Source organism: Ranitomeya imitator, chromosome 2, assembly GCF_032444005.1.
Source record: "Ranitomeya imitator isolate aRanImi1 chromosome 2, aRanImi1.pri, whole genome shotgun sequence".
Classification (NCBI taxonomy): domain Eukaryota; kingdom Metazoa; phylum Chordata; class Amphibia; order Anura; family Dendrobatidae; genus Ranitomeya; species Ranitomeya imitator.
In genome coordinates, this window is record NC_091283.1 from 256,192,989 (window position 1) to 256,265,077 (window position 72,089).

General features: G+C 45.8%; 1 long non-coding RNA gene and 1 pseudogene across 1 annotated transcript; both read right to left on the reverse strand.

The window, feature by feature from the left end:
* Window positions 1-20,511: 20,511 nt before the first annotated feature.
* Window positions 20,512-39,725, reverse strand: LOC138666365 (zinc finger protein 845-like; annotated as a pseudogene).
* A 374-nt stretch (window positions 39,726-40,099) lies between these two features.
* On the reverse strand, window positions 40,100-45,387 carry LOC138662974 (uncharacterized). Its single transcript, XR_011318103.1, has 3 exons — window positions 45,320-45,387; window positions 45,031-45,121; window positions 40,100-40,312 (listed from the first exon to the last, which is right to left on the reverse strand). It is a non-coding gene; the product is annotated as an uncharacterized lncRNA (long non-coding RNA).
* Between the last annotated feature and the right edge of the window lie 26,702 nt (window positions 45,388-72,089).

The following is a 72,089-nucleotide window of genomic DNA, read 5'->3' on the forward strand; positions in this document are numbered from 1 at the left end:
CCAGGACAGTCCGAAGACTCAACCTGCCCTGAAGAGAAACGAGGATGGAATCCAGAATTACAGAAAAAAGGCGAAACTAAAGTAGCCGAGCTGGCCCGATTATTAAGGGCGAACTCAGCCAAAGGCAAAAAGGACACCCAATCATCCTGATCAGCAGAAACAAAGCATATCAGATATGTCTCCAAAGTCTGATTAGTTTGTTCGGTTTGGCCATTTGTCTGAGGATGGAAAGCCGAGGAAAAAGACAAATCAATGCCCATCCTAGCACAAAAAGATCGCCAAAACCTTGAAACAAACTGGGAACCTCTGTCCGAGACGATGTTCTCCGGAATGCCATGCAAACGAACCACATGCTGGAAAAACAACGGCACCAAATCAGAGAAGGAAGGCAATTTAGACAAGGGTACCAAATGGACCATCTTAGAGAAGCGATCACAAACCACCCAAATGACCGACATCCTTTGAGAGACAGGGAGATCTGAAATAAAATCCATAGAAATATGCGTCCAGGGCCTCTTCGGGACCGGCAAGGGCAAAAGCAACCCACTGGCACGAGAACAGCAGGGCTTAGCCCGAGCACAAGTCCCACAGGACTGCACAAAAGAACGCACATCCCACGACAAAGAAGGCCACCGAAAGGATCTAGCCACCAAATCTCTGTTACCAAAGATTCCAGGATGACCAGCCAACACAGAACAATGAACCTCAGAGATAACTTTACTAGTCCATCTATCAGGGACAAACAGTTTCTCCGCTGGACAACGGTCAGGTCTATCAGCCTGAAACTTCTGCAGCACCCACCGCAAATCAGGGGAGATGGCAGACAAAATTACCCCCTCTTTGAGAATACCCGCCGGCTCAGGAACACCCGGAGAGTCAGGCACAAAACTCCTTGACAGGGCATCAGCCTTCACATTCTTAGAGCCCGGAAGGTACGAAACCACAAAATCAAAACGGGAGAAAAACAGCGACCATCGAGCCTGTCTAGGATTCAACCGTTTGGCAGACTCGAGATAAGTCAAATTCTTGTGATCCGTCAAGACCACCACGTGATGCTTGGCTCCTTCAAGCCAATGTCGCCACTCCTCGAATGCCCACTTCATGGCCAACAACTCTCGATTGCCAACATCATAATTGCGCTCAGCAGGCGAGAACTTTATAGAAAAGAAGGCACATGGTTTCATCATCGATCCATCAGAACTTCTTTGCGACAAAACAGCCCCTGCTCCAATCTCAGAAACATCAACCTCGACCTGAAACGGGAGCGAAACATCTGGCTGGCACAACACCGGGGCAGAAGAAAAACGACGCTTCAACTTCTGAAAAGCCTCTACAGCCGCAGAAGACCAATTGACCACATCAGCACCTTTCTTGGTCAAATCAGTGAATGGTTTAGCAACACTCGAAAAATTAGCGATGAAGCGACGATAAAAATTAGCAAAGCCCAGGAACTTCTGCAGGCTCTTCACAGATGTCGGCTGAGTCCAATCATAAATGGCCTGAACTTTAACAGGATCCATCTCGATAGTAGAAGGGGAAAAAATGAAACCCAAAAATGAAACCTTCTGTACTCCAAGGAGACACTTTGACCCCTTCACAAACAAGGAATTCGCACGAAGGACCTGGAACACCATTCTGACCTGCTTCACATGAGACTCCCAATCATCCGAAAAGACCAAAATATCATCCAAATATACAATCAGGAATCTATCCAGGTACTCTCGGAAGATGTCATGCATAAAGGACTGAAATACTGATGGAGCATTAGAAAGCCCGAATGGCATAACCAGGTACTCAAAATGGCCCTCGGGCGTATTAAATGCTGTTTTCCATTCATCGCCCTGTTTAATACGCACCAGATTATACGCCCCTCGAAGATCTATCTTGGTGAACCAACTAGCCCCCTTGATTCGAGCAAACAAATCAGACAGAAGCGGCAACGGGTACTGAAATTTGACTGTAATCTTATTAAGAAGGAGGTAATCAATACAAGGTCTCAAAGAACCATCCTTCTTGGCCACAAAAAAGAACTCTGCTCTTAACGGTGATGACGACGGGCGAATATGACCTTTCTCCAAGGATTCCTTTATATAACTCCGCATAGCGGCGTGCTCTGGCACAGATAAATTGAACAGTCGACCCTTAGGAAACTTACTACCAGGAATCAAATTAATTGCACAATCGCAATCCCTATGAGGAGGTAGGGCACTGGATTTGGGCTCATCAAATACATCCCGGTAATCCGACAAAAACTCAGGGACTTTAGAAGGAGTTGAAGACGAAATTGACAGAAATGGAACATCACCATGTACCCCCTGACAACCCCAGCTGGATACAGACATAGATTTCCAATCCAATACTGTATTATGGACCTGCAGCCATGGCAACCCCAAAACGACCACATCATGCAGATTATGCAACACCAAAAAGCGAATATCCTCCTGATGTGCAGGAGCCATGCACATGGTCAATTGAGTCCAATACTGAGGCTTATTCTTGGCCAAAGGCGTAGCATCAATTCCTCTCAATGGAATAGGATACTGCAAGGGCTCCAAGAAAAAACCACAGCGCCTAGCAAACTCCAAGTCCATCAAATTCAGGGCAGCGCCTGAATCCACAAATGCCATAACAGAATAAGATGACAAAGGGCAAATCAGATTAACGGACAAAAGAAATTTAGACTGTACCGTACCAATAGTGGCAGACCTAGCGAACCGCTTAGTGCGCTTAGGACAATCGGAGATAGCATGAGTAGAATCACCACAGTAGAAACACAGCCCATTCCGACGTCTGTATTCTTGCCGTTCAGCTCTGGTCAAAGTTCTATCACATTGCATAGGCTCAGGCCTATGCTCAGAGAATACCGCCAAATGGTGCACAGCTTTGCGCTCACGTAAGCGCCGATCGATCTGAATGGCCAAAGACATAGACTCATTCAGACCAGCAGGCGTGGGAAACCCCACCATGACATCCTTAAGGGCTTCAGAGAGACCCTTTCTGAAAATAGCTGCCAGGGCACACTCATTCCACTGAGTGAGCACAGACCACTTTCTAAACTTCTGACAATATATCTCTGCTTCATCCTGACCCTGACACAAAGCCAGCAAGATTTTCTCTGCCTGATCCACTGAATTTGGTTCATCATAAAGCAATCCAAGCGCCAGAAAAAACGCATCTACATCACGCAATGCAGGATCTCCTGGCGCAAGGGAAAATGCCCAGTCTTGAGGGTCGCCATGTAACAAAGAAATAATGATCTTTACTTGTTGAACAGGGTCACCAGAGGAGCGGGGTTTCAAAGCAAGAAACAGTTTACAATTATTTTTGAAATTCAGGAACTTAGATCTATCCCCAGAAAACAAATCAGGAATTGGAATCCTAGGCTCTGACATCGGATTCTGAACCACAAAATCCTGAATGTTTTGTACCCTTGCAGTGAGATGATCCACACAAGAGGACAGACCTTGAATGTCCATATCTACACCTGTGTCCTGAACCACCCAGAGGTAAAGGGGAAAAGAAAGACAAAACACACTGCAAAGAAAAAAAAATGGTCTCAGAACTTCTCTTATCCCTCTATTGAGATGCATTAACACTTCGGGCCAGCTGTATTGTTATGGACCTGATGGTTAAGACTGTTATGGACCTAGTGCTCAGGAGCACCCGAAAAGACCTGATAGTTAAACAACACAGGACAAGCTCTGGGAAGTGGGAACTCTGCTGACCGCAATCCCTAATCCTATCACACACACTAGAAATAGCCGTGGATTGCTCCTAACGCTCCCTATGCAACTCGACACAGCCTAAGGGCTACCTAGCCCTAAAGATAGAAAATAAAGCCTACCTTGCCTCAGAGAAATTCCCCAAAGGAAAAGGCAGCCCCCCACATATATTGACTGTGAGCAAAGATGAAAGTCACAAACACAGAAATGAAATAGGTTTCAGCAAAGGGAGGCCAGACTTACTAAACAGACTGAGGATAGGAAAGGTAACTTTGCGGTCAGCACAAAATACTACAAAAGACCACGCAGAGTGTGCAAAAAGACCTCCGCACCGACTCACGGTGCGGAGGTGCCACTCTGCATCCCAGAGCTTCCAGCAAGCAAGGCAAAATGATAATAGCAGGCTGGACAAGAAAGCGATAAACAAATAATAAACTAGCAGGGATTTAGCTTCTGCTGGAGTAGACAGGTCACCAGAAAGATCCAGGAGTGAACTGAACCAGTACAAAACATTGACAGCTGGCATGGAGCAACGATCTGAGTGGAGTTAAATAGAGCAGCCAGCCAAAGAATTAAGTACGTCACCTGTGGAAGGAACCTCAGAAGCAGCAGCTCCACTCACAGCCACCAGAGGGAGTCCATGGACAGAACTCGCCGAAGCACCATTCATGACCACAGGAGGGAGTTTGATAACAGAATTCACAACAGAAACCCCCCACAAGTGACCCCATATTGGAAACTAGACCCCCCAGGGAACTCATCTAGATGTGTTGTGAGAACTTTGAACCCCCAAGTGTTTCACTACAGTTTATAACGCAGAGCCGTGAAAATAAAAAAATCTTTTTTTTTCCCCCCCACAAAAATTATTTTTTAGCCCCCAGTTTTGTATTTTCCCAAAGGTAACAGGAGAAATTGGACCCCAAAAGTTATTGTCCTATTTGTCCTGAGTATGCTGATACCCCATATGTTGGGGTAAAACCCTGTTTGGGCACACGGTAGAGCTCGGAAGGGAAGGAGCACTGTTTTACTTTTTCAACGCAGAATTGGCTGGAATTGAGATCGGACACCATGTCGTGTTTGGAGAGCCCCTGATGTGCCTAAACAGTGGAAACCCCCCAATTATAACTGAAACCCTAATCCAAACACACCCCTAACCCTTATTCCAACAGTAACCCTAACCACACCTCTAACCCTGAAACACCTCTAACCCTAATCCCAACCCTATTCCCAACTGTAAATGTAATCTAAACCCTAACCCTAACTTTAGCCCCAACCCTAACTGTAGCCCCAACCCTAACTCTAGCCCTAACCGGAAAATGGAAATAAATACATTTTTTTAAATTTTTCCCTAACTAAGGGGGTGATGAAGGGGGGTTTGATTTACTTTTATAGCGAGTTTTTTAGCAGATTTTTATGATTGGCAGCCGTCACACACTGAAAGACGCTTTTTATTGCAAAAAATATTTTTTGCGTTACCACATTTTGAGAGCTATAATTTTTCCATATTTTGGTCCACAGAGTCATGTGAGGTCTTGTTTTTTGCGGGACGAGTTGACGTTTTTATTGGTAACATTTTCGGGCACGTGACATTTTTTGATCGCTATTTATTCCAATTTTTGTGAGGAAGAATGACCAAAAACCAGCTATTCATGAATTTCTTTTGGGGGAGGCGTTTATACCGTTCCGCGTTTGGTAAAATTGATAAAGCAGTTTTATTCTTCGGGTCAGTACGATTACAGCGACACCTCATTTATATCATTTTTTTATGTTTTGGCGCTTTTATACAATAAAAACTTTTACAGAAAAAATAATTATTTTTGCATCGTTTTATTCTCAGGACTATAACTTTTTTATTTTTTTGCTCATGATGCTGTATAGCGGCTCGTTTTTTGCGGGACAAGATGACGCTTTCAGTGGTACCATGGTTATTTATATCTGTCTTTTTGATCGCGTGTTATTCCACTTTTTGTTCGGCGGTATGATAATAAAGCATTGTTTTTTGCCTTTTTTTTTTCTTACGGTGTTTACTGAAGGGGTTAACTAGTGGGCCAGTTTTATAGGTTGGGTCGTTACGGACGTGGCGATACTAAATATGAGTACTTTTATTGTTGTTTTTTTTTATTTAGATGAAAAAATGTATTTATGGGAATAATATTTTTTTTTCATTATTTAGGAATATTTTTTTAATTTTTTTTTTTTACACATTTGGAAATTTTTTTTTAACTTTTTTATTTTGTCCCAGGTGGGGACATCACAGATCGGTGATCTGACAGTTTGCACAGCACTCTGTCAGATCACCGATCTCACTTGCAGCACTGCAGGCAGTGCCTGCTCTGAGCAGGCTCTGTGAAGCCACCTCCCTCCCTGCAGGACCCGGATCCGCGGCCATCTTGGATCCGGGGCTGGAGCAGGCAGGGAGGGAGGTAAGACCCTCGCAGCAACGCGATCACATCGCGTTGCTGCGGGGGGCTCAGGGAAGCCCGCAGGGAGCCCCCTCCCTGCGGGAAGCTTCCCTATACCGCCGGCACATCGCGATCATCTTTGATCACGGTGTGCCAGGGGTTAATGTGCCGGGGGCGGTCCGTGACCGCTCCTGGCACATAGTGCCGGATGTCAGCTGCGATAGGCAGCTGACACCCGGCCGTGATCGGCGGCGCTCCCCCCGTGAGCGCTGCCGATCGCATATGACGTACTATCCCATCGGTGGTCATAGGGGCCCACCCCACCTCGACGGGATAGTACGTCTAATGTCAGAAAGGGGTTAAGGTAACAACTGTACTTTTTACTACAGAAGCACTCTTAGACACATTGTCACGTGACTGACTCCCGTTTGACAGACCTCATGCTACAACTTAGCCTCACAACGTAGTCTACTGGGGTGTAATATTATAAGTCTAAACATACCCTTTATACTGTATATATTGTTTTGTATATGTGTTGTCTTGTAATTTTTGTATATTATGTATCTAAAGATTTTGTATATACTGTTTTGTATTCACAGTGCGACTTTAGAGTAAGACCCGGGAGGGTCGAAACGTCAATCACATTGAGTCGCTTGTACAATTGTTTAATAAGTGCCTACTATTTGATCTGTCACATTTGATTGACTTCTGTTTTTCACTTGAATAAATTAGCAAGTTTCAAAAAATCCTTTTGTTTCTAAGATATTCCACACAGGGAGTGCGGTGGATTTCAATAATATTGATATTAGAACTTACGGTCTGTCTCACCAGCACCCCGATCTAAATTTAGAGTACAGGCCAAATTAGATATATTTATCCTCGGGAAGGAAAGACATGTGCTTCCCCGATTCTAAGATCACTCCTAAGAACCTTCTTGTTGTGGAAGTTTGGAGTTTTGATTTTTCTAGTTTCGAGATCCATCCTAGGGACTGCAGGATGTCCAGTGACTTCTTTACATGAATTCTGAGTACCTGGGAAGACTGAGCTATGATTGTCTAAGTACGGTACAATACAGACACCCTGCCCCCGGATGTAGGCCACGGTCTCTGACATAATTTTTGAGAATACACTTGGTGTTGAGATGCCAAAAGGGAGCACATTGTACTGGTAGTGCTTCACCTGCTGGTTTTGAAGAATGGCAAACCTTAAATATCTCCTGTGTCATGGATGAATGGGGACATGAAAGGAAGCATCTTTCAAGTCGATGGTTGCCATCAGAAAATTGGGTCCTATCAGCGGAATTGCTGATTTCACTGACTCCATCTTGAACCTTCTGTAGTATACATGCCGATTTAGACCCTTCAGGTTTATGATGATCTGTGCATCCTCTGAAGGTTTCTTTATGATGAAGAGGCAGGAGTAATGATCTTACGCTCTTTTGCTGGCACAGGGAAGATTACATTTGAACTGAGCAATTTCTGGAGACCCGATATCAAGAGGTCTTGAGCTCCCTTGGACGATAGGGAGGTGGCTATCAGACCCCAGGGGAGGACTCAAACTCTATAAGGAGGCCCTCTTTGATGATATTGAGGACCCACTGGCAATTGGAAATCGTCAGCCACTGATGAAAAAAATCTTGAGCCTCCCCCAACGGCATCGGAGTAATTGTTTATCCTGATTCTGCTGCTGGGCAACAAGCGTGTTTCTGCCTTTCCCTTTAGCGTAGCTCCATCTTCCCATCTTTCCCTTGTCTCTGGCTTGAGAGGTCTGAGGCATAGAGGGACGAAAACACTTTTTCTTAGCAGGTTTCTGCTCCAGAAGGGTTTTCTTTTTCTAATGGTTTTCGCCTTTTCTAATATATCATCAAGAGGAGGCCCGAAGACGTACTCTCCTTTAAAGGGTATGGAACATAGCTTAATTTTTGATGTAACTTCTCCGCTCCACATTTTAAGCCACAAGGCTCTCCTGGCAGTTTGACTGGACCATGTGTTAGGGGTCGAGTTCCCGCCTCTGCACAGGGGGAATCTTGGGCCAGCTCCGCTGCGGTCTCACATTCTTCTCCTGCCGCAGTGGAGCCTGCTCAGCAGAGACGTCGGTCCCAGCATCTCGCTCAGTCTGACTCTGTACAAAGAGTTACTGCTGCTTTTCCTGCTTCTGCCATTGGAGTCAATGCTGGGCAGCGGCGAGCAGATGCTTCTGGGACTAAGTCCTGCTTTTCTCGTTCTGAGCATGCCCAGAGTAAGATCTCTCAGTGGAGATCGAGGGTCACATGATCAGATACTGCAGCTAAGGCCATTGGTCCTTCAGGAAGGTCCTGTAGGTGCTCACGCTCTGCTGCAGCCTCTCATTGTTCCTTCTAGGAAGGTCCTGTACGTGCTGCAACTATTTAAGGCTCGCATGGCCGCACGGCCATGCACTAGTATTGTTCTATGTTATGTGCTTTGCACCAGTGTGGTCACGTAAGAGTGTGTTCAGGGACCCGGCTGAAATTAGCCTTAGAATGCTGGCACCTCCGGCGAGGAGATTGTGTTTGAATGTATTCAGGGACCTGGCTGAAATAAGCCCCTAGAATGCTGGCACCTCCGGCGAGGAGTTTTGTATGCATGCGTGACCACTGACTGCTCTCTGTTTGGGCAGTTGGCCTGTGCCTCTGTTTAGTCTAACAGAGCACAGTGCTTTGCTTTCACAGCTACTCGGTGAATTAACTGAGTTAGTCCATACCGCCATATAGTGCCGCCGTTTGCTAGCAGCAGGTTCTCCTGCACGGTGGACCTCGGGCTGCGAACGCACCAATAACAATAAAAACATCTATATTTACTCGGTGCGTTCCGCTAGCCCAAACACCATGGATCTGGCAGCTACACAAACTGATTCCGCTAAGGCATCATCAAGATATCCAGCTGAATTTTTCAGCAACTGAAGGGAATCTAATAATTCCGCTCTTCAGGTCCCTCTTGTTATGTGACTCTCCAATAGGTCCATCCATCTACAGAGGGATCTAGCCACACATGTAGAGGCTATATTAGAAAAGGAGGAGGTGTCCCAGGATTTTTTCAGGAGACTCTCCACTTTTCTATCCATAGGGTCCTTTAGCTGAGAGGAGTCCTCGAAGGGGGGAGCAGTTTTCTTAGCTACTCTCGCAACTTGAACATCTACTTTAGTAACGTCCCAGGATACAGAATCACCCTCTAAAGCAGTGGTCCCCAACTCCAGGCCTCGAGGGCCGCCAACAGTGCAGGTTTTCAGGATTTCCTTAGTATTGCACAGGGGTTGGAATCATCACCGTTGCAGATGATCACATTACCACCGATGCAATACTAAAGAAATCCTGAAAACTTGCACTGTTGGCGGCCCTCGAGGCCTGGAGTTGGGGACCACTGCTCTAAAGGGAATCTATGTTTTAAATCCGAAGGGATGTTCAGACATTTTTCCAGAAACTTCCATTCTTGGGAGATCATGTTTACGATGTTCTCATGAACTGGGAACCCTATTTGCCTCTCTGCTTAAAAGCCCCCAAACATCTGATCTCGTACTGTTTGGGGAACCTGTTCCTCCTCAAGGCTTATAGTGTTATGGACCACAGTTATTAATTCCTCCATGTACTCCATAGGGAAGTATTTCCTAGCTTCTGTGCTGTGAGATGAAGATTCTTCCCATCTCCCTGACGCTTGTAAGAGCCCTCAGAATCTGAATCCGAGTCCTCAACCTGCAGCTTCCTTTTCTTAGGGAGACATGGTCCCGGAGAAGGAGTAGGAGTGGGTGCAAAGGTAGCTAAGGAGGACTGGACCTTCTGCTTCAGTAGGGTACGGATTTCTTCTAGAAGCGAGGGATGTTCGGCCCTAACCAGGAGTCCGTACACTCCTGACATAACTTCTTTTCCCATCGGGATGGAAGTTAATTAGAGCAGAGGGCACACTTACGAATTTTTCTTGCCGGGTTTTTGTGGGTAGATCTGTCTTCCTATGGAAGAGAGGGGAGAGTAATACAAAAAAAAACAGGAACCGGATTAGGACCCCTCATTTCCAGTACTTACTGGGGCAGCTCTGAGTTCTGCAGAAGCAGTGCCAGAGGCGGAAGCACCCTCCATAGTGTAGGGGATCAGCCTTACCTGAGGGTGTCTACTGGCAGGTTTACATAAGAATAAACCCTGCCCACTGCGCCACAATCATTCCCCCTCTTCCTCCCTGGGTCCAGAGCAGGCTTCCGCTGACTTTCACGTGCTCTGTAGGCCGTCCGGAGGTCCAAAGGCCAAAGAGGGCCGAAACCTGGAAGTACATGCGTTCCAGCGGTGGAACGCAAGACCCAGAAGTGACACGCGCCCTTTGATGACATCACTTCCGGGTCACAGAACAGCGCGCGCGTGTGAGAGGAAGACCAGAGAGCTCAGGGAGGTCTCTGGCATGGGAGTCTCCATCCCGTTTTACCCTCATAGGGGCGCAGGAGGGCCAGGGGAGGGTCCCAGAATCCACACGAGGGGAGACAGGAGCAGAACAGAGGAGGGAAGCAGAGCCCCGACTACCACTGCCCAGTTATACAAATACCAGGTAACTGCAGTCACCAGCCACGCAACATACCAGAATCTCTCCGTGCCCCATAGGGGACAGGACAGACACTGGCAAGTGGATGGAGGGAGGGTCTTTTAAACCTCTCTGTGCTTCCTGTCCCCCATTAGAGCGTGGAGACAACATTCTATGCTGTCGTGGAAGGTGACTAGAGAAAAATGCATTACACTCGTCTGACTCTCCTGCATCAAAATCAGACCGATTTTAAAATCGCTAGTGTGACACCAGCCTGAGTGTTTATACGTCACCTCACCCTACATATTAAGATGTGGGGTATATGTGTTTTCTATTAGTCACCTTCTGACTAACCTTCAGGGGGTGAATTCTGGGTTTAGTTTTACATTTGGAATTGATAAAGTTTAGTTTTATCGTTTTGTCAGCAAACATGAGGAATGACAAGAGACAACCCAATTCAGAAGATCCAATTTTGGAATAAAGAAGTGCACACTGGCACTTACCACTCAGAAATAGATTGTTGATAAGTCACAGCTGGTGAAAGTGACAGGCTCTGTGTCAGTTCCTGTAAAAAATTTGGGGCTAATAAACGAGATACCAATTAACTGCGCTATGCTGAGATAATAGAGAGAGAAAGAAAAAAAAAAAAAACTCACTCTGATTGTGTTAATATGGAGCATATATCAGGAAACTCATAAGAATGAAATCCTTTTGGTGGTCACTGCCAATAAAAAATAGTATAGATCTTATACGGAAATGGATAGGATTACCAGTAGTACTGCTGGCTAAAAACTGTTCAGTACTTACTAGTGTTGAGCGATACCTTCCGATATTTGAAAGTATCGGTATCGGATTGTATCGGCCGATATCCGAAAAATATCGGATATCGCCGATACCGATACCAATACAAGTCAATGGGACACAAATATCGGAATGTATCCTGGAATGGTTCCCAGGGTCTGAAGGAGAGGAAACTCTCCTTCAGGCCCTGGGATCCATATTCATGTAAAAAATAAAGAATAAAAATAAAAAAATATGGATATACTCACCCCTTCGGCGGACCCTGGATCTTAGCGGTGTAACCGGCAGCCTGCGTCCCTAAGATTGCAGGGTGAAGGACCTTCGATGACGTCGCGGCTTGTGATTGGTCGTGTGACCGCTCATGTGACCGCTCACGCGACCAATCACAAGCCGCGACGTCATCGCAGGTCCTTCACTCGCTCATTCTTAGGAAGGGAGGCTGCCGGTTGCAGCGGTTACAACCAGGGCGCGTCCGAGGGTGAGTATATCAATATTTTTTTTTTTTTATTCTTTATTTTACACATGATTATTCATCCCGATACCGATTCCCGATATCGCAAAAATATCGGAACTCAGTATCGGTATTCCGATACTGCAAATATCGGCCGATACCCGATACTTGCGGTATCGGAATGCTCAACACTAGTACTTACTACTTGGTGCGAATGTCCATGAGAGACTTCTTGAACCTGGTACTGGATTCTAGCGTCAAGGGGTTTTGCTAGTAGTGAAATACTCGCATAGAGTTAAATGCTAGAGATAGAATTGCAGATGCCTTGTACCATGAGGACATAGGAACAGGGTGCTCCTGTGAAACCCATATAATCCAACTCAATCCGCTACGGATATGAACCACCAAACCACAGATTCTACCTAATCTGCATCCCAAGAAGCTACTGGACCACCTGGGAGTAATTTCGATTAGATTTGGACCTTGATGCGGCCACTGAGGCCCACACCTCCCTCTGGGCCTGAAGCCAGGGGCTAAATTTCCTTCTACTGGCCCCTCGATATATCTTCTGGGAGGTCTGCATCAACCTGAGACTACTGCATAATCTCCAGGACCTGCAAGCGCTTTCCCTGTGATATTTGACTTGAACTGCGGTTTTGTGAACCAGCTGGCCCCTGCAGCAAACGGGGATCGGGCCTCATGGTAACGGCACCTCAGCTGTGAGTAACTCAGCAGCCCAACAACAACAACTACGCTGCAGAGTCTCCGGGACTTCCGGCCCCATCCTTCCCCGTGGGAGCAAGTCCTGCTCATTATCACATCACCGGCTTAACTCCGGCAGGACCGAGATCCCTCCCCCCTCGCCTCACTTGCTGAAGCTGCGTGTGACCCTGCTGGGAGGAGGATCTCCGTACGACACAGACACCCACTCTGCAGAACGGAACGGTGAGGACGCTCCATCGCTGCAGCTGCAGCCGCCGCCGGGAGACCCACCGACACATCGGACGCATAACTTCGCCCCCACCGCTGGACTCCGACACTCACCGCAGCTCGGGAGAAGAAGCCCAGGAGGAACAGACGCCGCAGCTCAATCCCCCCCACTACACAGTGAAGCCGCAGCCGCGGCAGCCCGACATCACAGCCACGGAGGAGGAAGACAAGTTGCCAGACGATCTCTACTGACACGGACCTGCACCCCCATCCTGCCGCTGGGCCGCTCCTGACTGCTGAATCGGAGCCTCCCTGCACCACTCCTGACCGCCGCTGATACACCACAACACAGACGGAAGTCCGGAGGAGGACCGCGCTCCACACAGCTCTTAGCGGTGAGTACTCCCTCACCCCCTCCACTGATCGGAGCCTCCGCCCAGTCCCAGGTCCACAGCCAGGGGCTTTCCCCCTGAACGCCGCCGCGCACAGCCGACGATATTGCCGCTGAACCCCCCCTGCAGAGACGCCGGATACCGCTCCTGACCACCGCGGTGTTAACAAGCACAGGAGCTCAGGGTAGGCCCATCTCCAAGAGTCTCCCCTAGCCCCTGACGAGCAAGTGAGGTGGAGAAGGGGGTTTCCCCCCCAGCCCAAACAGCGGGAGCCAATACTGTGGAATAACACAGGCCACTACATAAAATATAAACTATAAAGGCAGGGAGCCGTAGCAGTGGTTCTACAGGTGCATCTCATATAGACACTGCAAGAGGGGAGGAAAAAGGAGTAAACAGGAAGATTCAATCCCTAGCATATAGCAGAATTTGGTCTGGGAAATACTCCCAACGCCATAGCACCACCTGGTGGTAAATCTTAAACAGGAGGTCCACTATATTAAAAATAAAAAAAAAATCATCTTATTTTCAAAATGAGTGCCACCAGAAATAAAGGGTCTTCTCCTGCCTCAAAAATCCCTAACCCACCAAAAAGCAATAAAACTTATCCACAACGTCAAGCTAACAGAGATAGAGCTGACATTTCAAATAGAGACAGATCTCGCTCGCCCCGCAGGCTCAACTCTCCTATAAAACAAACCTCTCACTATCAAAACATATCTGACAACTCAGGGAAGAGTAGTCAGCCCCACACGGAGATGGACACATCCCTAAGCCTCAAAAGAAGCACTCCAGGAGCTTGGGGCAATGTCTGCACCTCCTCACATGTACAATCTGACTCGGACGTAGAGTCAGAGGACACTTCCCCGAATCTCTCCCCTGCCAAAACCAAGGCTAAGAAAAACCCATCAAAATATAATTATGAAAATGACTTTCCAGCCTTAGCGGGTTCCAAACCAGGCCTTGAATCGCTACAGGGCGATGTACTATCTTGCTTGGTCAATCTATCTGACAGTATTGAAAATATGAGAAGGGATATGGACAAAAATTTCAAAGACCAAAGACAAGAGTTTGATCGCAAACTAGACTCAATGTTTGAAAAATTCTCCGAAAAAATTAACAACCACGAAGAGAGATTACAAAAACTAGAACGCAAATCTGCTGATTCGTCCTTTGACATTCAGGAACTCTCTGAAGAAGTTCATAAACTAAAGCTCAAACTCTCAGATGTGGAAGACAGGAGTCGCCGTAACAATCTAAAGATACGGGGTATCCCGGAAAGTGTCCCACCAGAACAGCTCTCTAACCATATCAAAGAGATCTTTAAATCAGCCATCCCGAATCTCTGACCTAGAGATAGACAGGGCCCACAGACTCCCACGGCCCCCAAAAATAGCAGCTGACATACCCAGAGATACAATCCTGAAAGTACACTTTTTCCAGACGAAGGAAAAAAATCTTAAAATACCTAAAAGAACGAAAGATGTTCCCTGATCCATACGGCGACCTGAAAGTCTTCCCAGATCTGTCAAAACTCACCCTGGACGCCAGACGCTCCTTCTCCGGCGTCACCTCTGCCCTCAGGTATAGAGGCATTCTTTACAATTGGGGGTTCCCTCTTAAACTCCTGATCCGCTACCAAGGCAAGACTATCCCTGTTTTCACCCCAGAGGAAGGTTCCAATTTCCTAAAGTCCATCTCAAAACCAGGACAAAGCAATGGAAAGCGATAAGCTTCTCTTTTCCGCCTACAAGGTTCTCTTCGTGCTCACACTGGGTTTCACTATTACCCGTCCACGAGTTACACCCCGATCGCTTAGTAGCGAGTCTCTTTTGAGTGACTGGCCTATGTTCGTTTTTTGTTCATTGTATTTCATTCTATTCACACTGTTTCTTTCCACAGGCTGATTCCGGCTGTTCCTCGTTACCCGTTTTCAAGCATTCGATCTCTGTATAATTGTTATCGTCTGTTACTGGTTACTCAGGTATCTGCCATCCACTCTTGCACCTTTTCCAAACTGAAATCAACATGAGCTTTAAACTCACCTCTTACAATGTTAAAGGCCTAAAAAGCCCACGCAAGAGATTTTCCCTCTGGAGGGAACTAGAAAAATCCCACTCCGACATAGTATGTATTCAAGAGTCTAAGTTTATGCTAAATAATCACCCACAATTTAAACATACCAAGTTCCCCCATATTTTCACTGCATGCGGCCCACAGAAAAAAGCTGGGGTAATCACCATGATCAGCTCCTCCACTCCCTTTGAAGTTATTAATGAACATAAAGACATCAATGGTAGATACCTCATCTTAATATGTAAAATTAACGAGCAACTCTGCACCTTAGTAAACATCTACGCCTCCAACCAGAAACAAATCCGATTCCTAAATAAGCTCTTGAAAATTATCTCCAAGGTTAGAGAAGGAGAACTATTTCTCGTCGGAGACTTTAACATCACACCGGATAGCACGGTAGACTCTTCCTCACATACTCGAAGTCCCACGAAAAATCTCAATCAATGGATCTTTAAAAACGAACTATTCGACATATTCTGGTGCCACAACACGTCAAGAGAATACACTTTCTTTTCCGACGTCCACCAGTCCGCGTCCCGGATTGATTTCATCCTCACAGATGTGTTCACTCTACCTAGACTTTTAGAGGTTTCCATAGGGAAAAAATCTTTTTCGGGCCATGCTCCGGTTTTCAGCCTAATCCAATTAGGTCCCCCTCTTAGGAAAGCTAACATGTGGAAGTGCAACTCCAACATCATCCACAATCCCACCCATAAACAAAACATAGAGAAAGCCATCTCCCAATTCTTCCTAGAGATCAATTCTTCCTCAACCAACCCTTTCAACAATTGGTGTTCCCACAAAGCCGTACTTAGAGGTACTCTCATTGAAATTTCATCAAAAATTAAAAAAGAGACTAGAAGGAAGATTATAGAAACCCAAACCCTAATCCACAATAAAGAATCTGAAATTTTAGCTCAACAAACCCAATCACCCTCTCTCCAATCCGAACTCATGGAATTAAGACTAAAACTCGAATCCCTAATCTCCACTCCCTATGATGCCGCCGTTAAAGCCTCAAAATACAAATACTACTCCGCACTAAACAAACCAACATCCTATATGTCCAAAAGAATAAACAGTAAAAGAATCCAAAACAGAATCAACAGAATTATAGCCATCTCTAAAAATGCTACTTTAACCCATCCCCAAGACATTGCAAACGAATTTGCTCAATTCTACCAAAAATTATATAACCTTAAACCAACCAACAACCCCCCTCAACCCAACCCCACCGCTATTAACGATTACCTCAAACTAATAAACCTCCATTCCTTATCAACAGATGACCTGGCCTGTATGAACGCCCCCTTCTCCTCAAATGAAATCGAAGAAGCCATCAATAAACTAGCCCTCCACAAATCCCCAGGCCCAGACGGATTTAACAACTCATACTACAAATCATTCAGCAAAATTCTATCTCCCCACCTTGCGGAAGTATTCAACTTCGCTGCAGACCAAGGTTTCTTTCCAAAAGAAATGCTTGAGGCCTCGATTGTCCTAATACCGAAACCCAAAGGCAACCCAGAACTAATGACCAACTACCGCCCCATCTCTCTTATCAACACCGACATAAAGCTATTCTCCAAAATATTAGCCAATAAACTGAGCACCTTTCTCCTGAACCTACTGGTCAACGACCAAATGGGATTTACTCAAGGGAGACAACCCTCAGACGCTACGAGGAGATCTATAAATGCCATCAGATACGCCAATTCTACCAAAACTCCCACAACACTAATTTCTCTTGATGCCGAGAAGGCCTTCGATCGACTTGATTGGGGCTTTCTCCGGCACACTCTTTAAATTTGGGTTCAACCAACAACTAGTGACCACCATTATGGCCCTTTATTCCAACCCAAGCGCAAAAATACTATCCAATAATCACACCTCTAACTCTTTTTCCATCACAAACGGCACTAGACAGGGGTGCCCCCTGTTTCCCTTACTATTTAACCTAGCCCTAGAACCCCTAGCCGAATGAATACGAAATAATGAACAAATTAAAGGTATACATACCCGACATAAAGAACACAAAATCAGCCTTTTTGCTGATGACATCATACTGACGCTAACTGACCCTTATAACTCCACATCTGAGGTCTTCAAAGAACTAGATAAATTCTCAGACCTATCCAACTACAAAATCAACCAGTCAAAATCCAATATTCTTCCCCTCAACCTTGAACCCAACCAAATAGAGGCAATAAAGAAAATGTCATCTCTAAATTGGTGTGACAAATACATTCCCTATTTAGGAATCTCTCTTTGTAGTAACCTCCAGTACATGATAAAGGCAAACTTGAGTAAAATAACTGACTCAATAAGCAAGGTTTGTGCAAATTTCAAAGAGAAAGAGCTTTCATGGTGGGGGAAGAATTACACTCTAAAAACATTTATCCTCCCAAAAATTCTTTATGTCCTCCGATGTCTTCCTTTACCCGTACCCGCCATCCTTTTGACAAATATTCAATCCACATTGAACACATTCTTATGGGGAGGAAAAAGAGCCAGAACCTCTACCCTTTCATTATATAAGAAAAAAAGTAACGGGGGCATGGGCCTTCCCAACATCACTGCACATTACCAAACCTTGCTGATCAAACAGAGCGCCCATTTGATTCTTCAACAGGACCCTCCAGCTTGGTTCGACCTAGAAATGTCTTTAAATAACGGTAATCAATTAAGCAACATTATTTCACAAGCAATCTCAAACCACCTTCCCAACCGTAACGCCCACCCCTTATTCCTTGCCATCGCCCAAGCTTGGCACAAATTCTCCAAACCAAAGAGAAGGACACACAAATTTTCTATCCTAAAAAATCTACCCCTCACTCTCATCTTTCGCCTCGCCAACAAAACTCTCCCCCCCATCTGGCAAGAATCAAAAATCTTAAAACTAGGGGATATCCACAATGGCTCTAACTTCCTAGATTTCATATCGCTGAGGAAAAAATTCAACATTCCTACCTCCTTATTCACAGAATTCATCCTCCTAAAAGACAATGTATATACATTCCTCAACTCAAAAATGAACTTCACACATGCCTCCATAAAAGTCCTAAACAATCCCCACCACAAAATTTTCTGGAGCCATGGCTTCCTTTACGACTCCTTCAACAATGACGAAATCATGCTAAAATCCTCCTAAATGTTCACCTGGGAAAAAACTCTGAACTCTACCTTCTCCCCAGAAAATTGGGAAGATGCTCTCTCAACAACCTATAATTCCACAATCTCATTTCCACTCCAAGAGACACACTTTAAAATAATTAGCAGATGGTACCTCATCCCGGCAAAATTGGCTCACTTCGGACCCTCAACGTCCCCACTCTGCTGGAGAGATTGCGGTTTCAAGGGAGACCTAATTCACATGCTTTGGCAATGCCATAGAGTCAAAAATTTTTGGTCTCTGATTTCCACTACTTTTAACAGACTCTCCAACAAAGTCTTTACCCTTACCCCCCAAATGGCCCTCCTATCTATTAACTTGGATGAATTGGACTCAACACTCCAACCTCTACTCATTCATCTATGCCTTGTAGCAAAAAACATCATTACTCGCCACTGGAAGAATAAAACACTACCCAATCCGGATATTATTTTACAATTATTCCAGCAACATAGATTCCACGAACTGAAATTTGCTCTGATCAACAACCAGTTTGGAAAATTCTGCAAGAAGTGGAACAAATGGGACAAGGCCTTTCCGCCTCCCATCACTTGATCTATTCGCCTCTAACATATAGGCTTAATATTACTTAATTCTTAATTCCTAATTCTTAATTCCACACACTATCCATTAATTAAAAGATTAGTGTCAAATGCTTTGGATTAAATGCTGTCCTCATATGATTGGCCTTAAATGGCTTGCAATCAATTCCAAGTCCTATGAATAATATAATTTGAATAATTTGATTAATTTGCAAAAATTGTCTACAATAAGTTGTATTACAATGAACGTTCCTTTTGTTATATTGTAATTGTAATTGCTACAAGTTCTTGTTAAATGATCCTCCCCCCTCCCTCCCTCTTCCCCACCCCTCCCCCTCTCCCCTCCTCACCCTCCCCCCCCCTCACCCTCCTCCCACCCTCTCACAGTCCCTCTCGTCCCTATAATAATAACAATAAATCTTTGGAAAAAGAGATAGAATTGCAATTATAATGTGCTTACTTGTAGAGCCTAATTCCTTGCGGGTGGCGGCTGGGTGCTGCTGCTAAGCGTGGTGGTGCTTGCTGGCAGTGACAGTGTGGTCTGAGGACACGCCGACTCCTTGCGTGCTCCGGTCGCAAGCAGCGCTAAGGGTAGCGGCGTGGAAAAAAACTTCTGTGACATCATGTAGAAGCAGGACGGGTGCGCGATAGACTCAATCCTACGCATTTAACTATGCGAGTATATCTCTAATCACCGCTATCTTATATCATTTATTTAGTGCTTGCTATCAGTGTTTTCACTAGTTGGGCTGTCATCACCTACAATTATTACATGCTGCCTCTGCCCGTATCTTATATCGCAGTAAGGTCTTATGGGCCCATACTAATCTTACACATATAAGCACAGGTTATTCAAGCACTCAGCTGCACGAGCGATTTCCTCTAATTACCGCTCTCATTTACCTAGTGCTTTCTATCAGTATCTCACTGGTGGTTGGACTGCCTTCACCTTCAAGTGTCAATTGCTGCCTCTGCCTATACCGCAGTAAGCTTCAAATACTCAGAGGCTCGTATTTAGGTATAGGGAACACATCCATTAATCATATAACATATTGTTATTCCCTGAAGTACTAAATATGCACAATTAAAGCACACTACTAGCAGAACCCCTTGACGCTAGAACCCAGTACCAGGTTCAAGAAGTCTCTCATGGACATTCGCACCAAGTAGTAGGTACTGAACATTTTTTAGCCAGCAGTACTACTGGTAATTCTATCCGTTTCTGTATATGATCTATACTATTTTTAATTGGTAGTGACCACAAAAAGGATTTAATTCTTAGGAGTTTCCTGATATATGCTCCATATTAACACAATCGCAGAGTGAGTATTTTTTTTTCTTTCTCTCTCTATTATCTCAGCATAGCGCGGTGAATTGGTACCTCGTTTATAAGATCCAATTTTGGTTAAAACAATTTCAACATTCTGAACATAAAAAAGGCATCTTCCCTATGTGACATCTCTGATGCTTATTAACAGTTGATTTCCAAATAAAAAAAATTCCACATTAAGAAAATGAAAAAGGCTTCTCTCCTGTGTGAGTTCTCTGGTGACTAACAAGATGAGCTTTCTGGATAAAACATTTCCCACATTCTGAACAGGAAAAAGGCTTTTCCCCTGTGTGAGCTTTCTGGTGGATATCAAGAACTGATTTCTGATTAAAACATTTCCCACATTCTGAACAGGAAAAAGGCTTCTCCCCTGTGTGAGCTCTCTGGTGGATATCAAGAACCGATTTCCGATTAAAGCATTTCCCACCTTGAAGCGGACCTTCCCCTTCAGATGGCAACGGGATCAGATTTCATATCTCGGGGTGAACCTCACCTCGGATCCTCTTCAATTATTTTCTTTGAACCATCAGGTCATTTTGAACAAGGTGGGATCCCTTCTGGAGTCTTACGGCCCATTGAGGCTGTCGTGGCTCGGTAGGATTCAGGTTGTTAAGATGGATATCCTGCCGAGATTTCTTTATATCTTTCAGGCGATTCCCATTTGGCCACATAAATCGTTTTTTATTAAAATACAGTCCTTGATTTCCCGTTTTATCTGGAAGGGGAAAACACCGAGGGTGAGTTACAAGGTTTTATCTAGGCCACGTCAGTTTGGTGGGGTGGGTCTTCCCAACCTCCGAAGCTATTGCAGGGCGGCCATATTAGTTCGCCTCTTGGACTGGAAATATAAAATTAAATTTAAAAAATGGGTAGAGTTGGAACAAGAATGGTCCGATTTGCCTCTTCATTATCTTCAGTGGATCCCAAAGCAATATGCTCTTCAACGGGGGAGATTTTCTTTCCTAACCTCAGAGGCTATGAGGGCATGGCACTGCAGTGGTGTGAAGGGGTCTGCTCCTTCTGGGGCCAGCCTTCTTACACCTATTTTTTGCAACCCGGCATTTCCTCCGGGCATTCACAGGAAAGCCTTCATGGGTTGGAAATACGAGGATGACATACGGGTTGGTGATATCTTACAGCGTGGCGAGATTCCCACCCTCTGTTCCCTCCAAACCCAATCTCCCTCCACTAAACTTCTTTGGTGGGAGTACTTGCAGGTCCGGTCCTTCCTGGCCTCTTTGAATTTGCCAAGGGGTTCGCACTGTAGACTCTCTCCCTTGGAACTGTTTGCCGGTGGAGAATCTCTTCCCTCTACTCAATTCTTTCAACACCTGACTCTGACACAAGGCTCTATTTCCAGTCTGCTTGGGAGAAGGATTTGGGGCGGACTTTGTCGGATGAGGAATGGGAGCGTTGCTTCCTGATGAACCATAAACTTCCGAGTTCCAGTGAGGCCTCGGAGAAGGGGTATAAACTGCAATATAGGTGGTACCTCACTCCTGACAGGTTACACAAATTTTCTCCCTCAATTTCAAACTGCTGCTGGAGGTGTGGAAATGGCATTGGCTCCCTTTTGCATATCTGGTGGGACTGCCCCTTGATTAGAACATTCTGGGACCAAGTGTTCCGAAATTATGGTTTGATCACAGGCAAGCACATCACCGGTACTCCGGAGATAGCATTGCTCTCCATGATTCCCGGTTCGGTGGGATCCCAAAAAAAGGATATCCTTAAGTTTTGCCTAGCGGCTGCTAGGACGGTGATCCCCCGCCGATGGCGAGACCCAGTTCCCCCCGATGTTGTGGAGTGGTTTTCAGAATTTGAAACCATCTTTAGGTTGGAGGAAATTGATGCAGACATTTCACAGACAAGGGTCTCCTTTTTAGGTATCTGGACTGAATGGATTTTATTTAAAGATTCTGCTCGTTTCCCTGACCTGTTTACCTGATACGCCTGTCTATTCTACAGTTGATTACTAAGCTATTTTTCTTTTCTTTTCATATTCTTATTTTATATTTATTTTCTTGAGCCCCACCTACTTGGGCTCCACCCTCTATTTCCTCCTCTTTCTATCTACCCCCTGGGTGAGCTGTTCTCCTTCCACCAGTTCGGTGTGATAGGTCTGTACCATGATTTACCAGTTACTTTTATAATTATAATACTACTATTTGCGTACATGTCTCGCTCTTGGGGACATGGGCGATCTGATTTTAGGTATGCTTTCTTTTATTTACGGTTTTGAAAGTCCTCGCCCATTGCGGGGGCAAGGAGTTTTTGCTTATAAGTTAAAGTTACCGTAGTCATTCTGGAGGGTTTACTCCCTCTAATTTTTTTTTTCTCTTTTATGTAAGACTAGCTGAAGAGCCCGGCGTTGCCTGGGCATAGTAAATATCTGTGGTTAGTTATAGCACCTCACTTGTCTTATTTTCCCATCACGCCTCTCATTTTCCCAATCACATCTTTCATTTTCCCCCTCACTCCTCTCATTTTCTCCCTCACTCCTCTCATTCCCCCCTAACACTTGTCATTTCAACCTCACATCTGTCATTTTCTGATCACTCCACTATTTTTCCTCACTCCTCTCATTTTGCACTCACACCTTTTCATTTTCACCTCACACCTCTCATTTTCCCCTCAGTATATACATGTTTGTCATCTCCCTTATATATAGTATACAGGTCCTTCTCAAAAAATTAGCATATAGTGTTAAATTTCATTATTTACCATAATGTAATGATTACAATTAAACTTTCATATATTATAGATTCATTATCCACCAACTGAAATTTGTCAGGTCTTTTATTGTTTTAATACTGATGATTTTGGCATACAACTCCTGATAACCCAAAAAACCTGTCTCAATAAATTAGCATATCAAGAAAAGGTTCTCTAAACGACCTATTACCCTAATCTTCTGAATCAACTAATTAACTCTAAACACATGCAAAAGATACCTGAGGCTTTTATAAACTCCCTGCCTGGTTCATTACTCAAAACCCCCATCATGGGTAAGACTAGCGACCTGACAGATGTCAAGAAGGCCATCATTGACACCCTCAAGCAAGAGGGTAAGACCCAGAAAGAAATTTCTCAACAAATAGGCTGTTCCCAGAGTGCTGTATCAAGGCACCTCAATGGTAAGTCTGTTGGAAGGAAACAATGTGGCAGAAAACGCTGTACAATGAGAAGAGGAGACCGGACCCTGAGGAAGATTGTGGAGAAGGACCGATTCCAGACCTTGGGGAACCTGAGGAAGCAGTGGACTGAGTCTGGTGTGGAAACATCCAGAGCCACCGTGCACAGGCGTGTGCAGGAAATGGGCTACAGGTGCCGCATTCCCCAGGTAAAGCCACTTTTGAGCTACAGAGAAGCAGCACTGGACTGTTGCTAAGTGGTCCCAAGTACTTTTTTCTGATGAAAGCAAATTTTGCATGTCATTCGGAAATCAAGGTGCCAGAGTCTGGAGGAAGACTGGGGAGAAGGAAATGCCAAAATGCCTGAAGTCCAGTGTCAAGTACCCACAGTCAGTGATGGTGTGGGGTGCCATGTCAGCTGCTGGTGTTGGTCCACTGTGTTTCATCAAGGGCAGGGTCAATGCAGCTAGCTATCAGGAGATTTTGGAGCACTTCATGCTTCCATCGGCTGAAATGCTTTATGGAGATGAAGATTTCATTTTTCAGCACGACCTGGCACCTGCTCACAGTGCCAAAACCACTGGTAAATGGTTTACTGACCATGGTATTACTGTGCTCAATTGGCCTGCCAACTCTCCTGACCTGAACCCCATAGAGAATCTGTGGGATATTGTGAAGAGAAAGTTGAGAGACGCAAGACCCAACACTCTGGATGAGCTTAAGGCCGCTATTGAAGCATCCTGGGCCTCCATAACATCTCAGCAGTGTCACAGGCTGATTGCCTCCATGCCACGCCGCATTGAAGCAGTCATTTCTGCCAAAGGATTCCCGACCAAGTATTGAGTGCATAACTGAACATTATTATTTGTTGGTTTTTTTGTTTGTTATTAAAAAACACTTTTATTTGATTGGATGGGTGAAATATGCTAATTTATTGAGACAGGTTTTTTGGGTTATCAGGAGTTGTATGCCAAAATCATCAGTATTAAAACAATAAAAGACCTGACAAATTTCAGTTGGTGGATAATGAATCTATAATATATGAAAGTTTAATTGTAATCATTACATTATGGTAAATAATGAAATTTAACACTATATGCTAATTTTTTGAGAAGGACCTGTACATCTGTATGTCATCTCCTGTATATAGTATATACCTGTATGTCATCTCCCCTGTATATAGTATGTACCTGCTGTGTGTCATCTCCCCTATATATAGTATATACCTGAATGTCATCTCCTTCAATATATAGTATATACCTGTATGTCATCTCCTCCTGTATATAGTATATACCTGTGTGTCATCTCCCCTGTATATAGTATATTGTTATGAAAGGCAATTCAGTATCACAATGGACATGGAGGTCAGAGCACATACAGTGATCTGACAATAACCCAAAATAATAGAACGAGCTCTGAGACGTGGGAACTCTGCAGACCGCAATCCCTGATCCTCTCCAAACACAACTAGAGGCAGCCGTGGATTGCGCCTAATGCTACCTATGCAACTCGGCACAGCCTGAGAAACTAACTAGCCTGAAGATAGAAAAAATAAGCCTACCTTGCCTCAGAGAAATACCCCAAAGGAAAAGGCAGCCCCCCACATATAATGACTGTGAGTAAGATGAAAAGACAAACGTAGGGATGAAATAGATTCAGCAAAGTGAGGCCCGATATTCTAGACAGAACGAGGATAGGAAAGATAACTTTGCGGTCTACACAAAACCCTAAAGAAAACCACGCAAAGGGGCAAAAAAGACCCTCCGTACCGAACTAACGGCACGGAGGTACACCCTTTGCGTCCCAGAGCTTCCAGCAAAACAAATAGACAAGCTGGACAGAAAAAATAGCAACAAATAGCAAAGAAGCACTTAGCTATGCAGAGCAGCAGGCCACAGGAATGATCCAGAGAAACACAAGTCCAACACTGGAACATTGACAGGAAGCATGAAACAAAGCATTAGGTGGGGTTAAGTAGAGAAGCACCTAACGACCTCACCAGATCACCTGAGGGAGGAAACTCAGAAGCAGCAGTACCAGTTTCCTCCACAAACGGAAGCTCCCAGAGAGAATCAGCCGAAGTACCACTTGTGACCACAGGAGGGAGCTCTGCCACAGAATTCACAACAGTATATATCTGTGTGTCATCTCCTCCTGTAAATAGTATATACCTGCATGTCATCTTCTATATATAGCACATACCTGTATGTCATCTCCTCCTGTATATAGTATATACCTGTAGGTCATCTGCTCCTGTATATAGTATATACCTGTGTGTCATCTCCTCCTGTATATAGTATATGCCTGTATGTCCTCTCCTCCTGTATATATATGTACCGGTATGTCATCTCCTCCTCTATATAGTATATACCTGTGTGTCATCTCTCATGTATATAGTATATATCTGTGTGTCATCTCCCCTGTATATAGTATATACCAGTGTGTCATCTCCTCCTGTATTAGACCTTGTTCACACGTTATTTGCTCAGTATTTTTACCTCAGTATTTGTAAACTAAATTGGCAGCCTGATAAATCCCCAGCCAACAGGAAGCCCTCCCCCTGGCAGTATATATTAGCTCACACATACACATAATAGACAGGTCATGTGACTGACAGCTGCCGTATTTCCTATATGGTACATTTGTTGTAGTTTGTCTGCTTATTAATCAGATTTTCATTTTTGAAGGATACCAGACTTGTGTGTGTTTTAGGGCGAGTTTCGTTTGTCAAGTTGTGTGTGTCGAGTTGCGTGTGGCGACATGCATGTAGCGACTTTTGTGAGATGAGTTGTGTGGCAACATGCGTGTAGCAACTTTTTGTGTGTCGAGTTGCATGTGACAGGTTAGAGTAGCAAGTTGTGTGCAGCAAGTTTTGTGCATGGCGAGTTTTGCGCGTGGCGAGTTTTATGTGTGGTACCTTTTGAGTATGTGCAAGTTTTGTGTGAGGCAACTTTTGCATGTGTTGCAACTTTTGTGCATGTGGCAATTTTTCCGCCTGTGCAAGTTTTGCGTGTGGCGAGTTTTCCATGAGGTCAGTTTTGCACTTGTGGTGAGTTTTGCAAGAGCCTAGTTTTTGCATGTGGCGAGTTCTGCGCGTGGCGAGTTTTGAGCGGCGACTTTTGTGTTTCGACTTTTATGTGGCGAGGTTGGTGTATTTGTGGTGAAATGTGTGCTGAGGGTAATATGTGTTCAAGCACGTGGTAGTGTGTGGCACATTTTGTGTGTGTTCATATCCCTGTGTGTGGTGAGTATCCCATGTCGGGGCCCCACCTTAGCAACTGTACGGTGTATACTCTTTGGCGCCATCGCTCTCATTCTTTAAGTCCCCCTTGTTCACATCTGGCAGCTGTAAATTTGCCTCCTACACTTTTCCTTTCATTTTTTCCCATTATGTAGATAGGGGCAAAATTGTTTGGTGAATTGGAAAGCGCGGGGTTAAAATTTCACCTCACAACATAGCCTATGACGCTCTCAGGGTCCAGACGTGTGACTGTGCAAAATTTTGTTGCTGTAGCTGCGACGGTACAGATGCCAATCCCGGACATACACACACACATACACACACACATTCAGCTTTATATAGTAGATTTATGCAAGGTTTGTGAATGAGTGTTTTTGTGTTACTCTTCTCGAATTGTATATTATAAGGAAAAGTGCTTTGCTCGTTGTCGTAGTTTTTAACTACTGTTTTTCTTGTAAAATTCTCTTCTCTTTAATAAAAATATATTTACACATAAAACATTTCCCACATTCTGAACAGGAAAAAGGCTTCTCACCTGTGTGAGATCTCTAATGGATATCAAGAACTGATTTCTGATTAAAACATTTCCCACATTCTCAACAGGATAAAGGCTTCTCCCCAATGTGAACTTTCTGGTGAATATATAGAGCCGATTTCCGATTAAAACATTTCCCACATTCTGAACAGGAAAAAGGCTTCTCCCCTGTGTGAGCTTTCTGGTGGTTATCAAGAACAGATTTCCGATTAAAACATTTTCCACATTCTGAACAGGAAAAAGGCTTCTCTCCTGTGTGAGTTCTATGGTGAGTAACCAAATCTGATTTTTTGCTAAAACATTTCCCACATTCTGAACAGGAAAAAGGCTTCTCCCCTGTGTGAGTTCTATGGTGAGTAACCAAATCTGATTTTTTGTTAAAACATTTCCCACATTCTGAACAGGAAAAAGGCTTCTCTCCTGTGTGAGTTCTATGGTGAGTAACCAAATCTGATTTTTTGTAAAAACATTTCCCACATTCTGAACAGGAAAAAGGCTTCTCCCCTGTGTGAGCTCTCTGGTGAATAACAAGATGAGCTTTCTGGATAAAACATTTCCCACATTCTGAACAGGAAAAAGGCTTCTCCTCTGTATGAATTCTTAGATGCATAATAAAATTACATTTCTGGTTAAAACATTTCCCACATTCTGAACAAGAAAAAGGCTTCTCCCCTGTGTGAGCTTTCTGGTGGATAACAAGAACTGATTTCTTTTTTTTTTGTAAATTCTTTATTTAAAATAAAGACTGGGAACATTACATACAGTTTATGAAAGAGCCAATAAAAGTGTCACAGATTCAATAATGGCATAATGTAAGCCCAGACTGACAACAGCGGGGAGGGAAGGAAAGGAGAAGGTAAAGGGGGGAGGGGAAGGGAAGGATGAAGGAAAGGGAAAAGGGCCTGGGTGGAAATGGCCCGGGGAGGGAAAGTTGGGAAAAAGGGGAAGTGGGAGAACAAATAACATAACAGAACATACACACGTGAAATTAACGTCCAATAATATGCAATACAATAGTTTAGCTTTTCAAAGAAGCAGGAAACAATGCAGTTATGCAGCAACCTTAGGGCACCTCGGATCTAAACATTTTCCAGGGGAGCCAATTTGAGGTAAAGCGTTCATGGGCATGCGCTTCCCAGCTTGAGAGTTCCTCCAGTCTACATATATGGTCAATTTTGTTGAACCATTCTCCTAGTGTAGGGGGGGTATTCACTCCTCCACCTAGTGGTTATTAAAAGCTTTGCTGCACTAAGCACCAGGGGGAGGAGGCCATGTCTAGATGGTCTAAAATTATTTGTCGGGCACGAAAGAATAGCCTCAACAGCCATAAGATTAGTTTTAGTAAGTTTTAATTTTTTAAGTGTTGAGTCGACTCCCTCCCAGAACCTTCTGATGATAGGACACTCCCAGAATATGTGTGAATGGCTTCCCTGGACAGCCCGACACCTCCAGCACAAGTCGGAGTCAGACAGACCAAGATGGAGAAGCTTGACCGGCGTCATATGCCATCTGGTAAGTATCTTATATGAGTTCTCCTGAAGCAGAATGCAACGAGAGAAACCTCGGGCAAACCTCAACATCTTAGAAACCTGGTCGTCTGAGAACTTGAAGTTCAGCTCAGATTCCCAAGAGTATATGAAGGAGGGTTTAAATGGTAGAGAAGGAGTGATGAGTCGGGAGTACATGCGCGATATGACTTTATATCTGGTTGAACTTGTCTTAAACATAAGGTCCAGCCACGACCAATTGGACTTGTGTGGGAACCGATCTCTGAATTGAATAAGTGTACGTTTGAAGTGATGTTCTTGTAAAAAGTTTCTCGGAGATGCCAAGGTATTGCTAGGCCAGGTGTTGTTTTGGAGGACCTTACCATCATAAAAGGCAGCGAGAGATTCCATAGGGAGCTTCGACCACAGATTATAAGAGTCTACAAAATTAGGATCGATTAAATATGGAATGGTAGCGATAGGGGTTAAGGATGATGGGAATGATTCTGGAGGCAAATCATTCATAACAGAGCGTCTAATATGTAGGGTAGCTAAAGTTATTTCATCTAGACCTAAGAAAGACGCTGGCTTTGAATGTGACCACACGAATGGGATTCCCCTCCTGTCTAGTAAAGCAGTGTCTACCGTGTCAATTATGTCTTTCTCTAGGCTAAATGCCACTCTCAGCCATCTGCTTAAGTGTATGGCCTTGTAGTAGATGTGAGGGTCAGGTAGTCCCAAACCCCCACATGAGATAGGGTATGACAATAATTTAAAAGGTAGCCTGGCTGGTTTATTTCTCCATATGAATTTGGATATTAAGGTCTTTATATTTTTGAAAAAAAAGAGAGGGAGACGAATGGGTATCATATTCATAAAATACAATATCAGGGGCATAAGGTAGGCTTTAAATACATTGACGCGCCCTATCCACGATAATGTGGGCAAGTTGTATAATTTCATCTGCGCTTCTATTTTCTTAAGTAAGGGTGAAAAATTGAAGTCGAATAGGTTTGTGGGGTCTCTGGTGATATGGACGACCAAATATTTAATTGATGACATGGACCAGGAGAAGGGGGTTAGTTTACGCAAATTTGTTAGCTGGGAGTCTGGTAGGGTGATGTTGAGTGCTTCTGATTTAGTGTTATTAATTTTAAAGTTTGATAATTTGCCAAAATAATTTAGTATATTGATGATGGTGGGAAATGCTTCTAGCGGGTTGGAAATAAGAAAAAGCAGATCATCCGCGAATGCTAGTGTTTTTAATTCCAATCTACCTATCCGTAGTCCCTGAACTTGATTGTCTTGCCTAATTCTCTGTATTAGCGTTTCTATCACTAATATAAATAAGGAAGGGGACAAGGGACAACCCTGTCTGGTACCGTTACTGATGATAAAGGCATCTGATAGAACACCGTTCACCCGGACTCTGGCAGTGGGGAGAGAGTAGAGGGACAAGACCGCTGTGACATACTGGGGAGGGAAGCCAAACCTATGTAGGACTCTCTCCATATATCTCCAGCTTACTCTGTCAAACGCCTTCTCGGCGTCAGTAGATAGAAGGGTCAGTGGTAAATTCCTCTTTTTAACGTACATTATAGACTGAAGGACTTTAGTTGAATTGTCTCTTCCCTCTCTACCCCGCACAAAACCCGCCTGGTCTGAGCGAATCAATCTGAGGAGTATGTTACCCAGAGGCGTAGCTAGAGCTTTTGCCGCCCGGGGCTGTTCCCGAGTTTGGCGCCCCCCCCCCCCCCAGCTCAATACACACAAAGGTTACCAAAAATGGTTTTCCTGTTTTGTAGAACTTAAACTGGGCCTAATGGTGTCACCCCCACATGCCACACCTGTGACTTAATACCACCACACCATGACCAGGCCACATAATGACCGAATAATACTACATACAAGGGACAAATACCACAACACCATTTCCAGACCACATATTACCACCACATAGTGACTGAATACTACAATACTGATCAGTAATAAAAAAAAAAACCACAATACTATCACCATAAGTGCCAGTATTCACAGGAGATCTGTACTTAGTATGCAGTGTCTGTGTAGAGGTAATACAGAGATCACTGGTGACATTATACACAGGACCTCTATATAGTATACAGTGTATAGTGTCAGTGTATAGGTAACACTGACTCACCAGTGACGTCTCTAGGTGAAGTCCTTCATCTTTTATCCAGCACAGACCGCCATCATTCCTTCCAGCCAGGACTCGTTTCTGCAGGAAATAACACAGTTATCTAGAGCTCCGCTTGCAGAACACATTACTTAATTTTTCACAACTTCTACATTACACCACATGAAGAAAAAAAGGTGATATAGTGTCACTCTGCACAGTAACAGGACCGCCCCCCCATTTAAAACAGTATACTCAAAAAATAAAATAAATACATCACTGCAGTAACAATATCCCTTAATTATCCCCTATGGTAATAATATTCCCCACCCTGGCCCCGTTTATCTCATTCCTGGCTCCAGCCATATGTTGTCGTATCCTGCCCTCATGAGTATCCATTCTACCCCATATGATCTCCCCATCCTGCCCCACCAGCCTCCATCGTATCCGTCCTGCCCCATGATCCAATCCTGCCCCGTGTCTCCAATCATGCCCCGTATCTACATTCTGCCCATGCCTCAAGTCCTGCCCCCAGTGTGTCCAGCATATTACCCCCATGTTGTCCAGCAATCTGCCCCAGTGTGTCCAGCATATTACCCCCATGTTGTCCAGCAATCTGCCCCAGTGTGTCCAGCATATTACCCCCAGTGTGTCCAGCAATCTGCCCCAGTATGTCCAGCATATTACCCCCAGTGTGTCCAGCAATCTGCCCTCAGTGTGTCCAGCAATCTGCCCCAGTGTCCAGCCTTTCCCCAGTGTGTCCAGCAGTCTGCCCCAGTGTGTCCAGCATATTACCCCCATGTTGTCCAGCAATCTGCCCCAGTGTGTCCAGCATATTACCCCCATGTTGTCCAGCAATCTGCCCCAGTGTGTCCAGCATATTACCCCCAGTGTGTCCAGCAATCTGCCCCAGTATGTCCAGCATATTACCCCCAGTGTGTCCAGCAATCTGCCCTCAGTGTGTCCAGCAATCTGCCCCAGTGTCCAGCCTTTCCCCAGTGTGTCCAGCAGTCTGCCCCAGTGTGTCCAGCATATTACCCCCAGTGTCCAGCATTGCCCCAGTGTGTCCAGTATATTACCCCCAGTGTGTCCAGCAATCTGCCCCAGTGTCCAGCATTGCCCCAGTGTGTCCAGAAGTCTGCCCCAGGGTCTCCAGCATTGCCTCAATGTGTCCAGAAATCTGCCCCAGGGTCTCCAGTATTGCCCCAGTGTGTCCAGCAATCTGCCCCAGGGTCTCCAGTATTGCCCCAGTGTGTCCAGCATTCTGCCCCATAGTCTCCTGTACTGCCCCAGTGTGTCCAGCATTCTACCCCATGGTCTCCAGTATTGCCCCAGTGTGTCCAGCAATCTGCCCCATGGTCTCCTGTATTGCCCCAGTGTGTCCAGCATTCTGCCCCATGGTCTCCAGTATTGCCCCGGTGTGTCCAGCAATCTGCCCCATGGTCTCCAGTATTGCCCCAGTATGTCCAGAAGTCTGCCCCAGGGTCTCCAGCATTGCCTCAATGTGTCCTGAGATCTGCCCCATGGTCTCCAGTATTCAGAGTGTCCAGCATTCTGCCCCATAGTCTCCTGTACTGCCCCAGTGTGTCCAGCATTCTGCCCCATGGTCTCTAGTATTGCCCCAGTGTGTCCAGCATTCTGCCCCATGGTCTCCAGTATTGCCCCAGTGTGTCCAGCATTCTGCCCCTAGGTCTCCAGTATTGCCCCAGTGTGTCCAGCATTCTGCCCCATAGTCTCCTGTATTGCCCCAGTGTGTCCAGCAATCTGCCCCATGGTCTCCTGTATTGCCCCAGTGTGTCCAGAAGTCTGCCCCAGGGTCTCCAGCATTGCCTCAATGTGTCCTGAGATCTGCCCCATGGTCTCCAGTATTCAGAGTGTCCAGCATTCTGCCCCATAGTCTCCTGTACTGCCCCAGTGTGTCCAGCATTCTGCCCCATAGTCTCCTGTATTGCCCCAGTGTGTCCAGCAATCTGCCCCATGGTCTCCAGTATTGCCCCAGTGTGTCCAGCATTCTGCCCCTAGGTCTCCAGTATTGCCCCAGTGTGTCCAGCATTCTGCCCCATAGTCTCCTGTATTGCCCCAGTGTGTCCAGCAATCTGCCCCATGGTCTCCTGTATTGCCCCAGTGTGTCCAGCAATCTGCCCCATGGTCTCCTGTATTGCCCCAGTGTGTCCAGCAATCTGCCCCATAGTCTCCTGTATTGCCCCAGTGTGTCCAGCAATCTGCCCCATGGTCTCCTGTATTGCCCCAGTGTGTCCAGCATTCTGCCCCATGGTCTCCAGCATTGCCCCAGCCCCAGACAGTCAGAAATAAAGAAAAAAAAAAAAAAGTAAAATCCTCACCTCTCCCGTTCCCAGCGCAGGTCCGGTGCAGTCAGCGTCTCTCCGGCTCTGCGACGCTCAGGACAGAGAGGCAGAGCGGCGCGCACAGTAGTGACGTCATCGCGCCCTCTGCTCTGAGACGTCGCAGAGTCAGAGGAGGCTGCAGCTGCCGGCGCCGCAGGAACCAGGAGAGGTGAGTATAGAGCGGGGGGCGGGGGCGGGACCCGGGGGTGGGGGGAGCTGGCCCTGGTCGTGGCGGCGGACGGCGCCGCCCGAAGATTTAAAGGGGCTTTTTTTTTTTTTTATCTTCTTCTGCAGCGCCGGCCGCCCCCAGCATTGTGCCGCCCGGGGCGGACCGCCCCCCCCCGCACCCCCTTCCTACGCCACTGATGTTACCTAACCTAGTCGCTAAGAGTTTTGCCCAAAGCTTCGTATCTGTGTTGAGGAGTGATATAGGCCTATAGCTGGAGCAGGAGTTAGGATCTTTCCCTTCCTTTGGTAGCACTGTAATAAAGGCTTCTAAGGCTTGTTTTAGGAGTGGTTGCCCTGCCAGGAAAGAATTAAATAATGTTACTATATGGGGTAGAAGGGCTTTTATTAATTTCTTATAATAAATGATGGGGAGGCCATCGGGGCCCGGGGCTTTCCCATTAGGAATACTGGAGAGAATCTCCAGTACCTCCTCAGGGGTGACCGGAGCTACCAGCGAAGAAGAGTCCTCCAGGGACAAGGAGGGGAGTTTCAAGGATGAAAGGAAGGTGTCTATTGTTTCCAGAGCTGTACCGGGGTCCCTCATGTCCTCTGGTGAATCTAAATTGTAAAGTTTCTCATAGAAGCATTTGAATTCATTAGCAATGTCTTTGGTCTCAGAGATAACCAGGCCATCTGCATCCTTCAGCTGTGTGATTAAAGTACGTCCCCTGCGTTTTCTCAGGAGAGAAGTCATAAGTTTGCTTCCTCTATTGCCGTGAAGGTAAAACTGTTGTTGGCTTCTCATATAAGCTTTAGCTGAATGTATGTTCAAAAGATCTTTCAGTGATCTTCTGAGTGAGACGAGTTCCGTCTGATATTTATCTGCTTGAGAACGTTTGTGTAACTTTTCCACAGAGCCAATCCGATGCAGAATAGCCGTCACCTCCTTGGACCTTGCTTTTTTCAAATATGAGCCTAGAGCTATAAATTCTCCTCTCAATACCGCCTTATGAGTTTCCCAAACTAGGGACATGTGAGTGCCCGGAAGACAGTTCTCTTTGAAGAAAAGATTTATCGAGGTGGAGAACTTAGTTACATAAGAATTAGATCCCAGTAGAGTTTCATTTAGTGTCCAAGTAAAAGGAGTAGGGGGAAGGGATTTAATATATAGTTCTAAGAAGATCGGAGCATGGTCTGAAAGGGATATTACGTCTATTTTTGTAGATTTCACCAACTGGAGGTGGCAGGATTGAATTAGAAAATAGTCTAATCTGTGGTAATTGTTATGAGGTAAGGAGAAGAAAGTGAAATCTTTAGTTGTTGGGTGCAGCGTTCTCCACGGGTCAATTAAATTTAAAGATTGTAGATTGATGTGAAGTTTCCTAAGTGCTTTTTGTGAAATAGAGGATTTTCCTGAAGAAGAATCTATCAATGGATTGAAAGTGATATTGAAATCGCCTCCCAGAATTATAATCCCTTCTTTAAATAGTTTGAGGGTGTTCAAGACGTGACACAACCAACCAATTTGGTTCTGATTCGGGGCGTAGATGTTGCAAAGGGTGACCTTTGTGTTTGCTAATAAACCTTTTAACATTATATATCTCCCATCAGCATCTGACAGAGTGTCTATCAAGGTGAAGGGAACATTTCTTTTGAATGCTATACTAACTCCTCTTGAAGCAGTGGATCCAGTATTATGATACCATGTGGGAAATTGGGTTCTCGACATATCTGGGGTCCTACCTTTTTTAAAATGAGTTTCTTGGAAAAATGCAATGTTAGAATTTTTAGACTGCAGGAATCTCAACAGTTGCCCCCTTTTCCTTGGGGAGCGCATGCCCTTCACATTATAGGAAGCCAACACCAGGGTGGCTGCATTTGGAACACTATTGGACATGAGTTATAGAATGAACTAGAGTGACATCTATACACGTGTGATGAGCAAACAATTTCAATATAACAACAGCAAGAAAAACTTGGGGGAAAGAGTATAACATATAACCAATACAGATCCCGTCTATGGCGGAGGTCGGGGCACGAAACATCCTCCTCAAAGATAGACAGGACAGTCCAGTGTAGGCGCACAAGCGGCAAACGGCATATTAATTTTACCTGTTAGCAAATTCCAAAGTAGAGTCTGTAGTATAGGCCATGTGGAAGAAAAAAAAAAAAAAGGCACAAACAATTTTATCGACCTATTATACTTTTTTGAATCTATCTCCAATCTAAAACATAGAGAAGAGATTGGATTTAATCCACAAACCAAAATAAGGGGCAAAAATGTTACACTATCTTCTCAAGGAGGGAGCTTCTTCTTAGGTCCAGCCTTGTTCTGTTTTGGAGACTTGGCTGGAGACCACTCTCCCTGGTCCAGCAAAGGGCGGAGGTTGGGAGGGACATCTAGCACCATGTCCATGGGCAGCCAAGAGGGGACAGCAACCTCCTCGATGTTGAACGTGGACCAAACTTTGGTGAGGTCGTCTGGATGGCGGATTATGACTTGCTTACTTCCTCCATATATAGCCAAACCGAAGGGAAATAACCACTTGTATAGTATCTTATTTGTACGTAGAACATCTAGCAGGGGCTTCAGGACCCTTCGTTTAGCAAGTGTCGAAGGTGCCAAGTCTTGATATAGTTGAATGGAAGATCCTTCGTAGGATACATTTTTATTGTCTCTAGAAGCATTTAAAATGGCCGAGGTATCTAGATAGTTCAGAAGACCACATATCACGTCTCTTGGGGGGTCCGTGAGTTTGGGTTTAGGTCTGAGCGAGCGATGTATCCTCTCAATGATCATTTGATCGCATCGTTCCTGAGGTAATAGAGAAGAAAATATTTCCTTGGCTGACTTTTCAAGTATCTCATTAGAGACGCTCTCGGAGATTCCTTTAATTCTGACATTCTTCCTGCGGCTCCTATTTTCCTGATCCTCTATGTTCAGGGCTACCGTGTTTAATTGAGACTTGTGGAAATCTAAGTGGTCATTAATTTTATTAGAATGGCTTATGAGGGAGGACTGAGTGGCTTCTAGAGATTCCACCCTATTGCCAATTTGTTGAATATCTTGTCGCAGGCCTGAGACTTCCGCAATCAGTGGTTTCATAGCTTGAATTAGGGCTTTTTTAAGGAAGGATTTTGAGATACCTCCAGAGTCTATTTGTGTAGTGTCACTTCCTGAAGCTTCCTCACTGGAATCTAGGTCATCTGCAGGGTCGTCTATTTTCGTGTTAGGGTGGGAAATCTTGCGGGCAGATCGGGCGGACGAAGATTTATGTTTCAAATATTTCTCCATGGCACTTTGTTTGTCTTGTTGTGTAACAGATATAGAGGATTTCCGGCGCTCTTTATGAATTTTTACCATTCTATCTAGATATAGCGCTTGCTTTCAAGAATACCGCCTGTGCGCCAGCAGCACTTTTAGTTTTCCATAATCATATTTACAGTTGAAGAAGGTTAGATATTGGCGTCATTTGAGTAGGAAGGATTAATAACACCAAAAATCCTATGGTGGCCAGTTAAAGAGTTAGGAAGCAGATCTTTTATGTTGCCACTAGATGGCAGTGTAGCACAACAGAGTAGTCTCTTCTATTGCTGGTTATTAGAGGCTGTGCTTCTAGAAGAGATTTTTTAACACTACTAGTCAAAGAAATGCTGCACATGTAGGTGTTAATCTGGGGGTAGTATATTAAAGGTCAGGCAATGAGCTTCTTATAAGATACCGACTTTATGTTAATGTGGAGCCACAGATGTCAGGCATTCCGTGTGAGGTATCAGCACACACTTATGGAGCTGGAGCAGGGTTTGCTCAGGAGGGACCAAGATGGCGGCGTGTGGCGGGAAAAGAGGAGATAGAGGGGAAGAAGGTGTTTCACCTCACCGTCAGGCTGTTGGTCGTCAGCGCCTGGTACCAAACCTGGAAGAGCTGTGCACACCGCCACCACAGGACTTCAGCTCCCGCTCGAAGTGGACGTGGACCGCAGGAGCTTCCGACCCAAGGCGACCGCGGCAGCAAGCAGGGAAGACCGCGATGTGCTCCGGCGGGCGCGCCCGTGAGACCCGCGCCGGAATGCGCGCGGGGACCTCCAGACGCAGTCCGACCAAGCCAGGCCAGGGAGGACAAAGCAGCGGCGGTACCCTGAGGTACGTTCTTTGCGTAGCGGATCCCCTCACCTCTCAGCGGCAGCAAGATGGCGCCTCGCCGTCTCGGCCTCTCACTCCCCAGGCGGGTAGCAGGAGAGGCAGCATCTAGGGCACGGCTGCTCAGTCGGATGGGTCCTCGGTCTCTAGCACCGTGGGTGGGATCTCCTTTTCAAGCCGCCTAGCACCGTACCTGCTCCAATTTCGGCAGCAGCAGCAGTTGGGTGAGGTGTGCCTTCAGCAGCGCCAGTGTCCTCCGTGGGTGACGAGGTTCCCTTGTGAACCCAGCACGGAGTCACACTTCAAAGTGGTCAGAAACACTGTCCGAATGAAGGTTTAGTTGGATGTGCCTTCCTTGGTGATGGATGGGCTGTATAAGTGTTTAATTTATTTGGATTATGGTGGTCAGCAGAGGAGCCTCAAGAAAGCACGTCCTGCTCCTTCAGCTGCTGGCCACGCCCCCCCCACAAGAACTGATTTCTGATTAAAACATTTCCCACATTCTGAACAGGAAAAAGGCTTCTCCCCTGTGTGAACTTTCTGGTGGATATCAAGAAAAGATTTCCAATTAAAACATTTCCCACATTCTGAACAGGAAAAAGGCTTCTCTCCTGTGTGAGCTCTCTGGTGAATAACAAGATGAGCTTTCTGGATAAACCATTTCCCACATTCTGAACAGGAAAAAGGCTTCTCCCCTGTGTGAGCTTTCTGGTGGAGATCAAGAAACGATTTCTGATTAAAACATTTCCCACATTCTGAACAGGAAAAAGGCTTCTCCCCTGTGTGAGATCTATGATGACTAACAAGATGTGATTTCTTTACAAAACATTTCTCACATTCTGAACAGGAAAAAGGCTTGTCCCCTGTGTGAGCTTTCTGGTGGATATCAAGATGAGCTTTCTGGATAAAACATTTCCCACATTCTGAACAGGAAAAAGGCTTCTCCCCTGTGTGAGCTTTCTGGTGGAGATCAAGAACCGATTTCCGATTAAAACATTTCCCACATTCTGAACAGGAAAAAGGCTTCTCCCCTGTGTGAGCTTTCTGGTGGATATCAAGAACCGATTTCCGATTAAAACATTTTCCACATTCTGAACAGGAAAAAGGCTTCTCTCCTGTGTGAGTTCTATGGTGAATAACCAAATCTGATTTTTTGTTAAAACATTTCCCACATTCTGAACAGGAAAAAGGCTTCTCCCCTGTGTGAGATCTCTGGTGGATATCAAGAACTGATTTCTGATTAAAACATTTCCCACATTCTGAACAGGAAAAAGGCTTCTCCCCTGTGTGAGCTTTCTGGTGGATATCAAGAACTGATTTCTGATTAAAACATTTCCCACATTCTGAACAGGAAAAAGGCTTCTCCCCTGTGTGAGTTCTATGGTGAGTAACCAAATCTGATTTTTTGTTAAAACATTTCCCACATTCTGAACATGAAAATGACTTATTTGCTTTAGGAGCAGTTTGTTTTTTAATGCCTCTTTTGTGACTTTGATTTTCCTTAGTATTCAGTAATGAATCAGAAGATTGGACCTGTTTTATAGGATCAGATAACAGATCTTTGCTGTGAATGGATGATGATATATCTGGAGTAACAGCAATCACTTCAGTTGTATCTTGTAGGATCTCAAGATCATTAGATTTGAAAATTGAAGATGTCAGCTGTCCCTCTGATCTCCTGGTACAGTCATCTGCTAAAATAAACAATTTTTTTTAACAAAATATCCTTGAGTTTTATAATATTGAGCAAAATAAGTAAAAATAGCGGCGCTAGTGCAGATGGAAGTGAGACGCAGCAGGTAATATTCTGTACCACACTCAGAAAAATGAATAAAATATATAAAAAATGCGTATAACCTGCGCTGTCTATTATATATACAAAAATCAAACAATCACAGTGCGAAATTACCTGTCAGGTGAAGAATATTGATCGAATTTGGAGTGTATATATATACTCAAACAGGTGCAATAAGCAACTATAGGGGAAAAAGGAACAAGAAAAGGAAGATCAATAAATAATTCCTGTTTAAAAATATATAGTGAAGATACCGCTATACTATATATACTAATCTTATCAAAATGGTAAAAAATATATAAAAATATATTATGATAAAATGATATGCTCCTGTAGTTTGAGCGCTGTTAGTGAAACACCTGTAGCGGACTGAAAATAGAATCAGTATAGTAGCAGACAAATGCTCATATGTAGTGCAATACAAACGTAGCAGCTACACGTGTAGTCCCAGTGCAGTACCTGTATTGTAGATAGCTGTCTGAAAGATCTCCGTAGTTGCTGCAAATGGATGCTGCTGAATGCTCAGCTTGTGGACACGAGAATGGTAGTCTTCCAAGCGGCTTATGCAGGCGCTGTCCCGGCCGGTGACAGACGCTTGCGCGGCCGCGGCTTGAAAGTCCTGGTAATATGCTTCGCAGGACCTGCAGTGACGTTCGGGTCACGTGTTCTTGAGTCACGTGGTGCCCCTGGAGACACTACGGATCGCAGTGGGAGCCAAAAACCAACGCGTTTCGGAATGACGCGGATTCCTGCTTTAGGAGCAGTTTGTTTTTTAATGCCTCTTTTGTGACTTTGATTTTCCTTAGTATTCAGTAATGAATCAGAAGATTGGACCTGTTTTATAGGATCAGATGACAGATCTTTGCTGTGAATGGATGATGATATATCTGGAGTAACAGCAATCACTTCAGTTGTATCTTGTAGGATCTCAAGATCATTAGATTTGAAAATTGAAGATGTCAGCTGTCCCTCTGATCTCCTGGTACAGTCATCTGCTAAAATAAACAATTTTTTTTAACAAAATATCCTTGAGTTTTATAATATTGAACATTTCTACATAAACTGTCCATAAAAATGGAAAGTTATGTAAAAAACTAATTATTTACCAAGACAATGACTGTTCACAGTCTTATAGAAAACCTTGTTGGATGAACCAGTAGTGTGTGGCGTTCAACTGTTTGTTCATTCTGCCTCCCAAATATCAAATACAAAGAAACCAATCAATGTTATGTAGGCGAAAATAAAGTAAATATGTATGAGCAGGCACCACCTCAAAATAAATTGGGATCACCCAATGCATATCAATAGTAAACATAGCAACAAGCAAGGAAAGTATATGCACACAAAACAGGGATCACTAAAAAATAAACAATTCTCTATTAGAGAACACATACAATTTAAAAACAATTAAAATAGTCCACAACATGGACTGAAAAAAATCAAGATCCATAATAAAGAGTATAATACTCGTGGAGCCTAATAAATGACAGTCCGCGTATCAAGCAATATCCCTGGAATAAAGGGCATCAATCTATAACCCTTATCAACAAGAGGAATATGCCCCATTTACCATATGTAGATGCTGTCAGCACAATCGCTGCACCATGCCACAGTGAGAGCAAAGCAATCTATACAATGTCAGCACCAAAGTGTGCATAGACACTTCAGGTGTTGATACGCGTGGGTCCATGAACCCGTTTAGCCGAATTATTTGTACACAGGGGAGACTGTAGGACTTGTATCACATTTCTAGATCCTTGTGTTTTCTTTATTATGTTCCCATGTTTTTTTATTTCACCATGCCACTGTGATTATGTACATTTTGGTGCTGACATTGTATAGATTGCTTTGCTCTCGCTGTTGATAAGTGTTACACATTGATGCTCTTTATTCCAGGGATATTGCTTGATAGTCTGACTGTCATTTATTAGGCTAACGGGTTCTCGAGTATTATACTCTATTATGGATCTTGATTTTTTTCAGTCCATGTTGTGGACTATTTTAAGTGTTTTTAAATTGTATGTGTTCTATAATAAAGAATTGTTTATTTTTTTAGCGATCTCTGTTTTGTGTGCATATACTTTCCTTGCTTGTTGCTATGTAGGCGAAAATAATATCAATTCTCATCTGACAAAAACAAGTCCCCACTCAGGCCCATCATCTGTCAATGGAAAAACAGAGGTTTCCACACTATTAGTGACTCAAAGGTTGTTAAAACCAACAGAGTTTCTATAAACCGATTGAGCAAAATCCGCTCTCACTTCTGAGTCTTGCAGTGTGCTCAAACAACATTTAGGATCCCTGTATCTTACAATACTATAGTGAGAAGAATCCACTTAATTTGCGGTGTGTGTCTCCTGGAGCACAATCTGGGCATTATGTGCTGGGTAATAAAATGGCAAATGTGTAATTTTCACTCTCCAACATCCACTGCGTGTTCATTTCTGAAAAGTGGAGTCAAAATAGTCACTCCTATATATTATAACCCTGAGTGAATTAATTTATAAAATGGAATCACTTCATGGGGACTTCGACTTTTCTGGCTTTCTGTCATTTAGTCATATTAGGGCTCCTGCATATGGTGTGTCCAATCTCATCTGGGATCTGTTCCTGCTGTCCAGCTGGAGTAATCTGCTCCCTATTTCAGCCAATTGGAAAGTACCACACCCTACTAAAGCTCAAAGCATGAACCACAACAGGAGGAAAAAAAAGGGAGGAAAAAAACTCCTCCATTCTAGAAAAAACACCACAGAAAAACAGACAAAGGTGCTTACCTGTCTAGGCCTCAAATCATGGTGTAGCGAGCCCAAGTAAAGATGGCGCGGTGCGGTAATACAAAATGAGACAGCCAGCCTACAATCAGGGATTGGCCGCTTGGCACACCAGTGCAAATAAATAATCTGCAGCAGTGTTCGCACAGAGTATGCACAGCAACTGGATCATGGCCTATTAGTAACGCAATGTTTTGTAAGTTGTGGCCTCTGTTCACACAGGACGCATTACAGTTAGCACTGGGCAGCCCGCCACAGGGTGTTACTAATAGGTTATGATCCAAGTTGCTGTGCATACTCTGTGTGAACACTGCTGCAGATTATTTATTTGCACTGGTGTGCCACACCTGTGTAGTCACCATCTTTACTTGGGCCAAGTGCACCGTCTGTTTGTGTTTCTCTGTCACGGAAATCGCGTGTCACTGATTGATCGTGGCTGGCTGGGCACGACCAATCAGCGTCAGGCACAGTCCGGCCGCGAATTGGCCCCTACCTAATCCTCTCCAGTCAGTGACCCCTCCAGTCAGCTGCCATTACCCCTGTAAGTGTGACCAACTTTTTACTATTGATGCTGCCTATGCAGCATCAATAGTAAAAACATATAATGTTAAAATATTATATTAATTATAATATTATATTCTCACCTTCCGGCGTCCGCGGCAGCCTTTCCCGCTCCTCGCGACGCTCTGGTCCCAAGAATGCATTGCGACAATGACCCCAGATCGCGAGACCGCTACATCATAACGGGTTATTGCCGCAAAGGCATTACTGGGAACAGAGGGTCTCCCGCATCGCTGATTGGTCGCGGCCGGCTGGGCATGACCAATCAGCGACATTGGGGCGGTATATTCTGCGTGGGCTGGGCTATGTACTACATGGCTATGCTATATACTACGTGTCTGTGCTATATACTACGTGGGCTGTGCTATATACTACGTCTGCTGTGTTTTATGCTACGTGGGCTGTCAGACTCTTTCGCCCGGGCCCTCAAAAACCTGGAGTTGGCACTGGCTTCACTAATTGGTCGCCCCCCGCCGGCAGCGAACAATCAGCAACAGACGCAGTCCGGCCACAGATTCCAGTGGGATTTCAACCACGCTTCGCTAATTGGTCGCGCCCGGCCAGCCGAATCCTGTGTATTCATTGCATTATTCTGAAATCTTCAAAAATAAACTACATACATATTCTAGAATACCTGATGCGTTAGAATCGGGCCACCATCTAGTCAGTAATAAATGAGCAGCTAGTGGTGAAACCTCTCTGGGGTAATTAGAGCACGGGGCTCGGTGACTTCACAATCTAAACTATCGGAAGCTCCAATATTTTCTGTCAGATGAGTTTCAAGAAGAAATATTACACATTTAAAGAGAACTGTGTATAATAGTGCAGAGCGGAGATGTCTTAAAGGGAACCTGTCAGCAGGATTGTGCTCAGTGACTACAGACACTGTCAGGTCGGTGCCGTTATACTGATTACACTGATACCTGGTGATGAAATCCGTCTTGTGGTTGTTGTTTAATCTGTATTTGTAGTTTTCAGTTAATGAGATTCTCGTGCTCTGGGGCGGGGCTGTGGGCAGGGCTTTATGTGGCGCTCTGATTACATATTCATCTGTATTGGTCTATGACTGGTCGCTGATCCCTCACTGACCTGCCCCCATTTTTACATAATGCATATAATAGTGTTGATATTATTGTTGATAATGCCTATAATATTGTGGCTATTGGGAGGATTAGAAAAAAAAATTACATCCAGCAAAATGTCACCGGCGATGGCAGCACCTGCTCAGTCTATAAGTAAGAGATAGATGCTACTGGACAGGCGCCACTGGTGTCATTTTGATGGATGTAATTTTTTTTCCTAAGCCTCATAATAAAACTACAAATACAGATTAAACAACAACCAGAAGACGGATTTCATCCCCAGGTATCAATGTAATCAGTATAACGGCACCGACCTGACAGTGTCTGTAGTCACTGAGCACAATCCTGCTGACAGGTTCCCTTTAAATTTGGATCTTAGGCATTTGGAAGAGGCGATGGAGAGGTTTTTTTTAAGACTATCAGGGAGTTTCAGGGTATGTGCACAAACGGATTTTGCTGCGGATTTTTCCGCAGAGGATTTGGAAATTCCGCAGTGCAAAATCACTGCGGTTTTCACGCGGATTCCTGTGCGGGTTTTCAACTGCACTTTCCTATTGGTGCAGGTTGAAAACCGCTGCGGAATCCGCAGAAAGAAGTGACATGCTACTTTTTTTTTTCCGCGCGGAATTTTCCGCAGCATGTGCACTGCGGTTATCGTTTTCCATAGGTTAACATTGTACTGTACACCGCATGGAAAACTGCTGCGGATCCGCAGCGTCAAATCCGCTGCGGATCCGCAGCAAAAACCGCATCGTGTGCACAAAACCACAGACTCATAAGTGAGGCAGGCCGATCCCACCACAATCAAACTATCATACAGAATGAACAGGAGAAAAAAAGACATTTTTTATTCTATATTACAGCCCCAACAACAACGTATCTATGACGGGAGAACTCCAACAGTAAACCAGAGTAGCATTCATTTATGGTGGACCATTGGAGCTACTATGAATCCTGACCAGAAGATTAGAGGAAATAATATCGCTCCCCATTTCAGCAGAGATTGTGCAGTAATCTGAATTTCTTAGGATCAGAAACAATGTAATTTATGAGGTGGAGAGAATCCATGAAACCAGGGCTGGAGCCAACACATCTCCTGCAGGCAGGGCTGTAAGTTGTATAGAAAAGGGCTTTTAATGCCCAAAGCCATTTGAACATTTTTGGGTGGAGGAGAATGTTGTGGTCTAGAGGCAAAATGGTGATCATGGTAATACGGCCGGACTACACCACCGATAAAGCAGCCACAGCCGGTGATGAGAAGAATCTGTGACTTCTCTGCATTTAGTGGTTACTACTCACCTGGGTAGCCATATGTGGGAATCTCCTCTTTACACCACTCATCCCCCCTCACATATGTGTCTGTAGTATTAATATGGGTCAGATCTTCACCCTGAAACAAACATTGTAAAAGTCACCGACAGATGGAGAAGTCACATCTATGATCAGCTCTAATCCTGCCATCTCCACCATTCTCATTACACAAGTATAAAACATATAATACTGGTGGATAAAACAAGACTGAGCACAAGACCTTCACCAGCGTCTACACATCATAGGGGAGATCTCCTGACACCTTCTCTCCATCTACCTGATGATCCTGAGGAGCATTGGGATCTTCTTGGTTACAGTCCTGTGGAAGAAGAGGACGGGGACATCTCTCTGGTGTTGTCCTCTTACTGGATAGATCTGGAGGAAACACATACAGGGAGTGAATTCATTCTTTACATACAGATAATTATAGGCCGTGTGTATTTAGTCCTGTCTATTACCTGGAGATGTGAGGTGCTGGGGAACCTCCATTATGACGTTCTTGTACAGATCTCTGTGTCCTTCTAAATACTCCCACTCCTCCATGGAGAAATAGACAGCGACATCCTGACACCTTATAGGAACCTGACACATACAATGATACCGTCATCCCCCGATCCCTTCATAGTGTTACTGTATAATGTCCCAGCATTCCCAGCAGTGTCACCTCTCCAGTCAGCAGCTCAATCATCTAGGATCTTCTGGTCATTGATGTCCTCATGGATCAAGGGGTGAGGTGGAGGCCCCGTGATTGGGCTCAGGGGTCTTCCCCATCCCTCAGACACAGGGTCCTGACAGCGATCACTAGAGGTCTTCTTCACCACTGTGTAATCCTGGTAATGGAGAGACACATTAATAAATCTCACTACAGACATTTCCAGAGTCCTCACCTCTCCAGTTCTGTCCATCTGTTATTCCCATAGATAAGAATGATGTAATGTGACGTCATCAGAATCTCTCACCTCTCCAGTAAGCCGGAAGAGGATCTCTAGGGTGAGGTGTAATATCCTCTCCGCCATCTTGTCTCTGTCCATATCCATCTTTGATGGGTAAATCAGGAAAATTCTCTTTTGTAGAAGATCTTCACTGAGAGGATCCGATATTGTAGAGACCTGAATGAGAAGATGAGCCGATGTAACATTATAAGAATCCTGTAATAATACAATTACTGGAGATAATAAGGGAAACATATGAGGAGATTTATTATTTTACAGTATTTAGTTTCCTTCTTTACATCTACTAATAAATCCTATATATTTAGGCCACAGACATCAAGCAGATTCTTCGTCGGAGTCTGCAGCTGAATACGTTCCTCATAGACTAATCTTCCATAACGCTAATTCTCGTCTCATTTACCGACCCTGGAATCAGCATTAGCAATACTGCAGGAGATATTCATTACACGCGACTAGGGTTGAGCAACTTTTAGTTTTTTAGGGTCGAGTCGGGTTTCGCGAAACCCGACTATCTCAAAAGTCGAGTCGAGTGAAATCGGCCGATTATCGCAAAAAGTCGGGGATCGACCGAAACACGAAACCCAATGCAAGTCAATGGGAAAGCATAGTCGGCAGTGAGTGGAGGCCAGGAAAACACCTACAGAGCCCATTTTAATGGCAAAAACATCCATTCTCGTTACTGAAGCTTGTCAATCTTAATTTACCTTATAATAATAGTTAGGCATTGGAAATTGGGGGTCATTTAGCTAAAGTTTTTGGGGGTAGGGCTGGTTCAAGTATTTATTGGGCCCAGGAAATCTGGACCACGTCACGGCAGTGGAGAAGGGAGAGGTAAGTATTTCAACTTTGCAAGTGCTGTGATCCTGAGCAAGCAGGGGAAGGGGGCACTCATTCGCATTGGCACTGGCGCAGGGCCCCTCAAAGTACGGCGGTGTGTTTGCACGGCAGGGGCGCCTCCCACCGGCAGCGACACTTTTGCGTACTATGAGGGACCCTGTGCCAGTGATGTCGCCAATGAGTATGCCACCCCACCTGATGAAGGAACCTGCACTTTCATCTGCACCTTCCTCTTTGTCCCCGTGTAAGGTGGTATAGTATGCAGGAAGGGGAACCTGACTTTCAGCAGGGTCACATTCTGGCTGTGTAGCGTGCAAGGGGAATGTAGCGGTCTGGGTCAGTGTACCAGCAGACTCATCTAGCACTGGCTGGGCAATGGGCAGGATGAGGAGGAAACACAGATATAGGCCCAAATAATAAAGTGGGCTAAATGCAGTTCAAAATTGGTAACAGGACTAACCAGATGGCATTGCTTTGTTCAGTGGAGGACAACTGTAATGAGAGGCTGACACAGTGAGTAGGCCCAAACCAGTAAGTAGGCTAAATGCAGTTCAAAATTGGTAACAGTAGTAAACAGGCGGCACTGCTTTGTTCAGTGGAGAACAGCAAGGAGCGGCAGACACAGTTAGTAGGGCCAACAAAACTAGTAGGCCAAATGCAGTGTTATATTAAAAACAATTTAACGAGAGCCTGAAGATACAAGCTCAGGAAAGGCAACCAGGAGAACACCTTGGAGCGACAGACACTGTTAGTAGGCCCAAACCACACAAGTAGCCCCACTGCAGTTTTAAAATTCCGGAAGGCTGAAAACCTGACAATTGCAGCTCAGTTTTTTTAAGATGACAGCTGTATTGAGTGGCGCAGACAGACACTGCTAGTAGGCCTTACACCACAAAGTTGGCTCGATGCAGGTTTAAAAAAGGTTACATGGGTACGCGGTCAGCATTGGTGTGGTCAGCGGAGGACTATTGGAAGGAGGGACCGCAGACAGACTTAGTAGGCCTAAAATAAAAAAAAAATAGGCTCAATGCAGTTTCAATTATCTTGCAGGGGTACACAGGCAGCAGTTGTGTGGTCAGCGGAGGACTATTGTAAGGAAGGACCGCAGACAGACTTAGTAGGCCTAAAATAAAAAAAGTAGGCTCTATGCACTTTTAAATAGGTTCCAGGGGTACACAGGCAGCATTGGTGTGGTCAGCAGAGGACTATTGGAAGGAGGGACCGCAGACAGACTTAGTAGGCTTAAAATAAAAAAAAGTAGGCTCTATGCACTTTTAAATAGGTTCAAGGAGTACACAGGCAGCATTGGTGTGGTCAGCGGAGGACAATTGGAAGGATTGTCTGACACAGTTAGTACTCCAAAATAATACCTAGATGTTAATGTCTCGCAAAAAAAAAAAAAGGGTGGCATACTTGGGTACAGGGGTGGGCTCCTCTGCTGACTTTCAGACATTGTTATTTGGCGCAAAGTATTTACTGGTGTAAATGTAGGACAGGGCCACTGAATATTTTAACCCCTTCATGACCCAGCCTATTTTGACCTTAATGACCTGGTTGTTTTTTGCAATTCTGACCAGTGCCCCTTTATGAGGTAATAACTCAGGAACGCTTCAACGGATCCTAGCGGTTCTGAGCGTTTTTTTCGTGACATATTGGGCTTCATGTTAGTGGTAAATTTAGGTCAATAAATTCTGCGTTTATTTGTGACAAAAATGGAAATTTGGCAAAAAGTTTGAAAATTTCGCAATTTTCACATTTTGAATTTTTATTCTGTTAAACCAGAGAGTGATGTGACACAAAATAGTTAATAAATAACATTTCCCACATGTATACTTTACATCAGCACAATTTTGGAAACAAATTTTTTTTTTTGCTAGGAAGTTATAAGGGTTAAAATTTGACCAGCGATTTCTCATTTTTACAACGAAATTTACAAAACCATTTTTTTTAGGGACCACCTCACATTTGAAGTCAGTTTGAGGGGTCTATATGGCTGAAAATACCCAAAAGTGACACCATTCTAAAAAATGCACCCCTCAAGGTGCTCAAAACCACATTCAAGAAGTTTATTAACCCTTCAGGTGCTTCCCAGCAGCAGAAGCAACATGGAAGGAAAAAATGAACATTTAACTTTTTAGTCACAAAAATTATCTTTTAGCAACAATTTTTGTATTTTCCCAATGGTAAAAGGAGAAACTGAACCACGAAAGTTGTTGTCCAATTTGTCCTGAGTACGCTGATACCTCATATGTGGGGGTAAACCACTGTTTGGGCGCACGGCAGGGCTTGGAAGGGAAGGAGCACCATTTGACTTTTTGAATGAAAAATTGGCTCCACTCTTTAGCGGACACCATGTCACGTTTGGAGAGCCCCCGTGTGCCTAAAAATTGGAGCTCCCCCACAAGTGACCAAATTTTGGAAACTAGATGCCCCAAGGAACTTATCTAGATGCATAGTGAGCACTTTGAACCCCCAGGTGCTTCACAAATTGATCCGTAAAAATGAAAAAGTACTTTTTTTTTCACAAAAAAATTCTTTTAGCCTCAATTTTTTCATTTTCACATGGATAAAATGGATCCTAAAATTTGTTGGGCAATTTCTCCTGAGTACACCGATACCTCACATGTGGGGGTAAACCACTGTTTGGGCACATGGTAAGGCTCGGAAGGGAAAGAGCGCCATTTGACTTTTTGAATGAAAAATTATCTCCATCGTTAGCGGACACCATGTCGCGTTTGGAGAGCCCCTGTGTGCATAAACATTGGAGCTCCCCCACAAGTGACCCCATTTTGGAAACTAGACCCCCCAAGGAACTTATCTAGATATGTGGTGAGCACTTTGAACCCCCAAGTGCTTCACAGACGATAACAACGCAGAGCCGTGAAAATAAAAAATCATTTTTCTTTCCTCAAAAATGATGCTTTAGCAAGCATTTTTTTATTTCCACAAGGGTAACAGGAGAAATTGGACCCCAGTAATTGTTGCGCAGTTTGTCCTGAGTATGCTGGTACCCCATATGTGGGGGTAAACCACTGTTTGGGCGCACGTCGGGGCTCGGAAGTGAGGGAGCACCATTTGACTTTTTGAATACAAGATTGGCTGGAATCAATGGTGGCGCCATGTTGCGTTTGGAGACCCCTGATGTGCCGTAACAGTGGAAACCCCTCAATTCTACCTCCAACACTAACCCCAACACACCCCTAACCCTAATCCCAACTGTAGCCATAACCCTAACCCCAACACACCCCTAACTACAGCCCTAACCCCAACACACCCCTAACCCTAATCCCAACTGTAGCCATAACCCTAACCACAACCCTAATTCCAACCCTAACCCTAAGGCTATGTGCCCACGTTGCGGATTCGTGTGAGATTTTTCAGCACCATTTTTGAAAAATCCGCGGGTAAAAGGCACTGCGTTTTACCTGCGGATTTACCGCGGATTTCCAGTGTTTTTTGTGCGGATTTCACCTGCGGATTCCTATTGAGAAACAAGTGTAAAATGCTGCGGAATCTGCACAAAGAATTGACATGCTGCGGAAAATACAACGCAGCGTTTCCGCGCAATATTTTCCGCACCATGGGCACAGCGGATTTGGTTTTCCATAGGTTTACATGGTACTGTAAACCTGATGGAACACTGCTGCGAATCCGCAGTGGCCAATCCGCTGCGGATCCGCAGCCAAATCCGCACCGTGTGCACATGGCCTAATTCTAAAGGTATATGCACACGCTGCTGAAAATGCTGCGGATCCGCAGCAGTTTCCCATGAGTTTACAGTTCAATGTAAACCTATGGGAAACAAAAACTCGCTGTACACATGCTGCAGAAAAACTACATGGAAACGCAGCGGTTTACATTCCGCAGCATGTCACTTCTTTCTGCGGATTCCGCAGCGGTTTTACAACTGCTTCAATAGAAAATCGCAGTTGTAAAACTGCAGTGAAATGCGCAGAAAAACCGCGGCAAAATCTGCCATAAATCCGCAGTGCTGAACCGCTGTGGATTTATGGCAGATTTACCGCGTTTTTTTTTGCGCATTTCACTACAGTTTTACAACTGCGATTTTCTATTGGAGCAGTTGTAAAACCGCTGCGAAATCCGCAGCGGAAAAATCCGCAGAGGACCAGAATACGTGTGCACATACCGAAAACCTAACCCTAACCCTATTCTAACCTTAGTGGAAAAAAAAAATTCTTTATTTTTTTTATTGTCCCTACCTATGGGGGTGACAAAGGGGGGGGGGTCATTTACTATTTTTTTTATTTTGATCACTGTGATATAACCTATCTCAGTGATCAAAATGCACTTTGGAACGAATATGCCGGCCGGCAGATTCGGTGGGCGCACTGCGCATGCGCCCGCCATTTTGGAAGATGGCGGCGCCCATGGAGAAGACGGACGGAGGGATCCCGGGAGGATCGGTAAGTATGATGGGGTGAGGGGTTGCACGGGGGAGGATCGGAGAATGGGGGGGTGGATCGGAGCGCGGGGGGTGGATCGGAGTGCAGGGGGGTTGGATCGGAGTGCAGGGGGGTTGGATTGGAGCACAGGACGGAGCGGTGCATAGGACTGATCGGAGGACTGGGAGGGGCGATCGGTGGGGTGGGGGCACATTAGTGTTTCCAGCCATGGCCGATGATATTGCAGTATCGTCCATGGCTGGATTGTAATATTTCACCAGTTTTAATAGGTGAAATATTACAAATCGCTCTGATTGGCTGTTGAAAGTGAAACTGCCAATCAGAGCGATCATAGCCACGGGGGAGTGAACTACCACTCCCCCTGTCCCTGCAGATCGGGTGAAATGGGAGTTAACCCTTTCACCCGATCTGCAGGGACGCGATCTTTCCATGATGACACATAGGCGTCATGGGTCGGATTGGCACCGACTTTCATGACGCCTACGTGGCGTCAAAGGTTGGGAAGGGGTTAAGTAGCATCATACATGTCAACAAATTGGCATTGTCAGTGCCAGGCTTTGAAGGATTTCACCGCATAGACTAAACAGCGGTGGAGCAGTGACAGATAATTTTGGAAGTGGTAGAGAACAGTTTGAGCTGGGGGGTGGGGGGCACTCTCTCGTGCCCGGCGGTACTGGCCCAGGGCCCCTCATGTTACAACGATGTGTCTGACGTTGGGTGCGCGCCACCACCACCAGAGACACTTCATTGTACTATGAGGGACCCAGTGCCAGTGCAGTCGACCAAAAGTGGGCACACCCACCTCTTCAGCCAAACGGCACTCTCACGGGTGCTTGCGCCAAGTGGCGAGAGTGGGGGGAGGGTCAGCCCATTTAGGGAGGTGTAAACATGTCGTATGCTGGACATACAGCAGCTGCAAATTAAGAGATTGGAACAGTCAGTAAGACCAGTCAAAAAAGAAAGACCTTTTTACAGGAAAGCTAGGTGTCAGCCGGGAAAGGTGGGGCAAAATAATTAGAAATCCATGAGTGGTTCATTTTAATGAAGGTTAGATCATCAACATTTTGGGTAGCCAGACGAGTCCTTTTTTCGGTCAGTATTGAACCTGCAGCACTGAATACTCTTTCTGATAGCACACTAGCTGCTGGGCAAGCGAGCTCCTGCAATGCATATTCGGACAATTCAGGCCAGGTGTCTATTTTGGATGCCCAGTAATCAAATGGGAATGACGGGTGAGAGAGAACATCGATAGGGGAGGAAAAATAGTTAGTAACCATACTGGACAAATGTTGTCTCCCGTCACTTTGAATTGATGCTGCAGTACTTGTCCTGTCTGCGGTCATTGCGAAATCACTCCACAACCTGGTCAGAAAACCCCTCCGTCCAACGCCACTTCTGATTTGTGCACCTCTAACTCCTCTGCCCTGTTGCCCCCTGCAGCTTGTGTGAGAACCATCACCGCCGCTGTGTGCTGGGAATGCCTGAATCAAACGGTCAACAAGAGTTGCTTGTTTGGTTGCCAATATTTGTTCAAGGTTCTCATGTGGCATGATATTTTGCAGTTTCCCCTTATAGCGTGGATTCAAGAGGCAGGCCAACCAGTAATCGTCATCGGTCATCATTTTTATAATGTGGGGGTCCCTTTTTAGGATACGCAAGACATAATCCGCCATGTGGGCCAAAGTTCCAGTTGTCAATTCACTGCTTGTGCTGGGTTGAGGAGCACTTTCGGGCAAATCAACGTCACTTGTCTCCCTCAAAAACCCTGAACCTGGCCTTGCAACGCCACCAGTTTTTATTGCCCCCTGAGAAGCTTCCTCATCCAAAAAATACTCATCCCCATCATCCTCCTCCTCTTCGCCCGCCACCTCGTCCAGTAGACTTTCCCGACCAGACAATGGCTGACTGTCATCAAGGCTTCGCTCGTCCTCGGCTGCAGACGCCTGCTCCTTTATGTGCGTCAAACTTTGCATCAGCAGACGCATTAGGGGGATGCTCATGCTTATTATGGCGTTGTCTGCACTAACCAGCCGTATGCATTTCTCAAAACACTGAAGGACTTGACACAGGTCTTGTAGCTTCGACCACTGCACACCTGACAACTCCATGTCTGCCATCCAACTGCCTGCCCGTGTATGTGTATCCTCGCACAAACACATAACAGCACGCCTCTGTTCGCACAGTCTCTGAAGCATGTACAGTGTGGAGTTCCACCTTGTTGCAACGTCGATGATTAGGCGATGCTGCGGAAGGTTCAAAGATCGTTAATGGTTCTGCATACGGCTGGAGTGTACGGGCGAACGGCGGATGTGTGAGCAAAGTCTGCGCACCTTCAGGAGCAGGTCGGGTAACCCCAGATAACTTCAGGAAGCACTGCACCACCAGGTTTAAGGTGTGAGCCAGGCAAGGAATGTGTTTCAGTTGTGAAAGGGCTATGGCAGCCATAAAATTCCTTCCGTTATCACTCACTATCTTGCCTGCCTCAAGATGTACACTGCCCAGCCATGACTGAGTTTCTTGCTGCAAGAACTCGGACAGAACTTCCGCGGTGTGTCTGTTGTCACCCAAACACTTCATTGCCAATATAGCCTGCTGACGCTTGCCACTAGCTGTTCCATAATGGGACACCTCGTGTGCAACAGTGGCAGCTGCGGATGAAGTGGTCGTGCGACTGCGGTCTGTGGACGAGCTCTCGCTTCTGCTGGAGGACGAGGAGGAGGAGGGGGGGCGAACGCCTACAGCCAACTGTTTCCTAGACCGTGGACTAGGCAGAACTGTCACAATATTGCGTCCCCTGTGGACCCTGCATCCACCACATTAACCCAGTGTGCCGTGATGGACACGTAACGCCCCTGGCCATGCCTACTGGTCCATGCATCTGTTGTCAGGTGCACCCTTCTACTCACAGATTGCCTGAGTGCATGGACAATGCGGTCTTTTACATGCTGGTGGAGGGCTGGGATGGCTTTTCTCGAAAAGAAGTGTCGACTGGGTAGCTCGTAGCGTGGTACAGCATAGTCCATCAGGGCTTTGAAAGCTTCGCTTTCAACTAACCGGTAGGGCATCATCTCTAACGAGATTAGTCTAGCAATGTGGGCGTTCAAACCCTGTGTACGCGGATGAGAGGATGAGTACTTCCTTTTCCTAACGAAAGTCTCTTGTAGGGTGAGCTGGACTGGATAGCTGCATATGGTGGAACTAGCAGGGGTGCCGGTGGACATGGCAGACAGAGAGGGTTGGTGATGGTATTCTTGCTGTTGCCCTACATACAGTGTTTCCTACCAAGAACCTGGTGATTCCCTGACTGCTTGGCCTTCCACATTTGCTGCAGGTGGTGTGGTAAACGGTGGGCTTACAGTGAGGGAAGGGATGCAGCGTTGCTGACTAGCTTCTTTGTGAGAGGGTGCAACAACGTTAAGGGACGTTTGGTAGTTAGTCCAGGCTTGCAAGTGCATGGTGGTTAAATGTCACATGATCGGGGGTCGGCGATGCGTCTGGATGGTAACCATAGAGGTCCTAGAGACCTCTATGGTTACTGATCGCCCGTCGCTGTGAGCGCCACCCTGTGGTCGGCGCTCACAGCACACGTGCAATTCTGCTACATAGCAGCGATCAGCAGATCGCTGCTATGTAGCAGAGGCGATCGTGCTGTGCCTGCTTCTAGCCTCCCATGGAGGCTATTGAAGCATGGCAAAAGTAAAAAAAAAAAGTTTAAAAAAATGTGAAAAAAATAAAAAAAACGTAAAAGTTTAAATCACCCCCCTTTCGCCCCAATCAAAATAAATCAATAAAAAAAAATCAAATCTACGCACATTTGGTATCGCCGCGCTCAGAATCGCCCGATCTATCAATTAAAAAAAAGTATTAACCTGATCGCTAAACAGCGTAGCGGGAAAAAAATTCGAAACGCCAGAATTACGTTTTTTTGGTCGCCGCGACATTGCATTAAAATGCAATAACGGGCGATCAAAAGAACGTATCTGCACCGAAATGCTATCATTAAAAACGTCATCTCGGCACGCAAAACATAAGCCCTCAACTGACCCCAGATCATGAAAAATGGAGGCGCTACGAGTATCGGAAAATGGCGCAATTTTTTTTTTTTTTTTTTTTTAGCAAAGTTTGGAATTTTTTTTCACCACTTAGATAAAAAATAACCTAGTCATGTTTGGTGTCTATGAACTCGTACTGACCTGGAGAATCATAACGGCAGGTCATTTTTAGCATTTAGTGAACCTAGCAAAAAAGCCAAACAAAAAACAAGTGTGTGATTGCACTTTTTTTGCAATTTCACCGCACTTGGAATTTTTTTCCCGTTTTCTAGTACACGACATGCTAAAACCAATGATGTCGTTCAAAAGTACAACTCGTCCCGCAAAAAATAAGCCCTCACATGGCCAAATTGACAGAAAAATAAAAAAGTTATGGCTCTGGGAAGGAGGGGAGCGAAAAATGAACACGGAAAAACGAAAAATCCCCCGGTCATGAAGGGGTTAAAAAGTGCCAGACTGCACTCTTCCTACTATCGGATACCTTTTCAGGCATTGCACACTGAGCTACTTTAACCGGATAGCCACGCTGTCCTACAACAGTTTTAGGTTTTGACACACATTTTTGGCCAGATACGGGCCTGCCAGATGGAAGCTGTTGCGATGTTGATGCCTGCTGCGGCTCCTCCTCCTCCGCTTCAGGCTACTGCCGGCTGCACCCTGTTCCCCCAATGGCTGCCAATCAGGGTCAACAACTGGGTCATCTATGACCTCCTCTTATATGTCCTGTGCACCTTCCTCTGTGTCACCGTGTAAGCCGGTGCTATAGCATTCGTGACGGGGCTCCATAGTCTCATCAGGGTCAGATTCTGGATCAGTACACTTGAGGGCAATGTTGTGATCTGAGTCAAACGAACAGCATAATAATCTGGCTGTGGCTGTGCATCTGTGCACTCCATGTCTGATTCATCTTGTAATGGGCATGGCCTGTTAATTTCCCTTTCTAACCCAGGCACGGTATGTGTAAAGAGCTCCATGGAGTAACCCGTTGTGTCGCCTGACGCATCCTTCTCTGTTGTTCTGGGTGAAGAACACAAGGAAGCGACTTATCCCTGACCGGGAACATACACTGACGACGCGCTGCTTTTACATTTTGCACTTTCCGAAGAGGAGGCAAAAGAGCTAGAAGCAGAGTCAGCAAGGAAAGCCAAAACTTGTTCCTGCTGCTCCGGCTTTAAAAGCGGTTTTCCTACTCCCAGAAAAGGGAGCGTTCGAGGCCTTGAGTAGCCAGACGATGACGCTGGCTCAACAACTCGAGACTTAGGTGCTATATTGCTTTTCCCACGACCACCTGATGCTCCACCACCACTACCATCATTACTAGCTGGCAATGACCACCCACGGCCACGACCTCTTCCACCAGACTTCCTCATTCTTGGAAAAATGTAACCAAACTAACAAACGGTATTTGGTACTGTAAAACCAGTTAGAAGGTGGACGCAAACTTGTTGTGAATTTAAATCTCCCTTTATAGGTGTGTGAGAGTGCAGGGAAAATCAGGCCCACTGTATTACAGTACACAGCTTCAGTGGCAGACAGTGGCTGACATATGCCACTAACAGGACTGACGCAGATGCACACACTGGAAATAAAAATCTCCCCCTTATTTTTTTTTTTTTTTTATATGGGAGACTAGTGAATACATCTGGCCCACTGTATTACAGTATAGTTTCTGTGGCAGAAAATGAATTACAGCTACCACAGACAGGACTGGCGCAGATGCATAGATTGCCAATATTAATCTCCCCCTTTTTTTATATGGGAGACTAGTGAATAAATCTGGCCCACTGTATTACAGTATATTTTCTGTGGCAGAAAATGACTGACAGATACCACAGACTGGACTGGCACAGATGCACAGATTTGCCAATATTAAGCTCCCCCTTTTTTTTTTTATATGGAAGACTAGTGAATAAATCTGGCCCACTGTATTACAGTATAGTTTCTGTGGCAGAAAATGACTGACAGATACAACAGGCTGGACTGGCACAGATGCACTGATTGGCAATATCAATCTCCCTTTTTAGGTGTGGGACAGTGCAGAAAAATACAGGCCCACTGTTTCACACTACACAGTTTCAGGGGCAGAAAGTGGCTTGAAGATATATATATATATATATATATATATATATATATATATATATTATATATATATAGGGACTGTACTACAATTACTATCTCCCTACAGCAATCTCAGAAAAGTATGGAAGGCAGCAATAAAAAGGAGTGGACTGCTGCACAAATTAAATCAAAAGTGTGGACAAACAAACAAGATAGCTGTGCAGAAAGGAAGGAGCAACAGGATTTGTGCTTTGAAAAAAGCAGTTGGTTTGCACAGCGGCGTACACACAGCAATGCAGCTATCAGGGAGCCTTATAAGCTACAGAGCTGATGCACAGAAATCTAGCCTCCACTGTCCCTGCAAGGAAAAGGTGGTGTTGGACAGTGGAAATCGCTACAGCACAAGCGGTTTGGGGGTTTATATTCCCTGCCTAACGCTATCCCTGCTTCTGACGAAGCAGAGGCAACCTCTACTTGCTCAGATCAGCAGCAGTAAGATGGTGATCGGCGTGCACGCCCCTTTATAGCCCCTGTGACGCCGCAGAAAGCAAGCCAATCACTGCCATTCCCTTCTCTAAGATGGTGGGGACCAGGACCTATGTCATCACACTGCCCACACTCTGCGTCCTCCTTCATTAGCTGAGAAATGGCGCTGAATGCGTCATATGAAACGCGACTTTGGCGCGATGGTCGCCGACCGCGTGGCCGACCCCACACAGGGATCGGGTCAGGTTTCATGAAACCCGACTTTGCCAAAAGTCGGCGACTTATGAAAATGACCGATCAGTACATGACCAAACAGTACATACTTACCTACAGCCGTCTGTCCTCCAGCGCTGTGCTCTGCACTCCTCCTGTACTGTCTGTGTGAGCACAGCGGCCGGAAAGCAGAGCGGTGACGTCACCGCTCTGCTTTCCGGCTGACCGACGCTCACAGCCAGTGCAGGAGGAGTGCAGAGCACAGCGCTGGAGGACAGACGGCTGTAGGTAAGTATGTACTGTTTGTTTTTTTTACTTTTAGGATGGTAACCAGGGTAAACATCGGGTTACTAAGCGCGGCCCTGCGCTTAGTTACCCGATGTTTACCCTGGTTACCAGTGAAGACATCGCTGAATCGGTGTCACACACGCCGATTCAGCGATGTCTGCGGGGAGTCCAGCGACCAAATAAAGTTCTGGACTTTCTTCCCCGACCAGCGACAGCACAGCAGGGGCCTGATCGCTGCTGCCTGTCACACTGGACGATATCGCTAGCGAGGACGCTGCAACGTCACGGATCGCTAGCGATATCGTCTAGTGTGACGGTACCTTTAGGGTCTGGCATTTGTACTTGTCCAGCTTGGTTTTATTCTTGATCTTTACACACTTTTGTATTTCTGATAGTTGGCTGACTTCCCTTCGTGGCACCTTGATCTTTGTCTACAGTCTTCTTTTGCAAGGGGAGCACATACTTCTGTTGTTCTTGCTGGTTGTATAGCCAAGCATTTCCATGAATGCTGAGGCAGTAGCATAGATCAGGTTATTAGTTTGAGTTATGGTGGTGGAAGGTATTGATGCAAGAGTTGCTCTATTAGCATCCTCTAGCATACTATCTGGTTGTGTTTCTTTGCTGAGCCTTGGCAGTCGACAATTGGTATTGATGGTATTTAGTTTATCTAAGATCTTCTGTTTCAGACCAGCTGCAGTGCTCTCTAGTTGCAGGGTTGGATCAGAATCTTCAGGGGGTTGCACATGTTGTTCTTCCAGGTCTTCATGTGAGGTGGATCTGCAGTGCAGTTGATCCATCTCAAGTTGTGTTAATAGCTTTCTCTTTATGATATTGAAACGTTGTGTGACTAGTTTTCCAGATCCAGGCTCTCTTGCCTTGTCCATGTATGGTTTGGTCCAGTAGCCCAGGTATCATCAGATTGTCCTGGTTCCTCGACATCTGACGCGGACCTTGTTAATCCAGACAAATCCAAGCAGGCATGACTCTCTTTGCTCGTGACCCTCTCATGTTTATTGAGGTAGGCACCATAGTGTTATGGACCACTACTGGTATATTATGTCCAACAGGGCAGAGCCAGGATTTGAACCGCAGTCTCCCACATTGGTGGCTGTGATTTTACTAAACGTGGCACATGTATTGCCGGCTTCTATTATGTCTTTTATCCAATGTTGCTGACTTTTTCCCATCTTAAGAAAAATGCTTGGGTTACCGATCATGAATCCGAATGTACCATATTCGTGCTGAATTGTTTGTTTGGCGATCGTTTTCCGAACATATTCGCTCATCTCTAATTATGGCCACCACAACCTGCTACACAAAATAATAACCCCACTCAGTATGGAGGCATTTACAATCCACCACAACCCCAGTATAATGGCCCCTACCAGCCACACATTCAGTATGGGAGTCCCAACAGCTCTTCTCTTAATATGATGCCCCCACAATTCCTGATATACACATACACTACTCAGCCAACCCTGTTCCTGAGGAGCGCTGCTCTGGTGTGTGCGGTGTGAGTACTGAGGCTCCGTACTACAGGTGTGACGTAGTGACGTCATTGTGCCTGCAGTACACGGGGTCTCAGACTCAGAAGTGAAGGCTGAATGGTGGATCAGGAGCTTTCCACTCCCTGATTCACTAATCTATTCAGCGGTATCACCGTCATGGAAATGTGGATATCGCTGACATTGTGATGATGGGAAGGAGAGGGTGACCAATACCACACCCCACCGAGCCCTGTCACTTCATAGGCATCATAGCAACCGAGTGGGCGACCTTTATGGATGATACACTCCTGCCTATCCAACTATCGTATGGTAAATATCTCATAGATCCTGGGTTCATTAGTATTTGCACCAAGAATGAGGCTAAGTGAGTATTTATTAATTGTCGGTGGTCTGAGGTAGTCTGAGGTGGATGGTACCATATTGTGCATGTAGGGGGCAGTACTATGGGAACATTAGAAAATGGGGGGATGGCGGTACTGTAGGAACATTATACTGTGTGTGAGGGGGATGCCAGTCCTGTGGGAACATTATCCTGTGATTGCGGGAAGCCACAAGTGTGGGAACATTATACTGTGTGTGGGGGTATGGCGGTACTGTGAGAACATTATACTGTGTGTGGGGGTATGGCGGTACTATGAGAACATTATACTGTGTGTGGGGGTATGGCGGTACTATGAGAACATTATACTGTGTGTGGGGGTATGGCGGTACTGTGAGAACATTATACTGTGTGTGGGGGTATGGCGGTACTATGAGAACATTATACTGTGTGTGGGGGTATGGCGGTACTGTGAAAATACCTTTTTTATGAGATGCCAGTACAGTAGGGAACATGATACTGTGTGATCGGGATCATATATATTGCATAAGGTGTCTAAAAAGTGAAGGCGTGCCAAGCAAAGGAAAGCATACCTCCCAGCCGTCCCGGATCCAGCGGGACTGTCCTGATTTTGACAGTCAGCCCCGTGATCCCGGGCGGGACATTAATTGTCCCGCACTGGTTGGGAGGTGTGTAATATCACCCGGTCAGTTGAGGGCTCCCTGAGTCCCTGCACCCGCAGAACAGCACACCACATAATCATAATGGCTGCTCTGTGCACACAGGACCTGTGATGAGGTCACAGGAAGGAGGAGTCAGGGGTCACATGATCAATCGGGAGGACCTCTGTGTACAGGACTCTGCTGGTTGCCATGGCGCCGGACGAGGGTAAGTGTATGTGTGAGGTCAGGAGGTGTTTACAGTGTGGATGTAGCAGAGTCGTGTGTGTATGAGGTGTATGGATCGGAGCAGCGTGTGAAATGTGTATGGAGAGGAGCCGCGTGTGTACGAGGTGTACAGAGCACAGCCGCGTGTGTACAAGGTGTACAGAGCACAGCCGCGTGTGTACAAGGTGTACAGAGCACAACCGCGTGTGTACGAGGTGTACGGAGTGGAGCCGCGTGTGTACGAGGTGTACGGAGTGGAGCCGCGTGTGTACGAGGTGTACGGAGAGGAGCTGCGTGTGTACGAGGTGTGCGGATCAGAGCAGAGTGTGAAAGGTGTATGGAGCAGAGTCGTGTGTGTACGAGGTGTATGGAGCGGAGCAGTGTGTGTACGAGGTGTATGGAGCGGAGCCGTGTGTGTACGAGGTGTATGGAGCGGATCTGTGTGTGTATGGAGTGGAGCTGTGTGTGTATGAGGTGTATGGAGCAGAGTCGTGTGTGTACGAGGTGTACGGAGCGGAGCCGTGTCTGTACGAGGTGTACGGAGCGGAGCTATGTGTGTAAGAGGTGTGCGGATCAGAGCAGAGTGTGAAAAGTGTATGGAGCAGAGTCGTGTGTGTACGAGGTGTACGGAGTTGTGTGCATGAGGTGTACAGAGCTGTTATGATCTGGTGATTCAGAACCACAATGGGTCTAGTGGTTAAGAGCACACAAGGTGACCTGACAGTTACCAAAAATAAGGACGAGCTCTGAGACGTGGGAACTCTGCTGACCGCAATCCCTAATCCTATCATACCACACTAGAGGTAGCCGTGGAGCGCTCCTGTCCAGGCCTAGGCGCCTCGAGCACAGCCTGAGAAACTAGCTAGCCCTAAGAGAGGAAAATAAGCCTACCTTGCCTCAAAGAAATTCCCCAAAGGAAAAGGCAGCCCCCCACATATAATGACTGTGAGTTGAGATGAAAGTACAAACACAGAGATGAAATAGATTTTAGCAAAGTGAGGCCCGACTGACTGAACAGACCGAAGATAGGAAAGATTGCTTTGCGGTCAACACAAAACCCTACAAACAACCACGCAAAGAGCGCAAAAAGACCCTCCGCACCGACTAACGGTACGGAGGTACCCCCTCTGCGTCCCAGAGCTACCAGCAAGCAGAAAAACCAATATCGCAAGCTGGACAGAAAATATAGTAACAAAAGTAACACCAGCAAAACTTAACTTATGCAGGAAAGACAGGCCACAGGAACGATCCAGGAGAGAGCAAGATCCACACAAGAACATTGACTGGAGGCAATGAGCAAAGCACTAGGCGGAGTTAAATAGAGCAGCACCTAACGACTTCACCTCATCACCTGAGGAAGGAAACTTAGAAGCCGCAGTACCACTCACCTCCACCAACGGAAGCTCATAGACAGAATCAGCCGAAGTACCACTTGTGACCACAAGAGGGAGCTCGACCACAGAATTCACAACAGTACCCCCCCCTTGAGGAGGGGTCACCGAACCCTCAACCAGAGCCCCTAGACCGACCAGGATGAGCCATATGAAAGGCACGAACAAGATCGGCAGCATGGACATCAGAGGCAAAGACCCAGGAATTATCTTCCTGACCATAACCCTTCCACTTAACCAGATACTGGAGTTTCCGTCTCGAAACACGAGAATCCAAAATCTTCTCCACTATATACTCCAACTCCCCCTCCACCAAAACCGGGGCAGGAGGATCAACAGATGGAACCATAGGTGTCACGTATCTCCGCAACAATGACCTATGGAATACGTTATGGATGGAAAAAGAGTCTGGAAGGGTCAAACGAAAAGACACAGGATTAAGAACCTCAGAAATCCTATACGGACCAATGAAATGAGGCTTAAACTTAGGAGAGGAAACCTTCATAGGAATATAACGAGATGACAACCAAACCAAATCCCCAACCCGAAGTCAGGGACCCACACAGCGCCTGCGGTTAGCGAAACGTTGAGCCTTCTCCTGGGATAAGGTCAAATTGTCCACTACATGAGTCCAAATCTGCTGCAACCTGTCCACCACAGTATCCACACCAGGACAGTCCGAAGACTCAACCTGCCCTGAAGAGAAACGAGGATGGAACCCAGAATTGCAGAAAAACGGCGAAACCAAGGTAGCCGAGCTGGCCCGATTATTAAGGGCGAACTCAGCCAACGGCAAAAAGGACACCCAATCATCCTGATCAGCAGAAACAAAGCATCTCAGATATGTTTCCAAGGTCTGATTGGTTCGTTCAGTCTGGCCATTTGTCTGAGGATGGAAAGCCGAGGAAAAAGACAAATCAATGCCCATCCTAGCACAAAAGGCTCGCCAAAACCTCGAAACAAACTGGGAACCTCTGTCAGAAACGATGTTCTCTGGAATGCCATGTAAACAAACCACATGCTGGAAGAACAATGGCACCAACTCAGAGGAGGACGGTAATTTAGACAAGGGTACCAAATGGATCATCTTAGAGAAGCGATCACAAACCACCCAAATGACCGACATTTTTTGAGAGACGGGGAGATCCGAAATAAAATCCATAGAAATATGTGTCCAAGGCCTCTTCGGGACCGGCAAGGGCAAAAGCAACCCACTGGCACGAGAACAGCAGGGCTTAGCCCGAGCACAAATCCCACAGGACTGCACAAAAGAACGCACATCCCGCGACAGAGACGGCCACCAAAAGGATCTAGCCACTAAATCTCTGGTACCAAAGATTCCAGGATGACCAGCCAACACCGAACCATGAACCTCAGAGATAACTTTATTTGTCCAGCTATCAGGGACAAACAGTCTTTCCGCTGGGCAACGATCAGGTTTATTAGCCTGAAATTTTTGCAGCACCCGCCGCAAATCAGGGGAGATGGCAGACAAAATTACTCCCTCTTTGAGAATACCCGCCGGCTCAGGCAAACCCGGAGAGTCGGGCACAAAACTCCTAGACAGGGCATCCGCCTTCACATTTTTAGAGCCCGGAAGGTACGAAACCACAAAGTCAAAACGGGAGAAAAACAGCGACCAACGAGCCTGTCTAGGATTCAACCGTTTGGCAGACTCGAGATAAGTCAAGTTCTTGTGATCAGTCAAGACCACCACGCGATGCTTGGCTCCTTCAAGCCAATGACGCCACTCCTCGAATGCCCACTTCATGGCCAGCAACTCTCGATTGCCAACATCATAATTTCGCTCAGCAGGTGAAAACTTCCTGGAAAAGAAGGCGCATGGCTTCATCACCGAGCAATCAGAACCTCTTTGCGACAAAACAGCCCCAGCTCCAATTTCAGAAGCATCAACCTCGACCTGGAACGGAAGCGAAACATCTGGTTGACACAAGACAGGGGCAGAAGAAAAACGACGCTTTAACTCTTGAAAAGCTTCCACAGCAGCAGAAGACCAATTGACCACATCAGCGCCCTTCTTGGTCAAATCGGTCAATGGTTTAGCAATACTAGAAAAATTACAGATGAAGCTACGATAAAAATTAGCAAAGCCCAGGAACTTTTGCAGACTCTTCAGAGATGTCGGCTGAGTCCAATCATAAATGGCCTGGACCTTAACAGGGTCCATCTCGATAGTAGAAGGGGAAAAAATGAACCCCAAAAATGAAACCTTCTGAACACCAAAGAGACACTTTGATCCCTTCACAAACAAAGAATTAGCACGCAGGATTCTGGAACACCATTCTGACCTGCTTCACATGAGACTCCCAATCATCCGAGAAGACCAAAATATCATCCAAGTATACAATCAGGAATTTATCCAGGTACTCTCGGAAGATGTCATGCATAAAGGACTGAAATACTGATGGAGCATTGGCAAGTCCGAATGGCATAACCAGGTACTCAAAATGGCCCTCGGGCATATTAAATGCAGTTTTCCATTCATCGCCCCGTTTAATACGCACAAGATTATACGCACCACGAAGATCTATCTTGGTGAACCAACTAGCCCCCTTAATCCGAGCAAACAAATCAGATAGCAGCGGCAAGGGGTACTGAAATTTGACCGTGATTTTATTTAGAAGGCGGTAATCAATACAAGGTCTCAGTGAACCATCCTTCTTGGCCACAAAAAAAACCCCTGCTCCCAATGGCGATGATGACAGGCGAATATGACCCTTCTCCAAGGATTCTTTTACGTAACTCCGCATAGCGGCGTGCTCAGGCACAGATAAATTAAACAGTCAACCTTTAGGAAACTTACTACCAGGAATCAAATCGATAGCACAATCACAATCCCTATGCGGAGGTAGGGCATTGGACTTGGGCTCATCAAATACATCCCGGTAATCAGACAAGAACTCTGGGACCTCAGAAGGGGTGGATGACGAAATAGACAAAAATGGGACATCGCAATGTACCCCCTGACAACCCCAGCTGGACACAGACATTGATTTCCAATCCAAAACTGGGTTATGGGCTTGTAGCCATGGCAACCCCAACACGACCACATCATGCAGATTATGCAACACCAGAAAGCGAATATCCTCCTGATGTGCAGGAGCCATGCACATGGTCAGCTGGGTCCAGTACTGAGGCTTATTCTTGGCCAAAGGCGTAGCATCAATTCCTCTCAATGGAATAGGACACTGCAAGGGCTCCAAGAAAAACCCACAACGCCTAGCATACTCCAAGTCCATCAAATTCAGGGCAGCGCCTGAATCCACAAATGCCATGACAGAATAAGATGACAAAGAACAGATCAAAGTAACGGACAAAAGAAATTTTGACTGTACCGTACCAATGGTGGCAGACCTAGCGAACCGCTTAGTGCACTTAGGACAATCAGAGATAGCATGAGTGGAATCACCACAGTAGAAACACAGCCCATTCTGACGTCTGTGTTCCTGCCGTTCAGCTCTGGTCAAAGTCCTATCGCACTGCATAGGCTCAGGTTTATGCTCGGAAAACACCAAGGTTACTTACGGGTAGCCGGTTTTTCCGGAGCCCATGACGGCACACCTGAGAGAGGATCCGCCCAGCCAGGACAGGAAACCCTACTGAAAATAAAAGGGCGGTACCTCTCGGTCGCTTCAGTTGGTTTTCAGAGCATGAGAGGCCCCCCTGGTTAGTACACATGGCAATCCAACACATTATAATAACTAAAAGCACCCAAAACAATAGTGCACACCGAAAAGGTGATAAAAGGGGGGGGAATATACGGGTGCCGTCATGGGCTCCGGAAAAACCGGCTACCCGTAAGTAACCTTGGTGTTTTCCCTTCCCCCATGACGGCACACCTGAGAGACTTTTGTAGAAAGAAAAAACCTTAGGGAGGGACCACCGCTTGAAGCACCCTTCTACCAAAGGTTAGGTCAGCAGAGGAGGAAAGGTCTAGCCGGTAGTGTTTGAAAAAAGTCGAGGGTGAGGACCAGGTAGCGGCCTTGCAAATTTGGTCAATTGATACCTCAGCCTTCTCTGCCCAGGAGGTAGCCATAGCTCTGGTGGAGTGAGCCTTGATGCCGTCAGGAACCGGAGTGCCACTTGCAGAATAGGATAGACTAATGGCCTCCCTGATCCATCTAGCAATGGTACTTTTAGCTACCCCACATCCCTTTTTATTACCCTGAAAGGCTACAAATAGGGTTTGATCTTTCCTCCACTGACTAGTCATGGTCATGTATTGTAACATGGATCTCCTCACATCTAACATATGGAACCTTTGTTCCCCCGGATTTTTAGGATTACTACAGAATGATGGTAACGTAATCTCCTGACTCCTATGAAATTTTTGGACTACTTTGGGGAGATACGCTGGATCTGGTCTTAGGATTATCCTGTCATCAAGAATCTGAGTGTAAGGAGGGCATATCGATAGAGCTTGTAAATCACCTACCCTACGGGCCGATGTTAGGGCTACTAGTAGGACTGTTTTCAGGGTGAGTAATTTAGGTGATATGTCCTGCAAGGGCTCAAAAGAATTTTTGGTTAAAGCCTCCAATACTAGATTTAGATCCCAAGGGGGAATTTTGGGGATAATAACCGGTCTAGACCTGCCACAGGATTTTATAAATCGTGAAACCCACCTATTAGATGCTAGGTTGCAATTATATAGGGCCCCTAAGGCTGAAACTTGTACCTTAAGGGTGCTAGTTGCTAATCCTAATTGCAAACCTGTTTGTAGAAATTCTAGGATGGGACCCACTGGAGCTACATCCCCTAACGGTTCACCCAAGAAGTCTAAAAATTTCTTCCAGGTCCTACCGTAGATTCTGGATGTTATAGGCTTTCTGCTTTTTAACAAGGTGGAGATTAAGCCCGGAGAGAATCCTTGGCGACTTAGTAGTGCCCTCTCAAATTCCAGGCTGCCAGATGGAAGCCCTTCACCTGAGAGTGGGTCACTGGTCCCTGGGTTAACAGGTCCGGTACATCTGGCAGAATCCATGGGTCTGTTAACGACATCTGCCTTAGAAGGGAGAACCAAGGTCTTCTTGGCCAGAATGGAGCTATGAGTATTATTTTCGCTCGGTCTTCCCTGATTTTCCGGACTACTGCTGGAATCAACACTATCGGGGGAAATGCGTAAGCCAGAGAGAATTTCCACGGTATTAGTAGAGCATCTACCGCGAAAGGATGTTCCTTTGGGTTCAGTGAGCAGAATTTTTTCACTTTCTGGTTGTGTGAGGTAGCAAATAAGTCTATCTCTGGTGTACCCCAGGTCTGTATTATTTGTTGGAATACCCCGAGATTCAGGGACCATTCCCCTTGTCTCAGAATTCTGCGACTCAGAAAATCTGCTCGTGAGTTTTCTACACCTCTTATGTGTAGTGCTGTTAGGGAAGATAGGTGTTTTTCTGCCCAATGGAATAGTAAGTTTGACACCTTCATAAGGTTCCAAGACCTCGTCCCCCCCTGGTGATTGATGTAGGCCACTACTGTTCGATTGTCCGTCATGATTCGAGCATGGCGCCCCTGGAGTAGGGGAAAAAAATGTTTCAAGGATTTTTCTACTGCCCATAGTTCTTTCACGTTTGAGCCAGAGCTCCTTTCTTGGGAGGACCAAGTTCCTTGAACTGAATGGGATCTCAAGTGAGCTCCCCAACCTGACCCGCTTGCATCGGTCGTGATGACGTCTTCGACCGGTTTCTGCCACTGGACTCCCATAGTGAGATGTTCCTTTATGGTCCACCAAACTAAGGAATCTCTTACATCCTGATGAAGACATAGATTTCCTTCCAAACGCCCTTTTAACAGTCTTTGAGCTGACAGAACTTCCCACTGTAGTTGTCTCAGGTGGAATTGTGCCCACCCTACAGCCGGAATGCAAGATGTTAACGAGCCTAGTAGGGACATCGCTTTTCTCAGGGTCATCTCGGGTTGGTGTATTGCTGCAGTGGTCAAGTTGATTATTTTGGCTACTTTGTTCTCCGGAAGGAGGCAGAGTTGACGTTCTGAATCTAGTATTAAACCTAGGAAGGACTGTATCTTCACTGGGACCAACTTCGATTTGGGAACATTTATCATCCAACCCAGCTCTATTAGAGTTGCTATCACAACCGTTATCTGATGGGAGCAATCGGCCTCTGTCTTCCCTATCACCAGAAAATCGTCTAAGTATGGGACGATGACGACATTTCGGGAACGGAGGTATGACATTACCTCTGCCATCACCTTGGTAAAAACCCTGGGAGCTGTGGATAGGCCGAATGGAAGGGCTGTATATTGGTAATGTTTCACTTGGTCTTGTATGTAGAGTGCCACTCTCAAGTATCTCCAGTATCCGCGATGTATTGGAACATGATAATATGCGTCCTTCAAGTCTATTACTGCCATGAAGCAGTGAGGGAACAGAAGCTTTGTAGTTGTATTGATGGACTCCATCTTGAAGGAGTGGTTGTCTATCGAGTGGTTGAGTTTTCTTAAGTTGATTATGGTTCTCCAAGAGCCATCGGGTTTTTGTATCAGAAAGAGGGGGGAGTAAAACCCCCTTCCTACTTCCTGAACCGGGACTTCTTGCAAAACATTTTTTTGAATTAGACCAAGGACTTCTGTTTCTAGAACTAACTGTTCCTGCTGGACTTTCCTCCGAGGAGTCATTATAAAATTGTGACTGGGTGGACGGATAAATTTTATTTTTAGGCCGTCTTTTATAATATTCAGAACCCAGGTGCTCGGGGCGATGTTTATCCAGGCTGGATAGAAGAGGGAGAGTCTTCCTCCAACCTCTGATGTAATGTCATTGGGGGGACTTTTTTGCTGAGGTAGAGGGCCCTTTGAACATATAGCCCGTTCTCCTTTTATCTTTGAAATCCCAATTTCTCCTATCTCCCGGAGGTCGGCCTCTGTTAAATCTCCTCCGAAAAAAAGGTTTTTTAGGATCTTTAGGGAAGGTTGGAAAGGCTTTCTTTTTGTCTCCTGCCTGTTCCAATATCTCTTCTAACTTCTTCCCAAAGAGGAGTTGACCGTCACATGGGATGGAGCAAAGCTTATGTTTTGATGGCAAATCTCCCGGACACCCTTTAAGCCATAAGGCCCTCCTGGCCGCGTTGGACAGGCCAGCTGCCCTAGCCGTTAATTTCGCAGAATCCACGGAAGAATCTGCCAAGAAGGCTGCTGCCCCTTGAACTAGGGATATGTTTGCCAGAATATCATTCCTAGGAACTTTATTTCTTAGCTGGTCTTCAATTTGCTGTAACCAGACCATAAGGGCGCGAGCTGTACACGTTCCAGCTATAGCTGGTTTCAAGCCCCCTGCCGCGGCTTCCCAGATGTGTTTCAAGAAGCCATCCGCTTTCTTGTCTAGTGGATCTTTTAGGACCCCTGAATCTTCCAACGGAAGGGATGACTTTTTCAAAGATTTGGCTACCGCACCGTCAATCTTAGGGATTTTTTCCCAGGATTCAGAATCTTTTTCTTCAAAGGGATATCTCCTTTTTGATGAAGAAGGTAGGGTACCCATTTTTTCGGGTTTCTTCCATTCTTTTTCGATCAATGCTTTGATTTTTGCATTGACCAGAAATGTTCGTTTTCTTTTCTCTTCTAGACCGCTAAACATGACATCCTCAATTGATCTAGGCGTCTTTTCCTCTTTAAGACCCATAGCAGTCCTGACCGCTTTAACTAATTTTTCTACATCCTCAGTCGGGAAACATGGACGCCCCCCGTATCACTATCTGAGGAGGAATCTGAGGACTGGATAGAGGCGGAAGAGGTAGAGGGAGACTGGAATGATTTCTGAGAGGCCTCCGAATCCGTAGGCACCTTACGGCTTTTCCTCCCCGCTTTTTTGAGGGCCAGTTTTAGGGAGTCTTTTATCTCTGCCTGAATTATGGTTTTAAGGCTAGAGGCAAAATTAGGGGTCTCTTCCTGAATAGTTCTATTAATGCAGTCAGCGCAGAGGTCTTTCTGCCACTGAACTGCAAGCGGAACTTTACAAAGGGCACATTCACGGTTCTTTGTTTTGCCGCTAGATTTCCTCGACCCCTAGTGATCAAACAGAAAAAATGGACCCTGTTACCATAAGGTCGACATTCACGTAGATCACTCACCACCGCCGACAGTCAAGGGTACCGATTTTGGAGGCTGGACAGATGCACGTGTAGTGTCCTTCCTGGACGCTGAAGAATCTTGCCGAACAGGACGGCTGCCACTTCTACCACTTGAGCGACTGCTCCTGTGCTGGTGGCTCGGCAAAGCATCTGATGAGAGCTCCTGGCGCTGCTGCTGCTGCTGTGATGGCGGCGGCTGCTGCTGCTGCTGCTCCTGTTGTCCTACTTCCATATTGAAGTTTATGGACATGAGCGCGTCTTCTGTGGTCAGGCACCCTTTTATGGGGGACCACTGCACTCCCCGCCTCCTCCGGTGCCCAATAGTGGCCCCTCCCCTCCTCTGCCGCGCCGCCGGAGTCCTTATTCCACCGGCCGGCGTTTCTTCATGGGCGCCGCCATCTTGGATCCGGCGCCCGCCCCCGACGCCACACGGGCACGCCCATTCCCAGCGTGCCTTGCGCGTGACGTCAGACGGGCGACCCGGAAGCGGCCACCGCACCTGGATGCCGGCAGAGGGAGGAGGGCGGCGTGGCAGCCACGGAAGGACCCAGGATATCCGACCGTGCTGCAACAACGCCCGCTCGGACGCAGAGACCCGGGGGACCTGCGGACGGCGCATCCAGACTCCCGAACCCGACGTACAGGCGCTGCCTGTTTCTTCCACGCCGGGACGGGACCTGGGTAAGTGGAATCACCGCCGTGTTCAGCACGAGGGTCCCTGTCAGGACAGGAAACCCAACTGAAGCGACCGAGAGGTACCGCCCTTTTATTTTCAGTAGGGTTTCCTGTCCTGGCTGGGCGGATCCTCTCTCAGGTGTGCCGTCATGGGGGAAGGGAAAATACCGCCAAATGGTGCACAGATTTACACTCACGCAAGCGTCGACCGATCTGAATGGCCAAAGACATAGACTCATTCAAACCAGCAGGCATAGGAAATCCCACCATGACATCTTTAAGGGCTTCAGAGAGACCCTTTCTGAAAATCGCTGCCAGCGCACATTCATTCCACTGAGTGAGCACAGACCACTTTCTAAACCTCTGACAATATACCTCTACCTCATCCTGACCCTGACACAGAGCCAGCAAATTTTCCTCTGCCTGATCAATTGAATTAGGTTCATCATAGAGCAAACCGAGCGCCAGAAAAAATGCATCAATATTACATAATGCAGGATCTCCTGGCGCAAGAGAGAATGCCTAGTCCTGAGGGTCGCCACGTAATAAAGAAATAATGATCTTAACTTGTTGAACTGGGTCACCAGAGGAGCGAGGTTTCAAAGCCAGAAACAGTTTACAATTATTTTTGAAACTCAGAAATTTAGCTCTATCTCCAGAAAACAAATCAGGAATAGGAATTCTTGGTTCTAACATAGAATTCTGAGCCACAAAGTCTTGAATATTGTGTACTCTTGCAGTGAGATGATCCACACATGAAGACAGACCTTTAATGTCCATCACTACACCTGTGTCCTGAACCACCCAAATGTCTAGGGGAAAAAAAAAGGCAAAACACAGTGCAAAGA